The sequence below is a fragment of the Dendrobates tinctorius genome, unplaced genomic scaffold (assembly GCF_039654945.1).
Source record: "Dendrobates tinctorius isolate UK_male_01 unplaced genomic scaffold, ASM3965494v1 ptg000029l, whole genome shotgun sequence".
NCBI classification, from domain to species: Eukaryota; Metazoa; Chordata; class Amphibia; order Anura; family Dendrobatidae; genus Dendrobates; species Dendrobates tinctorius.
In genome coordinates this window covers 11,145,399-11,217,487 of record NW_027361697.1, presented here as the reverse complement: position 1 = coordinate 11,217,487, position 72,089 = coordinate 11,145,399, and positions in this window count along the sequence as shown.

Genomic DNA, 72,089 nt, shown 5'->3' with positions numbered 1-72,089 from the left:
CGGGGGTTAATCCTGCTGGAGACCAGGTTGGATGGTTAGCCACGCCCACGGTCTTTAAATAGTCATGCTGGCCTATGGGCGTCGCCGATTATAGCTTGTGTTTCATACCAAGTGGTTCCGGTCTGGAGTGGAGGTGTTGCAGAGAGAGAGATTCGTATCTGGTGTCGTATGATCCGTTGTTATCCTTTCTCCTTCCCATATTTGTGTTTAGTTGTGCCCTGTTCACATTACTGTATATTCCTGTGTGTGTGCGGCGCAGTGCAGTTTAAGTTCTCCCTGTCTGTCTTTATTTGTGTGGGGGCTTTGGTGGTGTGTCTCCTCACTGGGTGGAGGGTGGAGGGTTAAGTGCAGGGCTGAGCAGGAGACAAGGAAAGGTTGGAGGCTCAGGCATTTGCACCATCAGCAAAAACCCTGGGTTGAGGGTCAGACAGGGTTTCCCCTAGTTATAGGGACATCACAGGGCCCCCGGGCATTACAGCCTTAGTGGGACTAAGCCCCACGTGACATTATAATCGGCCCACATTTTTTCAGGAGTCCATGGATCCATTAGATTCCATAACCCGCCAGTTGGCGGTGCTGTCCTTACAGGTCTCCGAGTTGAAAGGGGCAGTTCAGCAGCAGGGCCTGGTAGTAGCTAAGGTGCAAACGGCATCTGCAGGTATCAGTGCAGAGCCGAAGTTTCCGCTGCCAGAACGTTTTTCAGGGGATCGCAGCAAATTTGTCATATTTCGGGAGGCCTGCAAGTTATACTTCCGCATGCGGCCAATCTCCACAGGTAATGAGGCCCAGCGGGTAGGGCTGGTGTTGTCATTACTGAGTGGTGACCCCCAAGCATGGGCATTTTCCTTACCAGCTGACTCTGCTACATTTCTTTCTGTTGATAATGTTTTTTCTGCCCTCGGACTCATTTACGATGATCCTGACCGACTGGCTCTAGCGGAATCTAAAATCCGCGCCCTCCGCCAGGGGGAGCGCTTGGCAGAGGACTATTGTTCGGAATTTCGCCACTGGGCCGTAGACACACAGTGGAATGACCCAGCGCTGCGGAGCCAGTTTATGCATGGGGTGTCAGGGAGGGTTAAACAAGCCCTCCTGATGTATGAGTCTCCGGCATCGTTGGAGTCTGCCATGAGTTTGGTGATACGTATTGATCGCCGTTTTCCTCAGGGGGCACAGGAGACGCTACCTCTGGGGGAAAGCAGTGGTGCAAGTGTGGTTGAAGTAGATGAGTCCCCTGAACTTATGCAGATTGCTGGCGTGGCACAGGTTAAGCGTCGCGCTCCGGGATTCCGGAAGCCCGGAGCATGTTTCTACTGTGGTAAAAGAGGTCATTATATTAACGTTTGCCCGGTACTACCTAAGAGGGTCACATCGGCGGAAAACTGTTAAGCTCAGAGGGTATGGAGGAGACCCAACTGAGCGTATGCATATCCTCCATGATGGTATCTCAATGTATGCTCCCTGCCAAGGTTATTATCGCGGGCAGAGAGCTACCAATATCAGTGTTTGTGGATAGCGGTTCCGCCACCAATCTCATAGATGAGGAGTTTGCACACACCGCCGCGTTTAAGATTGAAAAACTTCCTCACCCCATACAGGTGGTGACCATTAATGCTGTTCCCCTCCCTCAAGGGGAGATTACAGAGTTTGTGGCAGAGGTGAAACTCCACATTGGGGTCCTACATTCTGAGTCGGTTACATGTAGGGTCCTCCGTAATCTCCCAGCACAAATGGTCCTGGGTTTTCCATGGTTGTCCAGACACAACTCAGTAATTGATTGGAAAACTCAGGACATAGTACAATGGAGTGGTTTTTGCCAAGACAATTGCTTGGCCACATGTGTGTCCGCCGTGACGCCCAGCCTGCCGGAGGCTTTGCAGGATTTCGCAGATGTTTTCTCTGAGAAGGGTTGCTCAGAACTGCCTCCACATAGAGCCTATGACTGTGCGATCAGGTTAAAACCCGGGGCCAAATTACCTAAGGCCAGGATGTTTAATATTTCTGGTCCTGAGAGACAAGCTCTGAAAGACTACATCGCGGAGAGTCTGAGCAAAGGACACATCCGGCCTTTGTCCTCACCTGTAGCCGCGGGGTTTTTCTTCATTAAGAAGAAAGATGGGGGGGTTACGCCCGTGTCTGGATTTCCGAGAGTTAAACCAGATTACTATCCGTGATCCTTACCCTATGCCGTTAATCCCGGACTTGTTCAACCAGGTAGCGGGGGCGAAATGGTTTTCCAAGCTGGACCTCAGGGGGGCGTATAACCTCATAAGGGTCCGTCAGGGGGATGAGTGGAAGACGGCGTTCAACACTCCTGAGGGTCATTTTGAGAGTCTGGTTATGCCGTTTGGGTTGACCACCGCGCCTGCCGTTTTCAAACATTTTATTAATGATGTATTTGCTCATGTCCTGGGGAGATTTGTGATTGTATACCTGGATGATATCCTCATTTATTCTAGCGATCGGGACACTCATTTGGAGCATGTCAGGCAGGTGTTACAGTTGCTCCGGGAGAACCAGTTCTATGCTAAGCTGGAAAAATGTTTATTTTTTGTCCAGGAGTTGCCCTTTTTGGGATATATTGTGTCCGCAGCCGGGTTTAAAATGGTCACCGCTAAGGTGCAAGCGGTGCTGCAGTGGGAGAGGCCGGAGAGTCTGAAAGCACTCCAGCGGTTCCTTGGGTTTGCGAATTATTATAGGAAGTTTATAAAACACTTTTCGACTATCGCCAAACCGCTCACGGACATGACAAAAAATGGTGCCGATCTGGCGAACTGGCCTGAGGTGGCTATACGTGCCTTTGAGCGTCTGAAGAATAGTTTTGCTTCAGCCCCCATTCTGGTGCAACCAGACGTGTCTAAACCTTTTGTGGTGGAGGTTGATGCGTCGGAGGTGGGAGTGGGGGCAGTACTGTCTCAAGGCTCGTCCTTGAGCGAGATGCATCCATGCGCCTACTTCTCCAAGAAGCTGTCGCCGGCCGAACGGAATTATGATATCGGCAACAGGGAGTTGTTGGCCATCAAACTGGCTTTTGAGGAATGGCGACACTTCTTGGAGGGGGCGGCTCACCAGGTCACAGTCATCACCGACCATAAGAATCTGCTCTATCTGGAGTCGGCCAAGCGTCTGTCTCCTAGGCAGGCTCGCTGGGCATTGTTTTTTACTCGTTTCAATTTTCTGGTGACTTACCGTCCCGGGGCTAAAAACACCAAGGCGGATGCTTTGTCTAGGTGTTTTCCGGGGGGAGAACCTCGGGAAGAGCCGGTACCCATCCTCCAGAAAGGGGTAGTGGTCTCGGCTCTCACGACGGAGGTAGAGGCGGAGATTGCCGAGGCCCAAGAGGAGGTACCACCAGGACTTCCCGCCAACAAATCATTTGTACCCCTGCATCTTCGGCTTAAGGTGTTGAAGGAACACCACGACTCGGTACTGGCTGGTCATCCATGGGTGAGGGGCACCTTAGAGCTGGTATCGCGTCGTTTCTGGTGGCCCAAAATCCGGCAGGATGTGGTCTCATACGTGGTAGCTTGCATCACGTGCGCTAGGGCTAAGTCACCCCGTACCCATCCTGCTGGCACGCTACAGCCTCTGGGGGTACCCAATAGGCCATGGACAGAAATCTCCATGGATTTCATCATTGACTTGCCAGCCTCGGCGGGGAACACGGTCATCATGGTGGTGGTTGACCGTTTTTCAAAGATGGCGCATTTTGTGGCATTGTCTTCTTTGCCCAATGCTAAGACGTTGGCTCAGGTATTTGTGAAGGAGGTGGTCAGACTCCACGGAGTACCGTCGGACATAGTATCTGATAGGGGTACGCAATTTGTGGCGAAGTTTTTGGAAAGCTTTTTGCTCACGTTTGGGGATCAAGTTGTCACATTCATCGGCGTTTCATCCACAGTCTAATGGACAAACTGAGCGCATGAACCGAAATCTAGAACAATATTTACGATGCTTTGGTCTACTTTCCTTCCTCTGGCCAAATTCGCGTTAAATAATCACCGCCAAGAGTCATCGGGAGAGTCTCCATTCTTTTGTGTGTACGGTCAACATCCTCAGTTTTGTACCTTACGTCAGGGTGACTCGGGGGGTGTCCCGGAGGAGGATCAGCTAGGAGCCCAATTGTCATCAGTCTGGAGGCGGGTGAAACAGCGTTTGTTGAGCATGAGTGCCAGGTACAAACGGGTGGCTGACAGTAGACGTGTGCCAGGTCCAGACCTGTGTGTGGGTGAATGGGTGTGGTTAGCTACGAAGAACATAAGACTCAAAATTCCATCTTTAAAACTGGGTCCAAGGTTTATTGGGCCTTTTAGGATTTCTGCCATCATTAACCCAGTGGCGTATCGGTTGGAACTTCCTGCGGTGTACAAGATACACAACGTGTTTCACAGAGCTTTATTGAAAAAGGTGGTAGGCTCTGTGGACGTGACGCCGATGCCACCTCCAGTCATGGTGGATGGCGATTTAGAATTTGAGGTCGCCAAGGTAGTGGACTCTCGAGTAGTACGCCGTACTCTTCAGTATTTGGTGCACTGGCTGGGGTATGGTCCGGAGGAGAGGTCTTGGGTTCCAGCCTCAGACATACATGCGGATCGGCTGGTCAGTTCTTTTCACCGTCGTCATCCGGACAAGCCGGGTCCTATGAGTCTTGAGGGTCCGGAGGTCCCTTGTAAAAGACGGGGTAATGTCATGTCGGACGCTGTTCACACCACAGCGTCCGGCAGGCAGAGGTAGTTCCACCTCCAGCCACTATAGCCTCAGTGGCGCCGGCCTGATCTTCAGGCTCTCGGGGGTTAATCCTGCTGGAGACCAGGTTGGATGGTTAGTCACGCCCACGGTCTTTAAATAGTCATGCTGGCCTATGGGCGTCGCCGATTATAGCTTGTGTTTCATACCAAGTGGTTCCGGTCTGGAGTGGAGGTGTTGCAGAGAGAGAGATTCGTATCTGGTGTCGTATGATCCGTTGTTATCCTTTCTCCTTCCCATATTTGTGTTTAGTTGTGCCCTGTTCACATTACTGTATATTCCTGTGTGTGTGCGGCGCAGTGCATTTTAAGTTCTCCCTGTCTGTCTTTATTTGTGTGGGGGCTTTGGTGGTGTGTCTCCTCACTGGGTGGAGGGTTAAGTGCAGGGCTGAGCATGAGACAAGGAAAGGTTGGAGGCTCAGGCATTTGCACCATCAGCAAAAACCCTGGGTTGAGGGTCAGACAGGGTTTCCCCTAGTTATAGGGACATCACAGGGCCCCCGGGCATTACAGCCTTAGTGGGACTAAGCCCCACGTGACACATGCCCCTGTTGTGTACTGTGTAATGGATGTGTATGGTCATGCAGAGTTGCTCCAGTTCATGACCTTCATATTCTACAGCTCCTGGCCTGCCTGTCTTATCACAGGAGTGAGTGTTTCAGCCTATTCTCCAGCCCTCTAAACTCATCGTAAATCAAGTCAGTGACATAGGAGCTCTAGTGGCCACTGAGCTTACAGTTGTGGCCAAAATTATTGACACCCCTGCAATTTTGTCAGATAATAATCAGTTTCTTCCTGAAAACGATTGCAAACACAAATTCTTTGGTATTATTATCTTCATTTAATTTGTCTTAAATGAAAAAACACAAAAAGAATTGTCCTAAAGCCAAATTGGATATAATTCCACACCAAACATAAAAAAGAGGGTGGACAAAAGTATTGGCACTGTTCAAAAAATCATGTGATGCTTCTCTAATTTGTGTAATTAACAGCACCTGTAACTTACCTATGGCACTTAACAGGTGTTGGCAATAAGTAAATCACACTTGCAGCCAGTTGACATGAATTAAAGTTGACTCAACCTCTGTCCTATGTCCTTGTGTGTACCACATTGAGCATGGAGAAAAGAAAGAAGACCAAAGAACTGTCTGAGGACATCAGAAACCAAATTGTGAGGAAGCATGAGCAATCTCAAGGCTACAAGTCCATCTCCAAAAACCTGAATGTTCCTGTGTCTACCGTGCGCAGTGTCATCAAGAAGTTTTATGCCCATGGCACTGTGGCTAACCTCCCTAGATGTGGATGGAAAAGAAAAATTGACAAGAGATTTCAACGCAAGATTGTGCGGATGTTGGATAAAGAACCTCGACTAACATCCAAACAAGTTCAAGCTGCCCTGCAGTTCGAGGGTACAACAGTGTCAACCTGTACTATCCGTTGGCGTCTGAATGAAAAGGGACTGTATGGTAGGAGATCCAGGAAGACCCCACTTCTTACCCCGGGACATGAAAAAGCCAGGCTGGAGTTTGCCAAAACTTACCTGAAAAAGCCTAAAACATTTTGGAAGAATGTTCTCTGGTCAGATGAGACAAAAGTAGAGCTTTTTGGGCAAAGGCATCAACATAGAGTTTACAGGAGAAAAAAAAGAGGCATTCAAAGAAAAAAACACGGTCCCTGCAGTCAAACATGGCGGAGGTTCCCTGATGTTTTGGGGTGGCTTTGCTGCCTCTGGCACTGGACTGCTTGACCGTGTGCATGGCATTATGAAGTCTGAAGACTACCAACAAATTTTGCAGCATAATGTAGGGCCCAGTGTGAGAAAGCTGGGTCTCCCTCAGAGGTCATGGGTCTTCCAGAAGGACAATGACCCAAAACACACTTCAAAAAGCACTAGAAAATGGTTTGAGAGAAAGCACTGGAGACTTCTAAGGTGGCCAGCAATGAGTTCAGACCTGAATCCCATAGAACACCTGTGGAGAGGTCTAAAAATGGCAGTTTGGAGAAGGCACCCTTCTAATATCAGGGACCTGGAGCAGTTTGCCAAAGAAGAATGGTCTAAAATTCCAGCAGAGCATTGTAAGAAACTCATTGATGGTTACCGGAAGTGGTTGGTCGCAGTTATTTTGGCTAAAGGTTGTGCAACCAAGTATTAGGCTGAGGGTGCCAATACTTTTGTCTGGCCCATTTTTGGAGTTTTGTGTGAAATGATCAATGTTTTGCTTTTTGCTTCATTCTCTTTTGTGTTTTTTTTCATTTAAGACAAATTAAATGAAGATAATAATACCAAAGAATTTGTGTTTGCAATCATTTTCAGGAAGAAAGTGAGTATTATCTGACAAAATTGCAGGGTGTCAATACTTTTGGCCACAACTGTATATGTCAGACTTGATTTATAATGAGCTCACAGGATTGGTGATGCAGCAGAAACTGTATGGGGATACAGTAATAATGTCCCCATTTTGCTCCCCATACAGTAATAATGCACTCAACTCTGACCCGTATACAGTGATAATGTCCTCCATTCTGAGCTCCATACAGTAATAATGTCCTCCATTCTGATCCCTATATATTAAAAAATCTCCCATTCTGCCCCCATACAGTAATAATGTTATCTATTCTTACCCCCTTACAGTAATAATGTCACCCATTTTGCCCCATACAGTAACAATGCACTCAACTCTGATCTGTATAAAGTGATAATGTCCTCCATTCTGATCCCCATACAGTAAAAAGGTTCACCATTCTGCCCCCATACAATAATAATATCCCCCATTTTGACCCCTTACAGTAATAATGTCCCCTATTCTGACCCCCATACAGTGATAATGCCCCCATTATGCCCCATACAGTAATAATGTCACCCATTCTGACCCCTATAAACTAATGATGCACTCAACTCTCACCTGTATACAGTGATAATGTCCTCCATACTGAGCCCCATACAGTAATATCCTCCATTCTGAGCCCCATACACTAATATCCTCCATTCTGACCCCCATACAGTAATAATGTCCTCCATTCTGAGCCCCATACAGTAATAATGTCCCCCATTCTGACCCATACAGTAGTAACTCACTTAACTCTGACCCATATACAGTAATAATGTCCCTTATTCTGCCCCCATACAGTAATAATACACTCAACTCTGACCCGTATACAGTAATAATGTCCCTTATTCTGCCCCCATACAGTAATAATGTCCCTTATTCTGCCCCCATACAGTAATAATGTACTCAATTCTGACCCATATACAGTAATATTGTCTTCCATTCTGCTCCACCATACAATGAAATATGATACACTGTGACCAGTAACAAACAAATATAAGCTAGAATATGAACTGGTATAAAAACTTAATGTGTAGGCACACTACAGTAAGTAAATAAATAGCAAGCAACCAACATAAAAAAAAATCGTTACTTAGTTATAACTTATTTTTATGAATTGGAGCCTTTGCGTTGAATTTGGAGAAACCCCTTATTATATTAGCTCTGTTGAGCAACTTAAAGACGACCTGTCAGCAGGTTAAATGTGGTCAGCTTTTGCTGTTGTGCTATTACTGCTACTCCCCTGAGAATGTTGTTTTTTGTTTTTCAAAGTTCTGCCATATTGCTTCAGAGGTAAAAGAGATAAATCAAAGAGATCCTTTTATTTAGTGATAATTTGTATGTTTTTATCACTAAGAGAGCGTGTCTCACAAGGTAATAATGCAGAAAATCCTAAAGTCATGCCCCAGACGATCTTGTCAACCATGTCCTCTTGGAAAGACCTTAAAAATGAACACTAAAAAAAGTCCACACGGCTAAATTAAGAAAAACAAAAAAAAACCGACATAAGCAGAGAAGCAGAAGGAATAAACCAGAGCGTACAGCTGCAGCGTCCAATCCACAGCATCCAGATGTTACAGCATAGTCGAGGGGATTTTATGAAATTCCATCTCCACTATGTGTGCACATCCGGCGACCCTGCGTAATCGGACATGCGGCGCTTCTTTCCAGACCACAGCGTGTCTATTTATCTTGTGGAGACGCTCCACCTTCGCAAGATAAATAGCCCAGTCTATGAATACAATGTGGTGATTCCACATGTGTTCAATGAACACATCCGGAATCACTGCGCATACAACATGGTGGAGCAGGGTGTCTTCCGTGTCCAAAGCGCATGGAATCCTGAACCTAGATGTAAGAACGTGTGCGGACTGGGGAAGGTGGTCCCTACCATGCCTTTGTAACAGCTGAAGTGTTTCCGTCATGACCAAAATCAAGAGTCCGCAGCCCGTAGTTGTTCAAACAGGTTTTTCTTTATTCATAGTAACATAGTAACATAGTTATTAAGGTTGAAGGGAGACTTTAAGTCCATCTAGTTCAACCCATATCCTATCCTAACCTGCCCTAACATGTTGATCCAGAGGAAGGCAAAAAAAACCGATGTGGCAAACAGTAAGCTTCACGTTGGGGAAAAAAATTCCTTCCCGACTCCACATACGGCATTCAGACTAGCTCCCTGGATCAACGCAATATTAAGGAAACTAGTGTATATACCCTGTAATATTATACTTTTCAAGAAAGGCATCCAGTCCCTTCTTAAATTTTAGTAGGGAATCACTCATTACAATATCATATGGCAGAGAGTTCCATAGTCTCACTGCTCTTACAGTAAAGAATCCGCATCTGTGAGTATTCTTAAACCTTCTTTCCTCCAGACGTAGAGGATGCCCCCTTGTCCCCGTCACAGGGCTAAGAGTAAAAAGATCATTAGAAAGGTCTTGGTATTGTCCCCGCATATATTTATACATTGTAATAAGATCACCCCAAAGTCTTCGATTCTCCAAACTAAATAACCCCAAGTGTAATAACCTGTCTTGGTATTGCAGACGCCCCAGTTCCCTAATAACCTTGGTCGCTCTTCTCTGCTCCCGCTCCAGTTCAGCTATGTCTTTCTTATACACCGGAGACCAGAACTGTACACAGTATTCTAAGTGTGGTCACACTAGTGACTTATATAGAGGTAAAATTATGTTCTCCTCATGAGCATCTATGCCTCTTTTAATGCATCCCATTATTTTATTTGCCTTTGCAGCAGTTGCTTGACACTGGCCACTAAATGTGAGTTTGTCGTCCACCCATACACCCAGGTCTTTTTCAGTGACAGTTTTGCCCAGTGTTTTACAATTAAGCACATAATTATACATCTTGTTCGTTCTACCCAAGTGCATGACCTTACATTTATCCCCATTAAAGCTCATTTGCCATTTATCAGCCCAAGCTTCTAGTTTACATAAATCCTCCTGTAATATAAAATTGTCCTCCTCTGTATTGATTACCCTGCAGAGTTTAGTGTCATCTGCAAATATTGAAATTCTACTCTCTATGCCCCCTACAAGGTCATTAATATGTTAAAAAGAAGCGGGCCCAAAACTGACCCCTGTGGTACCCAACTGCTAACCGTGACCCAGTCCGAGTGTGCTCCATTAATAACCACCTGTTAGGAATCTGGGTTCTATGTCGCCTATGCGGGAATCCAGATTCTCACATTTGTCTCCAGAGGCTAAGTCCTTTTTTCCGGCTTCTGAGCATGCCCACAGGACGAGCTCCCATTGGAGTTCAGGAGTAGGTGTTCAGGTCCTGCTCCTAATTCCATTGGTTTAGCTCAGGGCTCTGGAGATTTCCAGCAGGTCCCGTACGCTATAGAAAGTGCGCATGGCCGTTATGCCATGCGCTAGTATTTTATACTGATGCTGTGTGTATGGTGACGGATGCTTGGTCTGGTGACTGACTCATTAAGAAACCCCTTCCCTCGGTTATTACGTTTGTGTGAGTGGTTTTCTGTCAGCACCTGCGCTAGCGCCAGCACGCACTAGCTCCATCTTTCCAGCAGCTTGCGATATTTGCAGTTGCAGCCTGTCCTGGCATGCGCAGTTGCGACGCCGAGCACACGTGTACATGGTAAGTCTGCTCGGTTGTAGTGACTGTACTTTAACTACTCCGGTTTCCAGCTACCGCACGTGTGCCGCTGAGATCCTGTGCTGTTAACAGGCTCAGCAGTACTATTTTGTATTGTTCTTCCTGTCAGCTCTGTGTTCCTTAACAGGGCTTGCCTTACAGCACCTAGGTGAAATAGAACCCTGTGCATATTAGTGCTCTGCCTCTCTCAGCAGCGGGTTTACCATCCTCCACACGGTAGACCCCGAGTGGCGAAGGCACTTTATTTATTTATTTTTTTAGTGCCTTCCACCACTCCTAACATAATACTAGCGCCAGGGTCTTGCTGGAGATGGCAGATCAGCAGCAACTGCTGCAGTGCGTGCGACAGCTCGAGACTCACTTGGCTAACCTTGAGAGAGCTCTTCGCAGGCCACAGATGCTGCTGTCCAAGCACTCATGGATGCGGTTGGGTGTATGTCCATGTCCGCCCTTGCGCCGACAGTTACCCGCCTCCCATTACCCGAAAAATATTCTGTGGATGGCGCCTCCTGTAGAGGTTTTATCAGCCAGTGCTCGATTCACCTGGAGTTGCTGGCTGCGCAATTCCCTACAGAGCAGGCCAAGGTGGCCTTTATTATATCCCTACTGTCGGGCAAGGTGCTGGAATGGGCTACGCCATTATGGGAGCATGGTGACCCGGATATCTGGACCACAGCTAATTTGCTAACTGCTATCAGGCAGGTGTTTCTTGGTCCACGGGTTACACACGACACCCCTCTCCAACTGCTCGCCTTGTCCCAAGGATCACTCTCGGTCAGTCAATACGCCATCCGTTTTCAGACACTGGCGTCCGAGTTGGAGTGGTGGGACAAGGCTCTAATTCCTGTGTTCTGGAAGGGATTAGCGGGGCATGTAAAGGATGCTCTCTCCACGAGAGAAATTCCTACCAATCTCGAGGAGTCAATATCAGTTTCCTCGCGGATTGACCTCCGTTTTTCGGAGTGTGGTTTGGAGCGAGCTCACTCCAAACGGAGAGGTACCCCGGCTCCCAAATTTTTTGAGCCTCTGGATGTGCCTGAGCCAGAGGTTCTGCCACCCAAGCCCATGGAGGTGTCTCGCACCATTTCTGAGACATGTCTGGCTCAAGAGCCCATATGCAGTTGTCACCACCTACTTGCTGCTTCCCAGGAAAGCAGTTTCCCGCAATGCTCTGTCTGTGAGCCGGTAAGCGAGACTTTTGTCCCTCCATGCCAGTGGTCTAAAGTCCTCGCATGGGCACAGGCGCCCAATGCGGACGGCCATCGTGGCTATATGCAGACCACAAAGTCTTTGTACCCTATGTGCTCGGGATAGCCTTCCCGAATGGAGAGTGGCTACGCCCGCTGATACACGGCGGCCTTCTCCTAAAACTCCCACTCCCATTGTCTCCTGGGTCTCTCTCCTGAGACATTGCGACCTGGTCTCCCCTGATGCCATCCGTGTGTCCCAGTTTTCGGTTTCAGCTACCGGGACATCAGGCTCGCCATTTGACGAGTCTGAGACCTGTGCCACTGTCAGGCACAGGCTGTTGGGTCGGAAGGCTCAGGAAGGAGGGGGACCTAGGAGGTGGGGTAATGTTAGGAATCTGGGTTCTATGGTAAGTCTGCTCGGTTGTAGTGACTGTACTTTAACTACTCCGGTTTCCGGCTACCGTACGTGTTCCGCTGAGATCCTGGGCTGTTAACAGGCTCAGCAGTACTATTTTGTATTGTTTTTCCTGGCAGCTCTGTGTTCCTTAACCCCTTCCTGACATCCGACGTACTATCCCGTCCACGGTACCCGCGCCCGTATGACCGTGGACGGGATAGTACGTCTACCGCGATCAGCGGCGCCCACGTGGTGAGCGCCGCTGATCGCGGCCGGGTGTCAGCTGATTATCACAGCTGACACCCGGCACTATGTGTCAGGGGCGGTCACGGACCGCCCCCGACACGTTAACCCCTTGCACACCGCGATCAAATATGATCGCGGTGTACCGGGAGTTAAAGGGAAGCATCGGCAGGGAGGGGGCTCCCTCTGTGCTTCCCTGAGCCCCCCACGGCAGCGCAATGTGCAGCGCTGCTGCGGGGGGGCTCCTATCCTCCAGGCCCCCGAATCCAAGATGGTGACGGGGGCCTTCGGGGACCTGAGGAAGCTGGCTTCCTCAGTGCCTGCAAAGTGCAGGCAAGAGGAAGTCTTCTTCAATGCCTGTGACAGATTGCTGATCTGTCACAGTGATCTGTGATGTGACAGATCAGCGATCTGTCACAGAACAGTGATGTCCCACCTGGGACTATGTAATAAAGTAAAAAAAAAAAATTAAAAAAAAATGTAAAAATAAATTTAAAAAAATCGCCAAATAAATTAGTAAAAAAAAAAAAAATACTCCCCAATAAATTCATTTTTTGAAAATAATAAAAAAAAAAAAATAAGTACACATATTAGGTATCGCCGCGTCCGTAACGACCTGCCCTATAAAACTGTCCCATTAGTTAACCCCTTTAGCGAACCCCTTAAAAAATAAAAATAAAAAACGAAGCAGAAAATAATGATTTATTATCATACCGCCAAGCAAAAAGTGTAATAACGCGCGATCAAAAAGACGCATATAAATATCCATGGTACCGCTGAAAACGTCATCTTGTCCCGCAAAACACGAGCCGCGACACAGCATCATCAGCGAAAAAATAAAAAAGTTATAGCTCGCAGAATAAAGCGATGCAAAAATAATTATTTTTTATATAAAATAGTTTTCATTGCATAACACTGACAAAACATAAAAAAACTACATAAATTAGGTATCGCTGTAACCGTACTGACTAGTGTTGAGCATTCCGATACCGCAAGTATCGGGTATCGGCCGATACTTGCTGTATCGGAATTCCGATACCGACTTCCGATATTTTTTCAATATCGGAATTCGGCATCGGAATCGGAAGTTCAGTTGATTGACGGCCTGACGTCATCATGATGCGCGGTGTGTGCGCATCATGATGCGCCGTCATTTCGGGCCTTCCGGGGGTCTCTGCCGGCCTGCCGGGGGGCTGTGCCGGCCTGCCGGGGGGCTGTGTGGACTGCCCGGGGTCTCTGCCGGCCTGCCGGGGGGCTGTGCCGGCCTGCCGGTGGTCTGTGCACCCTGTGGGGGTCTGTACCGGCCTGCCGGGGGGCTGTGCCGGCCTGCCGGGGGGCTGTGCTGATGTCCGGGGGTCTGTGCAAGCATCGTCCGATGGGACTACAAGTCCCATCGGGCGATGCCTGCTACCATGACAGTGATTGACACATTAGCCAATGATGGGACAGTAGTAGTCCCATCATCCGGCTAATGTGTTAAATGTTAAAAAAAAAAAAAAAAAAAAAAATACTACATACATACTACATGCATGCTACATACATACTACATGCTACATACATACTACATATATACTACATACATACTACATGCATGCTACATACATACTACATGCATGCTACATACATACTACATGCTACATACATACTACATGCATGCTACATACATACTACATATATACTACATACATACTACATACATGCTACATACATACTGCATGCTACATACATACTACATACATACTACATACATACTACATGCATGCTACATACATACTACATATATACTACATGCATGCTACATACATACTACATGCTACATACATACTACATATATACTACATACATACTACATACATGCTACATACATACTGCATGCTACATACATACTACATACATACTACATACATACTACATGCATGCTACATGCATGCTACATACATACTACATGCATGCTACATACATACTACATGCATGCTACATGCATGCTACATACATACTACATGCTACATACATACCACATACATACTACATACATACTACATACTACATATATACTACATGCATGCTACATACATACTACATGCTACATACATACCACATACATACTACATACATACTACATACTACATATATACTACATGCATGCTACATACATACTACATGCTACATACATACCACATACATACTACATACATACTACATGCTACATACATACTACATATATACTACATGCATGCTACATACATACTACATGCTACATACATACCACATACATACTACATACATGCTACATATATACTACATGCATGCTACATACATACTACATATATACTACATGCATGCTACATACATACTACATGCTGCATGCTACATACATACTACATACATACTACATGCTACATACATACCACATATATACTACATACATACAATACATTCATACAATACATACATAGACATACAGTACATATAACATAGAGTAACATACTTACCAATACTTGTCACATTGTTCCCCGAAGCCATTGTCTTTCCGGAATAAATATTAACATAACAAACCACAAAAATACTCACCCACGATCCGAAGCAGTCCACGAGTGTGTCCCACGACGATCTTGGGTAGAGAACTGCAGCATCAGATGATGCTGCCGTTCTCTACGGGCTGCAGGAATCCAATGACGGAAGGTAGGTATCCTTCCGCACTGTATTCCTCCGCCACTTAAAAAAAAAAAAGTCCCTAGTCTCACTTTATGCCATTGCTGCGTGGGAATTTCCCACACAGCAATGGCATAAAGTGAGACTAGGGACTTTTTTTTTTTTTAAGTGGCGGAGGAATACAGTGCGGAAGGATACCTACCTTCCGTCATTGGATTCCTGCAGCCCGTAGAGAACGGCAGCATCATCTGATGCTGCCGTTCTCTACCCAAGATCGTCGTGGGACACACTCGTGGACTGCTTCGGATCGTGGGTGAGTATTTTTGTGGTTTGTTATGTTAATATTTATTCCGGAAAGACAATGGCTTCGGGGAACAATGTGACAAGTATTGGTAAGTATGTTACTCTATGTTATATGTACTGTATGTCTATGTATGTATTGTATGAATGTATTGTATGTATGTAGTATATATGTGGTATGTATGTAGCATGTAGTATGTATGTAGTATGTATGTAGCATGCATGTAGCATGCAGTATGTATGTAGCATGCATGTAGTATGTATGTAGCATGTAGTATGTATGTAGCATGCATGTAGTATATATGTAGTATGTATGTAGCATGTAGTATGTATGTAGCATGCATGTAGTATATATGTAGTATGTATGTAGCATGTAGTATGTATGTAGCATGCATGTAGTATGTATGTAGCATGCATGTAGTATGTATATGGTATGTATGTAGTATGTATGTAGCATGCATGTAGTATATATGTGTTATGTATGTGGTATGTATGTAGCATGCATGTAGCATGCATGTAGTATGTATGTAGTATGTATGTAGTATATATGTAGTATGTATGTAGCATGTAGTATGTATGTAGTATGTATGTAGCATGCATGTAGCATGCAGTATGTATGTAGCATGCATGTAGTATATATGTAGTATGTATGTAGCATGTAGTATGTAGCATGCATGTAGTATATATGTAGTATGTAGCATGTAGTATGTATGTAGCATGCATGTAGTATATATGTGTTATGTATGTAGCATGTAGCATGCATGTAGCATGCATGTAGTATGTATGTAGTATATATGTGGTATGTATGTAGCATGCAGTATGTATGTAGCATGCATGTAGTATATATGTAGTATGTATGTTGCATGTAGTATGAATGTAGCATGTATGTAGTATGTAGTATGAATGTAGCATGTATGTAGTATGCATGTTGTATGTATGTAGCATGTAATTTTTTTTTTTTTTTTTTTTACATTTAACACATTAGCCGGATGATGGGACTACTACTGTCCCATCATTGGCTAATGTGTCAATCACTGTCATGGTAGCAGGCATCGCCCGATGGGACTTGTAGTCCCATCGGACGATGCCTGCACAGACCCCCGGAGCCTGCACAGCCCCCCGGCAGGCCGGCACAGCCCCCCGGAGCCTGCACAGCCCCCCGGCAGGCCGGCACAGCCCCCCGGCAGGCCGGCACAGCCCCCCGGAGCCTGCACAGACCACCGGCAGGCCGGCACAGACCACCGGAGCCTGCACAGACCCCCTGGCAGGCCGGCACAGCCCCCCGAAAGGCCCGTACAGACCCCAGAGAGGCTGTACAAGGGCAGGAAAGGGTTTTTCTTATTCCGATACCGGAAGTCCCATAGACTTGAATGGGACTTCCGGTATCGGAATCGGCGATACCGATACTTTTTTTAAAGATCGTCCGATACCATCCGATACGATACTTTGAAGTATCGGACGGTATCGCTCAACTCTAGTACTGACCCAAAAAATAAAACCGCTTTATCAATTTTACCGCACGCGGAATGGTGTAAACGCACCCCCCCAAAAGAAATTCATGAAACGCTGGTTTTTGTTCATTCTGCGTCCCAAAAATCGGAATAAAAAGCGATCAAAAAAGTCACGTGCCCGAAAATGGTACCGATAAGAACTTCAACTCGTCTCGCAAAAAATAAGTCCTCACATGACTCGGTGGGTCAAAATACGGAAAAATTATAGCTCTCAATATGTGGTGATGCAAAAACTATTTTTACAATAAAAAGCGTCTTTTAGCGTGCGACAGCTGCCAAACATAAAAACCGCCACAAATAGTAAATCAACCCCCCCGTTATCACCCCCTTAGTTAGGGAAAAATAATAAAATAAAAAAATGTATTTATTTCCATTTTTCCATTAGGGCCAGGGTTAGGGCTAGGGTTAGGGCTAGGGTTAGGGCTAGGGCTGAGATTAGGGTTAGGGGTGTGTTGGGGTTCGGGTTGGAGTTAGAATTGGGGGTTTCCACTGTTTGGGCACATCAGGGGCTCTCCAAATGCAACATTGCGTCTGATCTCAATTTCAGCCAATTCTGAGTTGAAAAAGTCATATGGTGCTCCTTCCCTTCCAAGCTCTGCCATGCGCCCAAACAGTGTTTTACCCCCACATGTAGGGTATCAGCCTACTCAGGACAAATTGCAAAACAATTTTTGGGGTCCAATTTCTCCTGTTACCCTTAGGAAAATAAAAATTTGGGGGCAAAAATATCATTTTTGTGGAAAAAAATGATTTTTTTATTTTCACGTCCGAGCGTTATAAACTTCTGTGAAGCCCTTGGGGGTTCAAAGTGCTCACCTCACATCTAGATAAGTTCCTTAGGGGGTCTAGTTTCCACAATGGGGTCATTTGTGGGGGGTTTCCACTGTTTAGCTACATTAGGGGCTCTCCAAAGGCAACATGACACCCGCAGACCATTCCATCAATGTCTGCATTCCAAAACGTCACTACTTCCCTTCCGAGCCCTGACGTGTGTCCATACAGTAGTTTTCTCCCACATATGGGGTGTCAGCGTACTCATGACAAATTGGACAACAACTTTTGGGGTCCAATTTCTCCTGTTACCCTTGGGAAAATGAAAAAATTGGGGACTAATTGATCATGTTTGTGGAAAAAATACGATTTTTTTATTTTCATGCCCGGGCATTATAAACTTCTGTGAAGTCCTTGGGGGTTCAAAGTGCTCACCTCACATCTAGATAAGTTCCTTAGGGGGTCTAGTTTCCAAAATGGGGTCATTTGTGGGGGGTTTCCACTGTTTAGGTACATTAGGGGCTCTCCAAAGGCAACATGACACCCGCAGACCATTCCATCAATGTCTGCATTCCAAAACGTCACTACTTCCCTTCCGAGCCCTGACGTGTGTCCATACAGTAGTTTTCTCCCACATATGGGGTGTCAGCGTACTCAGGACAAATTGGACAACAACTTTTGGGGTTCAATTTCTCCTGTTACCCTTGGGAAAATAAAAAAAATGGTGACTAAAAGATCATGTTTGTGGAAAAAATACGAATTTTTTATTTTCACACCCGGGCGTTATAAACTTCTGTGAAGCACTGGGGGGTTCAAAGTGCTCACCACACATCTAGATAAATTCCTTGGGGGGTCTAGTTTACAAAATGGTGTCATTTGTGGGGGGTTTCCACTGTTTAGGTACATCAGGGGTTTTCCAATCGCGACATGGTGTCCGATCTCAATTCCAGCCAAAAACGTCAAATGGCGCTGCTTCCCTTCCGAGCTCTGCCATGCGCCCAAATAGTGGTTTATCCCCACATGTGGGGTATCAGCGTACTCAGGACAAATTGCACAATAACTTTTAGGGTGCTGTTACCCTTGGAAAAATAAGAATTGAGGGTGAAAAGATCATTTTTGTGGAAAAAATATGATTTTTTAATTGTACGGCTTTATGTTATAAACTTCTGTGAAGCCCTTGGGGGTTCAAAGTTCTTACCACACATCTAGATAAGTTCCTTATGGGGTCTAGTTTCCAAAATGGTGTCATTTGTGGGGGGTTTCCACTGTTTAGGTACATCAGGGGTTTTCCAATCGTGACATGGTGTCCGATCTCAATTCCAGCCAAAAACGTCAAATGGCGCTGCTTCCCTTCCGAGCTCTGCCATGCGCCCAAATAGTGGTTTACCCCCACTTGTGGGGTATCAGCGTACTCAGGACAAATTGCACAATAACTTTTAGGGTGCTGTTACCCTTGGAAAAATAAGAATTGAGGGTGAAAAGATCATTTTTGTGGAAAAAATATGATTTTTTAACTGTACGGCTTTATGTTATAAACTTCTGTGAAGCCCTTGGGGGTTCAAAGTTCTCACCACACATCTAGATAAGTTCCTTAGGGGGTCTAGTTTCCAAAATGGTGTCATTTGTGGGGGGTTTCCACTGTTTTGGTACATCAGGGGTTTTCCAATCGCGACATGATATCCGATCTCAATTCCAGCCAAAAACGTCAAATGGCGCTGCTTCCCTTCCGAGCTCTGCCATGCGCCCAAAAAGTGGTTTACCCCCACATGTGGGGTATCAGCATACTCAGGACAAATTGCACAATAACTTTTAGGGTCCTGTTACCCTTGGGAAAATAAAAATTGGGGTGAAAAGATCATTTTTGTGGAAAAAATATGATTTTTTAATTGTACCGCTGTACGTTATAAACTTCTGTAAAGCCCTTGTGGGTTCAAAGTTCTCACCACATATCTAGATAAGTTCCTTGGGGGGTCTAGTTTCCAAAATGGGGTCACTTGTAGGGGGTTTCCACTGTTTAGGTACATCAGGGACTCTCCAAACGTGACATGGCGTCCGATCTGAATTCCAGCCAATTTTGCATTGAAAAAGTCAAACGGCGCTCCTTCCATTCTGAGATCTGCCATGCGCCGAAACAGTCGTTCCCCCCCACAAATCAGGTATCAGCGTACTCAGGACAAATTGCACAATAACTTTTGCAGTCCAATTTCTCCTGTTACCCTTGGTAAAATGAAAAAAATTGAACCTGAAGTATGTTTTTTTGTGAAAAAAAGTTAGATGTTCATTTCTTTTTAAATATTCAAAAAAATTCCTGTGACACACCTAATGGGTTAATAAACTTCTTGAATGTGGTTTTGAGCACCTTAAGGGGTTCAGTTTTTAGAATGGTGTCACTTTTGGGTATTTTCTATCATATAGACCCCTCAAAGTGGCTTCAAATGTGATGTGGTCCTAAAAATAAAATGGTGTTGTAAAAATGAAAAATCGCTGGTCAACTTTTAACCCTTATAACTTCCTAACAAAAAAAAATTTTGGTTCCAAAATTGTGCTGATGTAAAGTAAACATGTGGGAAATGTTACTTATCAAGTTTTTTGTGTGCCGTATCTCTGTGATTTAAGGGCATAAAAATTCAAAGTTGGAAAATTGCGAAATTTTCAAAATTTTTGCCAAATTTCCATTTTTTTCACAAATAAACGCAAGTTATTTGAATGAAATTTTACCACTAACATGAAGTACAATATGTCACGAGAAAACAATGTCAGAATCACCGGGATCAATGGAAGTGTTCCAGAGTTATGACCTCATAAAGGTACAGTGGTCAGAATTGCAAAAATTGGCCCGTCATGAACTTGCAAACCACCCTTGGGGGTGAAGGGGTTAACAGAGCTTGCCTTACAGCACCTGGGTGAGTTAGAAAACTGTGCATATTAATGCTCTGCCTCTCTCAGCAGCGGGTTTACCATCCTCCGCACGGTGGACCCCGAGTGGCGAAGGCACTTTATTTATTATTTTTTTACTGTCTTCCGCCACTCCTAACACCACCCTTTGTTTCCTATCCCTGAGCCAGCTCTTAACCCACCTACACATATTTTCCCCTATCCCCATTGTTCTCATTTTATGTATCAACCTTTTGTGTGGCACCGTATCAAAAGCTTTTGAAAAGTCCATGTACACCACGTCCACTGCATTCCCTTGGTCCAGTCCGGAACTTACCTCTTCATAAAAGCTTATCAGATTAGTCTGACAGGAGCGGTCCCTTGTAAACCCATGTTGATATTGGGTCATGAGGTTATTCTTCTCCAGATACTCCAGTATAGCTTCTCTTAGAAAACCCTCCAGGATTTTACCCACAGTTGAGGTTAAACTTACTGGCCTATAATTTCCAAGTTCAGTTTTTGTCCCCTTTTTGAATGTTGGCACCACATTTGCTATACGCCAGTCCTGTGGTTCAGACTCTGATATTATGGAATCTTTAAAGATTAAAAATAATGGTCTATCTATGACTGTGCTTAATTCCTGCAGTACTCGGGGGTGTATCCCATCCGGGCCGGGGGATTTGTCAATTTTAGTGATTTTTAGACGCCGCCGTACTTCCTGCTGGGTTAAGCAAGTGACATTTAATGGAGAATTTTTATCCCTGATCATGTTATCCGTCATGGGATTTTCTTGTGTAAATACTGTTGAAAAAAAGTCATTTAGCATATTAGCTTTTTCCTCATCCTCATCCACCATTTCACCCAGACTATTTTTAAGGGGACCAACACTATCATTTTTTAGTTTCTTACTATTTATGTAGTTAAAGAATATTTTGGGATTATTTTTACTTTCTCTGGCAATGAGTCTCTCTGTCTCAATCTTTGCTGTCTTGATTTGCTTTTTACAGAATTTATTTAATCTTCTGTATTTAGTTAATGCCTCATCACTACCTACTTGCTTTAATTCTCTAAATGCTTTATTTTTATCTCTTATTGCACCCCTTACAGCTCTATTTAGCCATAGTGGTTTCCACCTATTTTTAGCATGTTTATTCCCATACAGTATATATTGTGCACAGGTCCTATTCAGGATGCTAATAAACGTCTCCCATTTTCTTTGTGTATTTTTATGTCTCAGGCTATCGTCCCAGTTAATTGCACCAAGATCATCTCTCATCCGTTGGAAATTTGCTTTCCTGAAGTTTAGTGTCCTTGTAACCCCTCTACTACACATCTTATTAAAGGATACATGAAAACTTATTAATTTATGATCACTATTACCCAAGTGACCCCCAACCCTTACATTTGATATGCGGTCTGGCCTGTTGGTTAATATTAGGTCTAGCAGTGCCCCCCCCTCTTGTTGGGTCCTGAACCAGTTGTGAAAGGTAATTGTCTCTCATAGTTGTCAAAAACCTATTACCTTTGCTGGAACTGCAGGTTTCGGTTCCCCAATGTATTTCAGGGTAGTTGAAGTCCCCCATAATAATGACTTCTCCTTGAGTCACAGTTTCATCTATTTGCTTTATGAGGATATTCTCTGTTGCTTCCATTATTTTTGGAGACTTATAACAAACCCCTATCAGTAATTTATTATTTTTCCCCCCTCCCCTTATCTCTACCCACAGGGACTCTACATTTACTTTTCCAAAGATTATATTGTTTAAACATTAAACAGAAGGGGGAGGGGGGGGGGAGGGGGGGAGACATAATAGGGAATTAGGGAACATGTATCAGTTGACAAGGGATGCAACCCTTGAATCGTAAACAAAGTCAGCATTATATTCTGAAACATAATACAAGGGTATTAACTTAAGGGCCATTTACATTTAGCGATGCACCAGCGATCCGACCAGTGATCCGACCCGGTCAGGATCGCTGGTGCATCGCTAAATGATCGCAAGTGAGCTGTCACACAGGCAGACCTCACAGCGATGCAGCAGCGACGCAGCGCACGATACTCACCTTTCACACACAGCGATCCTGATGTCCTCCCGCCCACGTCCAGCGTCGCTCGTCGTCACAGCAGGAAGTGCCCGACGAGAAATGGAGCTGCCCAATCTCGCGCGATCAGCAATGGACAGCGGGGGAGCCGGTCGGAGGTAAGTATCACACATAGCTATATCGCTATAACGTCACAAAATCGGTGACCTTATAGTGATATCGCTATGTGTAAAACCCCCTTAAGGCAATGCAGATTAAACCGCATAAGGAGAGAAACAATATTACAAGGTAATACAAAATAGCGGCTCTGTATAGCAATATGTAGTTTAGATTGTGTAACGGTGTAGAAATAAAGATATTGCAATATAACACTGTGTCTTAGGAGAGAAATAAATCCAGTTGGTAGATAGGACTGAATTCTAACATGGAGGGTTTAAGTGATGGGAGATGGGAAGACTTGGTCCCATTTTTGCCATTTACCAAAAAATGATTTGCGCTGATTGTTAGACAAAGCGAACTTTAGTTCATGGGAACGATGACGAGAAACTAATTGTATAATGTCATTAGAGTTAGGAAGTGTAGGCCCTTTCCAGTGGTACGCAATGGAGTTTTTTGCTACCATGCAAATGTGCAAAAATAATGGTTTTAAAGAAGGTTCTCATTCTGCTATGTCTAAGGATAGAAGTGCAGATTGTGGGCTCACAGTCACAGTAGAGCCGGCAAGTTTGCTTAGGCCTCTTTCACACTTCAGTTATTTGCATCAGTTATAATCTGCCAAAAAGGCGGACAAGCGAATCCGTTGTCAACTGATGTGAACGGATGGCACAGGATCCGTTTTTAGACGGATCCTGAAAATGAGGAAATTTAAAGGAATCGCTGGCCGGGGAGACAGAGAAAGGGAGACAGAGAGAGAGAGAGAATTTTTTTTTTGTCCGGCACCCAGACAGATTTTGGGGTTAATTCAGTGTCTGGAGGATCCGCCGGACAAAAAAACGTTGCAAGCTCCGTTTGGAAATCTTTGAGGATGTTGACGGACACTAACATTGTGGCTGATCCTCAAAAAAACTGATGCAACGGACGGCAATCAGTCAGGATCCGCCAATAATGAAAGTCAATGGGGAAAAAAACGGATCCGCAAAGAAAAATGGCGGATCCGTTTTTTTTCAAAATTGGCGGATCTTGACTGTCAAAAACGGAAGTGTGAAAGAGGCCTTAGAATAGAGAAAATCTGAGTCCAAAAGGAGTGTGCTATTGGGCAGCTCCAAGATATGTGGAATATGTCTCCTTTTTGCCCACAGTTTGTCCAACATTGGGCTGAGTTTGACGAACCAAAATGGACCATTCTGGCCAGAGTATAATACCAGCGGGAGGACACCTTGTAATACGCCTCCTGCAATGGCATGGATAAAGTGGAATTATAAATTAGAGAAAGGGAGTCTTCCCAGTCTTCAATGGAGAATGTGTGATTTAGAGTTTTCTCCCAGTTGAACATGTAAGGGGTTTTTTTTTAAATTGAGTCACAGTTGAAACTGTCATATAAGAAGCTATGACTCCAAAATCTTGGATGACCGCAGTTACATAGCAGCTTCAAAGAGGTCTCAGAGAGGGTAGGTTTCTTATTCAAGAACAGCCTTAAGTTGTTTTTTAGAATCAGGAAATCCATGAATAGTGACGAGGGGATATTGTATTTATTCTTGAGAGAGCTAAAGCTTAGAAAGTCTTTACCGTTGAAGATATCTCCTATTTTCTTGATATTCAAATCTGCCCAAGTAGGCGGAATAGAATGACCAATTATTGTCTAGGATAAAGATAAAGGGATATCTTGCAAAATTTTTGTTTTTGGAGTTTTATTATCAGGGACTCTACATTTTCATTAGATTCATATATATTATCACGAAGGATGGGTTTTAAGGATGATTTTACATATAAACACACGCCTTCCCTCGCTTATTTGTACGGTCATTTCTGAACAGACTATAGCCCTGTAAATTAACTGCCCAGTCATGGTTCTCGTCCAGCCATGTCTCAGATATCCCCACCATATCATAATTATGTTCCAACAACATTAACTCCAATTCCTCCATCTTGTTGGCGAGGCTTCTGGCATTAGTATATATGCATTTTATGTATCTCTCTGTACCTCTATTCTTTCTTAAATTATTAACTGTTCTAACCCCACCACCAATGCCACCCCCACCCCCAATTTCATTATTTGTGCCCAGGTCTCTATCTGCACTGTCTTCCCCTCCTATAAAAGGAATATCCTCCCCCCCATCCCTAGTTTAAACACTCCTTCAACCTTCTAGCCATTTTCTCCCCCAGCACAGCTGCACCCTCCCCATTGAGGTGCAGCCCGTCCCTAGCGTAGAACCTGTAGCCAACTGAGAAGTCGGCCCAGTTCTGCAGGAACCCAAACCCCTCCTTCCTACACCAATTCCTGAGCCACTTATTAACCTCCCTAATCTCCCGTTGCCTCTCTGGCGTGGCACGTGGTACAGGAAGTATTTCCGAAAATACCACCTTGGAGGTCCTTGCTTTAAGCTTACAGCCAAATTCCCTGAAATCATCATTAAGGACCTTCCACCTACCTCTAACTTTGTCATTTGTGTCAATGTGCACCATGACCGCTGGATCCTCACCAGCCCCTCCCAGTAATCCGTCAACCCGATCAGCGATGTGTCGGACTCGAGCGCCAGATAGGCAGCACACCGTTCGACAATCCCTGTCTTTGTGACAGATTGCCCTATCTGTTCCCCTAATAATTGAGTCTCCCACTACCAGAACCTGTCTGGCCTGCCCTGCTTTCCTATTTCCCCCCTTACTGGAGCAGACACTCCTCCGGCTTTCAGAGGACATGCCTTGCTGCAGCAGTGCTTATTTGGTTCCTTTCTCCAGCAACAGCAGGTTCTGACAGCTTCTGCACACCTGCCTGGGTACCCATACACCTCCTTTCGCTCTCCTGGTGCGATGGCTCTCTGGTCTCTTTCACTGTTGCTGCCTTAGGCCCACGGCCACAGCGATCACCTACTCGGCCTGTCCACCAGCTGCTACACCTACTTCCGCTTCAGTGTCCAGCTCTCTGGTACACCAGGCTCTCCTGTCCTGCCACTGTCCTTCCAGGGGCCACCCCGCGACTGACTGACTTCTGCTGTCCTCCGCTGTTCTGTTCTCTAAACTGGGACTCTCCCTCCTTTTATCCCTTCTTCTGGGAAATCCCCTTTTCTTGTCCCACTTGCTCCGCCCACCATGACTTGGCTTTTCCTAGCATTAGCTGTTGTTAAGGCCTTTCCTTCCCCTGCCCTGTGCCTCCCCCTATTGACCAATTACCAAACTCCACCTTTCCCTAGCTGATACAATTTACCTCCAACATCTTCACATATACATGTAATGGTTACATCACATATACATTTTTCCTATACACTCAGACAGGGCCACATACGAGTCCACCCTCCTACAGAGACATAGCCTCAGTGATTGTTTCTGAATAAAGTGTCCACTTTGGACAATCGAATCTATGTAGAAGTGTCCCTTAAAATTAAGCTGTGACCCTCCCCCTATAATTAGCTGGTGAAATGTAGAAGTAGGTGTTCAGTGCTACCACTGGGGATATTTAACACTAAACAGCACTCAATCAGATGGATGTTTTCAAAACTAAATAATCCCTTTAAACCAGAATAAAATATATATTCGAATACTTCACAGAAGGGGACAATATGGGGATTGGAATGAGGAGAATCAACACTTGGTTCCAGAGAATGTTGTAGTTAAAGGGCCTGTACCAAGTTTGGAAGTCATTCCCTATCCACGAGATAGTGGATAACTCCAAATTGCTGGGGGTCCAATCTCTGGGATCACCATCGATCCCAAGAACTGAGCTGCTGAAAATCCCCTGAGTGAATGGGGAAATGGTCAGTCGTGTGCACTACATCCACTCCATTAATTATTAATAGGACCGCCGGAGACAGCTGACTGCTGCGCTCGGTTAGTCTTTGGCATTCTCATAAGAATGACTGACGATTGACTAAGTGGTTCACAGGATCGGTGAGGGTAATAGCAGTTAAATCCTCAGTGATTGGTAAGTTATCCCTTATATCTCATAGACATAGGATTACGATACTTCCAATCTTGATCGAACCCCTTTAAGGACTTTTGCATCACTTTTACATTACATACAATCACTGGCACATTCATAGAGAAAAGTGCTAGTATTAGTGACGTGTGATTTTTACTTTGCAGTATAGAAGCGGTAAGCTTCATTTCCACCAATCTTTGGCGATAATTGTTTTCTGAGAAGAACCTGTTCTTAAGTAAGAGGACATATGAACATGCCATGTTTGACTAATGTCTAGATCCAAAATAATCTTCCTTGTTTGCATTAAAGTTACATAAATTTCTGTTGCGTCAGCGAACTGGAAAAAACGCATAACACAATATGAGAATCCACTGTATAAAACAGCGGCTATTGCTGACTCTCACACAGATACTGCTCTGATCACAATGCTGTGCACAATGAAGACTGGCATTCTAATTCTGATCGCTTTTAACCTCTTTGCTGGTGGTGAGTAACAGCGGATTAAGATGACTTTGCTTCTATAGGAATCAACACCACAAACCATTGCATTTCTCGTTTGTTTTATGCTATGTGGTATTAATATTTTAATTCCTTCTTGTAGGTAATGGTGATTGTCTTCTTACTGCAATACAGGTAAGAAAATCACCACATATGGGCATGCTGCAAATCTGCAGATGTTGTACTGTTCGTGAAAGACGTGTCTTTTAATCACATTCACCTGCATTGTTCTGTATATTCAATTTGTTAAAGCAGCTTTGTAGGGCACAATGACAGTAACAAACTCTTTTTCATGTAATCTGCGTATAAACACAATCATAGCATTGTACACAATGCAGAGATTTATACCAGACCCAAAAATAAATGGAAAACAGAAGTATTCATCTTACTTTAATACTTTCCTCTTCTTCTTAGGTTAAGATCCCACACCGAGTATTTGGTGTGTTCTACTTTAACTGTATATTTGTGTTGTGCAAAAAAGCACAGCGTATTAAAGTATAAAGTAAAATGGATGGGATTTATAGACATCTCATGCCCACTGAGCTTGTTTTTATGTAGCATAAATTGACCTGCGGTTTGTTTTTAAAATTCCATCCACTTTTCTGTTTTTTGTGCATGAAAATACTCATCGTGAGAACTTGGCCTGTAAGGAAAAAAATGCAAATTAGCAAAGCCACTAAAGAAGACTCAAGGTCTCCAAAATACAATTTAAACAGCAGACAAAAAGGCAGCAACACTTACCTGCTCAGATCTTGGAACCAATGCACTACAGGGTGCAGCCAGCCCATAAAGCAAGATGTTATCAACACAGGTTCAAAATACCAGATCAACAGTCACTCTCCACCTACCCATTCCTGGAGGAGGTGACTGCCCAGTATACAATTGGAGCGCCCGCCAGGGCAGTGGACATACTCGGTACCCGGCCGCTTCTTAAAGGGGCAGTGTCACGGCAGCAGTGACCCGGTCCATGGCCCTGGGCTTCTAATAAAAGGGGATATTTACAAGGGATAAGAGTTTGTAATGAAGTTTGTAATAAGTGTTCGTGACGCCACCTGTAGTTTCTGGTCAGAGGTGACCAGTGCTGCAGTGCAGATCCTCTGGGACTGATGGTGTGATGTAGCAGAGTTGGAACAGCTCTCCACAGGCAGAGCTTTGAACCCAGGGCAGCGGTGATGGAAAAGATGTTTAATTGATGGTGGTGGATGTAGCAGTGCTGAGTAGGTGTTGCAGAAAGAATTCAGAGGACACAGCTGGGTGCAGTTCCAAACCTTTACTCACAGTTCTGGTGCACACAGATACCCACTTGGTGCTGCGTCCTCCAGGTGAGGGGCTCAGTCTACTCCCAGTCAAATGGAGAACACCTTTCCAGTACTCCCTTCAGTTTGTACCTTTACTGGCCGTCTCACTGTTTTGCTTTCTCACCTCTTCCTTCCCAACACCTCACAGTCAGTGTCCCAGGCCAGCAGCCGCGGACCTTGTCAGGTAACGTACTCTCTGCGCTCCCTTGCTCCCTCGCGGCTGCCTTTCCGGCTAAGATAACTGTGGTTTGTGGCTGAGGTACCTAAAGGTGCCTCTACCTCCGGCTTGCTAGTTGAGGCTAATGATCTCGCCACTTGGATAGGGGGCTGGTACCCCACTGTGACCTGATCCCTCCACCCAAACATTAGTCAGCGTGGAACGAGCCCCATGGGCAGTATGATCACTGTGCTGTGCCTCTAGGATCCCTTCCCTCTTCAGGGAACTTCCTTCTCCCACCTCCCAACACCCTTTACTACCCAGGTAGGGTTTAGATCCTCCTCCCGTAGGTTCCATCCAAGGTGCCCTGCTGCTATAGGGTATGTGTTGAGTGCAGATGTTAGAGTACTGTCAGGTGCCCCCACCTTACCTGTGAAGTGGGAAATCACACCTCTGGGTGAGGTGCAGTATCTCTGTGGCAACTGAACCCTCAGGGGCACCACATAATTGCAGGGTGCAGCCAGCCCATAAAGCAAGATGTTAGCAACACAGGTGCAAAATACCAGATCAACAGCCACTCTACACCTACCCATTCCTGGAGGAGGTGACTGCCCTGTATACAATTGCACAATAAAGTCCCGCTTAGGGCGTTGTTCACACAAGGGTACTGCATAGTGTCTGGCTCAAAGCCTATTAGACTTGCCTCTACTTTTCGATTATATGGGCTGGCCAACACACTCTCAATGCATCACAATGTGAACACCCCTCATGCGAGACCAAAATATCAACTAATACCTCACTATTTTTGTATTTTTTGCGCTATATTTTTCGAGGTGCAGCCAAGCCTGAACACGTTTGGTCTCGCATGAGGGGTGTTCACACTGTGATGCATTGAGAGTGTGCTGGCCAGTCCACCTAATCAAAAAGTAGGGGCGTGACTAATAGGCTGTGAACTAGATGCAGTACCCTTGTGTGAACAACGCCCTATGCGGGCCTTTATTGTGCAATTGTATACTGGGCAGTCACCCCCTCCAGGAATGAGTAGGTGGAGAGTGGCTGTTGATCTGGTATTTTGCACCTAACATCTAAACATCTAACAATTCCGCAGCATTTCTGCAACATGGGCACATAGCCTTAGGCAACCACATTTCCCATGAAATAATAATTCTGGAGCATCTTTGATATGAATATTGTGTTATGTCATTTTTTTGTTATTTTTCCTGAATATTTATAAATAAGGCTGGTTTCACATTAGCGCTTTTTAAGCGCACGCACGGCCGGGGGTAGCTCCGCCCCCGAACCGGCTCTCTGCCCGGCGTGCCCGCCCCTTGCTTGTAGCGCCGCCTCCTAGCGCACAGCGGCGCCTGCGATCGGCGCACCCTATGTTTAGCATAGGGAGCGCAGATCGTGCGCAGGCCGTGCGCTAGTTGCGCTTTGACCTGCGCTACGCACTTTTGACGGTGCGCCGTGCGCGCCAAAATCAAACTTTTCGGATTTTGGCGCACACGGCGCACCGTAAAAAATGCGCAGCGCAGGTCAAAGCGCAACTAGCGCACGGCCTGCGCACGATCTGCGCACCCTATGCTAAAGATAGGGTGCGCCGATCGCAGGCGCCGCTGTGCGCTAGGAGGCGGCGCTACAAGCAAGGGGCGGGCACGCCGGGCAGAGAGCCGGCTCGGGGGCGGAGCTACCCCCGGCCGTGCGTGCGCTTAAAAAGCGCTAATGTGAAACCAGCCTAATTTAACACCTGAGTATAGCAATTTCCATTATCTATGGGTGAGGTCACTGATCAGTTTTGCACAACTAGCACTGATTGGATGATATCAGAGTGTCTAAAGACATCCCTCCACCCCAACCAGTAGCATCCGTTTGTCAATTTATGCATAACTTTTTAGCAAAACGAAAACAGCACAGATTGTTACAAAACAACAGTACCAGCAAATTGAATGAGTTTTGAAAAATCCCATGCACAAGCTTGTTTTTTTTCCTTGCATTTTTTTGAGCTGCTGCCCATTTTTTTAAATCTGCAGCTTGTTAATTCTTAGAGTGTTTTGGCAACATTTTTCACCAATTCTAATACATGGTGATAAAACGCAATCAAAAATGCATAAAAAATGCAGAAAAACAATGCAAAAATGTATTGTATTTTAAGCAGGATTTTTCCTGGCACCATTTTACTCTTTTGCTGCAGAAAAAGACACGAATGAGCATACCTTTATAAAATAAATTGTTCCAGAATAATTATTTCATGAAGAATACAAGTTTCATCGAAAACAGACATGTCAAGAGTCTGCATTCTACCTGAATTCCTTAAAAAATTCCCGTAGCAAATAATTACGTATGAGCGGACCTTCTGGAAGTTCAAGTTCTGGTACCTGGCCCGAACTTAAATCCAAAGTTCATTTTGGGTACCAGAACTGTACCCAAACTCGACCCTGAACCCCATTGAAAACATTGGGGAACTGAAATTTGGAGCTGGAAAATTCTCCCTCTCTCTCCTTTTCTTTCCTACTTTCTCTCTCCCACCCTCTCTCCCTCACCCACTCTCTCTCAGGCCGGAATCACACTAGAGTTGAATACGGACGAGTGCTATGCGATAAAACATTGTATGGCACTCGGACCAGTATTAATCTATGGGACAGCTCCCATCACCGTTTTTTTTCTCGGGCGTATTCAGCATGCGAGTGAAATCGCAGCATGCTGCGATTGTCACCAAGACTTGGCCTAGTCTCGGCGCACTTGCACCTATATACAGTAAGTCTATGGGTGCGAGTGACACAGCGCAGATCACTTGGATATCATCCGAGTGCTGTGCGCTATACGCCAACGCCGGCAATGGAGGAGATAGAGAAATTAGTTTCTCTGCCTCCTCCGCAGCTGTGCTCCGATCCGCTCTGTGGGAGAGACTCAGAGCACAGTAGCATGACACTGGGCTCCCGCACGCAGCAGAGCAGGAGCCGAGGGTCATTAGCATATCGCATCCGATGCTCTACGTTAGTGTGACCCCGTCCTTGCGCTCACTCCATTTCTCTTGCTTTCTCTTCTTCCCCCCGCAATTTTCAGGAGAACTCCGTGTCTGGAGATTAGCACCGGAAACTAAGTGTTCGGAATGAACCCCAAAGATTTAAATTCGAGTTCACTCATCTGTACAAATAATCCAAAATGTAATGCGAATTAAATATTACCTACAATGAAACGCTGTAAAAAAAAAACACTCAGGGTAGAAAAGAGATAAAGTATTGTCCAGATCAAAAAAGAAACAAACCAACAATCAGTCTAATTTAATTAAAAGGATTGTCCAGACTTGGGGCTCAAGTCTGCAGTCACTTTGTGTGACTGTAGACTTGTGAATCCTCACAGCGCACAGAGCGCATTGTCAGGATTCTCCAGTGTCGGTGTCGGGAGAGGTCAATAATGTGACTGTAAGTATACGATTTCCATACTTCTGTCCACGTTCCAACTAGACGTGTCCACAGGGCCGGTTTTAGTCAAAGTGGGGCCCTAGGCAAAGTTTAAAATGGGGTCCCAAATGCTAACATATTGCACATCACACAGAAGCATTTCGGTTGTATTTACTAGAGTTGAGCGACTTTTGTTTTTTTAGGGTCGAGTTTCGTTTCGTGAAACCCGACTTTTCCAAAAGTCGGGTCGAGCAAGATCGGCCGACTATAGGGAAAAGTCAGGGTCGTCCCGAAACACGAAACCCAATGTAGGTCAATGGGGAATAAAAGTCGGCAGTGAGAGGAGGACAGGAAACACACCTACAGTGCCCATTTGAATGCCAAAAGCATCAATTCTTCTTACTTAAGCTTGTCAACCTTAATTAACTTCATAATACAAGTTACGCACTGAAAAATGGGAGTTATTTGGCTAAAGTTGTGGGGGGGTAGGGCTGGTTCCAGGTTTTCATGTGCCCTAGGCGAAAGAGCGCCCCTTTAACACATACCACAACTCATCATGCTCCGATACGGCAGAGAAATAGCGGTATAGTACAATGAAAAATACTTCACTTTTTACATCTCATGACAAGGCCCATCTATTTCTCCATATAGAATCATTGGTCCGACTCCCATATAATGTTTGAAACAGTATATGATGAGCTCCACATAATGCTACAGTATATGTTGGTCCCCATGGATGAAGCTCCACTGTCTTATGGGCCCAAATAATGCTCCAAACATAATGGGCCCCATTTCTAATGCTCTAGTGTATAATGGGCCCTGTAAATGCTGCTCCAGTGTCTGATGTCCACCTTTGGAATGTTCCAGTGTATGGTGGGCCCCATCTATCATTCTCCAGAGTATAGTGCTCCCCAAAAATTGCTGTCCCAACATTGAAAACAATGAAATAAGTCTCCTCGCTAGGGAATCCCTGTACTAGTCTGGACTCCTCGTCGTTCCCATCTTCCATCTCACTGCACAGTATTTCAACCTTGCAAGTGCTGTGATCCTGAGCAAGCAGGGGGGGCCCACTCGTTGGCGACGGCACTGGCACAGGGCCCCTGATAGCACGGTGGTGTGTCTGACGGCGGGTGTGCACCACCACCGTCAGAGACACTTGATTGCACTATGAGGGACCCTGTGCCAGTGCCCGCGCCCAAGAGTCGGCCTACCCTCCTGTCCAGGGCAACGGCACTCGCACGGTGTCGTGCGCTAGGTGGTGACCCCGGCCATGGGGGGGGAGGCAGCACAGTTAGGGAGTTTTAGAAAGTGGCATATGTTGATGTTGGACATTCAGCTGATGCAAAAGGCGAAATAGGTCAAGTCCCAGGAAGAGGTGGACCAAAGCAAGCCATTTTTCTGTCACCCTATGTGTCATCAGGGGAAGGTGGGACAAAATCCTTGGAAACCCATGCATGGTTCATTTTAATGAAGGTTAGATCATCCACATTTTGGGTTGACAGACGGGTCCTTTTTTCTGTCAAGATTGATCCAGCAGCACTGAAGACTCTTTCCGATACCACACTTGCAGCTGGGCAAGCGAGCTCCTGTAAGGCATATTGTACCAATTCAGGCCAGGTGTCCAGTTTAGCGGCCCAATAGTCAAAGGGGCATGACCTGTGTGGGAGAACATCGATATGGGAGGAAAAGTAGTTTGTAACCATAGTTGACAACTGCTGTCTCCTGTCACTTTCCATCGATGCAGTATTACCAGTTGTGTGAGCGGTACTTGAAAAATCAGTCCACAACATTGTCATGAAACCCCTGTCTCCAACGCCACTTCTGCTGTGTGCACCACGAACACCTCTGCCAAGCTGCCCCCGGCCCGTACGGCTCGTGTGAGAACCATCACCGCTGCTGTGTGCTGGGAATGCCTCAAGCAACCGATTTACCAGAGTTGCTTGTTTATTAGCCAATATTAGGTCAAGGTTCTCCTGTGGCATGATGTTTTGTAATTTGCCTTTATAGCGTGGATCCAGGATGCTGGCCAACCAGTAGTCGTCATCGTTCATCATTTTGGCAATGCGGGGGTCCCTTTTTAGGATCTGCAAGGCATAATCTGACATGTGGGCCAATGTTCCCGGTGTCAATGATGCACTGCGAGTGCTGGTTGGAGGAGCACTTTCTGGCAAATCCACATCCCTCCAGTTACGCACAAACCCTGTACCAGACCTTGCCACGCCAACATTTTCACTTGCCCCACGAGATGCATCCTCCTCCCCTAAGTAATCATCCCCATCATCATCCTCCTCCTCCTCTTCTTCCTCCACCTCGTCCAGGAGAGGTCCCTGAGCAGACAATGGCTGAATGTCATCAAGGATTCCCTCCTCGTCAACATTGGCTGCAGACGCCTGCTCCTTAAGGTGCATCAAAGTTTGCATGAGCAGACGCATAAGTGGGATACTCATGCTTAGGATGGCGTCGTCTGCGCTTACCAGCCGTGTGCATTCCTCAAAACACTGAAGGACTTTACAGAGGTCTTTCAGCTTCGACCACTGCACACCTGTCAACTCCATGTCTGCTCTCAAAGTGCCTGGCCGTGTATCCTCCCACAAATGCATTATGGCCTGCCTCTGCTCGCACAGCCGCTCAACCATGTGCAGGGTGGAGTTCCACCTTGTTGCAATGTCGATAATGAGGCGGTGGTTGGGAAGGTGGAGCAATCGCTGCAGCTTCTGCATACGAATGGAGTGTACAGGCGACCGGCGTATGTGCGCGCACAGTCTTCGCACCTTCTGGAGCAGGGCTGTTAACGCCGGATAATTTTTGAGGAAGCACTGCACCACCAGGTTCAAGGTGTGAGCCAAGCAAGGTATGTGGCTGAGTTTTGAAAGGGCTATGGCTGCCACAAAATTACGGCCGTTATCACTAACTACCTTGCCTGCCTCAAGATGTACACTGCCCAGCCATGACTCAGTTTGTCGCTGAAAGTACTCGGCCAGCACCTCGGCGGTGTGTCTGTCGCCCAAACACATCATCTGCAACACAGCCTGCTGACGCTTTCCGCTAGCTGCTCGATAGGGGGACACCTCGTGTGCAACAGTGGCAGCTGCAGATGGAGTGCTTGTACGACTGCGCTCTGTGGACGAGCTTTCGCTTCTGGAGGAGGAGGAGGAGGAGGGTCGAACGTCTACAGCCAACTGTTTCCTATACCGTGGGCTAGGCAGCACTGTCCCACCACCGCTGTCCCCTGTGGACCCTGCGTCCACCACATTAACCCAGTGCGCAGTGATGGACACGTAACGGCCCTGGCCATGCCGACTGGACCATGCATCAGTTGTGAGGTGCACCTTTCCACTCACTGACTGCATGAGTGCATGGACAATGCGGTCTTTCACATGATGGTGGAGGGCTGGGATGGCTTTGCGAGAGAAGAAGTGGCGACTGGGTAGGTCATAGCGTGGTACTGCATAGGCCATGAGTTCGCGGAAATCTGCGCTTTCCAACAACCGATAGGGCATCAACTCAAACAAGATTAGTTTGGCAATGTGGGCGTTCAAACCCAGTGTACGCGGATGAGAGACTGAGTACTTTCTTGACCTACTCATAGTGTCTGGGAGGGTGAGCTGGACTTGAGAGCTGCATATGGTGGAAGTAGCGGTGGACAGGGCAGACTGAGAGAGGGTTGATGATGGTGATGGAGTTGGTGTTCTTTCTGATGGCCTAGATTCAGTATTTCGTTGATATAACAGTGGGATTCTCTGACTGCTGTGGCCTTGCAATGACACCTCAACATTTGCTGCTGTGCTGACCGGTGTGCTTACAGTGGGGGAAACAATGTAGCATTGCTGACTACCTTCTTTGTGATCAGTTGCACATGTGGTACTTGAGGTTTGGTGTTGAGTCCACGCTTGCAAGTGCATGGTGGTTAAATGTCTAAGCATGCAACTGGTATTCACATTTTTCAGATTTTTCCCTCGGCTAAAGGTCTTTGCGCACTTCTTACAGATAACCTTGGCCTGATCATGAGGATTTTGTTCAAAAAAGTGCCACACTGCACTCTACCTACTTTGGCAGACATTTTGCGGCCTAGCACGCTGTGATATTTTGACCCTCTGGACAAGCTGTCCAGCAACTCTTTTGATTTTTGGAACCTGTCTTTGGAGTGCTCCGTGCCTGCCAGATAACAGCTGTTGCGATGTCGATGTCTGCTGTGGATGCTCCTCATCTGAGCTATTGGAAGCAGCACCCTCTTCCCCCAATGGATGCCAATCTGGGTCAACAACTGGGTCATCCATCACCTCCTCTTCAATGTCATGTGCACCTTCCTCTGTGTCACCGTGTATGGTGGTATAGTGTGCGGGAAGGGGCACCTGAGTCTCATCAGGGTCAGAATCTGGCTCTTTACACTGCGAGGACAATGTAGTGCTCTGAGTGAATGTACCAGCAGAATCATCTTTCAGTGGCTGTGCATCAGTGCACTCCATGTCAGATTCATCTTGGCCTAGGTAATTCACCATTTCACTTGATAATCCAGGCATGGTATGTGAAAACAGCTCCATGGAGTAATCAGTAGTATGGCCTGCGTCATCCTTCAATCTTGGTTGGAGTGAAGGACACAAGGAAAGGTGTGGTTCATGAACATGAGCCTCCAATGACGACTCAGTGCTTTTACTTTTTACAACTTCAGAAGAGGAGGCGATAGAGCTGGAGGCTGAGTCAGCAATGTAAGCCAAAACTTTTTCCTGCAGCTCTGGCTTTAAAAGCAGTTTGCCAACTCAAAGAAAAGTAAGCCTTCAACGCCTTGTGGAGCCAGACGATGACACAGGCTCAACACCTCCTGCATTCGGTCCTATTTTGCTTTTGCCACTACCATCAGATCCACCACCAACACCATCATTACCAGCTGCCAACCCCCGCCCAATTCCACGGCCTCTTCCACCAGCCTTCCTCATTTTTGGTAGAAATGTAGACAAAATCCAACAAACTATATAGTAATGTAAAACAAGGTACAAGGTGTCTATAGGACAGGGGAGATTTTGAATTTCTGCACACACTTGTGGACACTTATGGATTGTGTGAGGCCCACTGAATATCACAGCGCTATGTCACAGGCTCGATGGCACAGGTGTGAAAAAAGTGACTACAGGATAAGGGAGATTTTGAATTTCTGCACACACTTCTGGACACTGGACACTTATGGATTGTGTGAGGCCCACTGAATATCAGAGCGCTATGTCACAGGCTCGATGGCACAGGTGTGAAAAAAGTGACTACAGGATCACGGATATTTTGAATTTCTGCACACAATTGTGGACACTGGACACTTATGGATTGTGTGAGGCCCACTGAATATCAGAGCGCTATGTCACAGGCTCGATGGCACAGGTGTGAAAAAAGTGACTACAGGATAAGGGAGATTTTGAATTTCTGCACACACTTGTGGACACTGGACACTTATGGATTGTGTGAGGCCCACTGAATATCAGAGCGCTATGTCACAGGCTCGATGGCACAGGTGTGAAAAAAGTGACTACAGGATAAGGGAGATTTTGAATTTCTGCACACACTTGTGGACACTGGACACTTATGGATTGTGTGAGGCCCACTGAATATCAGAGCGCTATGTCACAGGCTCGATGGCACAGGAGTGAAAAAAGTGACTACAGAATAAGGGAGATTTTGAATTTCTGCACACACTTGTGGACACTGGACACTTATGGATTGTGTGAGGCCCACTGAATATCAGAGCGCTATGTCACAGGCTCGATGGCACAGGTGTGAAAAAAGTGACTACAGGATAAGGGAGATTTTGAATTTCTGCACACACTTGTGGACACTGGACACTTATGGATTGTGTGAGGCCCACTGAATATCAGAGCGCTATGTCACAGGCTCGATGGCACAGGTGTGAAAAAAGTGACTACAGGATAAGGGAGATTTTGAATTTCTGCACACACTTGTGGACACTGGACACTTATGGATTGTGTGAGGCCCACTGAATATCAGAGCGCTATGTCACAGGCTCGATGGCACAGGTGTGAAAAAAGTGACAACAGGATCACGGAGATTTTGAATTTCTGCACACACTAGTGGACACTGGACACTTTTGGATTGTGTGAGGCCCACTGAATATCACAGCGCTATGTCACAGGCAGAAATTGGCTAGTGTATCACAAACTACAAGGTGTATATAGAATTGGGCAGAATAGGAATCTACCCTAGAGTGTAGGTCTGTAAGAACAGAACAAGTCCTCTACTTATCCTTCCACAGTGACACACAGATAGCTTCACTGTGGCCGTGATAACAGCCGTTACACGGTACCGAGAGGAGCGTGCACGTACACGACTGTCCGGTGTACGTAAAATTGTCAAGCTCCGTGTTTTTTAAGTATACGGACTGACACACGCTGTCTCTCTATAGTTTTGAATGTGATCAAACAGCAAATATATTTAACTGTTTGAAAGCTAAACAAAACTAGAAGGTGCAGGTCTGTAAGAACGGAACATGTCCTCGACTTATTCTCACAGAGTGACACACAGATAGCTCCACTGTTGCCGTGATAACAGCCGTTACACGGTACTTAGAGGAGCGTGCACGTACACGGCTGTCCGGTGTACGTAAAATTGTCAAGCTCCTTGTTTTTTAAGTATACGGACTGACACACGCTGTCTCTCTATAGTTTTGAATGTGATCAAACAGCAAATATATTTAACTGTTTGAAAGCTAGACAAAACCAGAAGGTGCAGGTCTGTAAGAACGGAACATGTCCTCGACTTATTCTCACAGAGTGACACACAGATAGCTCCACTGTTGCCGTGATAACAGCCGTTACACGGTACTAAGAGGAGCGTGCACGTACACGGCTGTCCGGTGTACGTAAAATTGTCAAGCTCCGTGTTTTTTAAGTATACGGACTGACACACGCTGTCTCTCTATAGTTTTGAATGTGATCAAACAGCAAATATATTTAACTGTTTGAAAGCTAGACAAAACCAGAAGGTGCAGGTCTGTAAGAACGGAACATGTCCTCGACTTATTCTCACAGAGTGACACACAGATAGCTTCACTGTGGCCGTGATAACAGCCGTTACACGGTACTGAGAGGAGCGTGCACGTACACGGCTGTCCGGTGTACGTAAAATTGTCAAGCTCCGTGTTTTTTAATTATACGGACTGACACACGCTGTCTCTCTATAGTTTTGAATGTGATCAAACAGCAAATATATTTAACTGTTTGAAAGCTAGACAAAACTAGTAGGTGCAGGTCTGTAAGAACGGAACATGTCCTCGACTTATTCTCACAGAGTGACACACAGATAGCTTCACTGTGGCTATGATAACAGCCGTTACACGGTACTGTGTGAGGAGTGTGCACCGCTGTATGGTGTGAAAAAATGCACGCTCAGTACCTCAGCAGGACAAAAAAAAAAAATTGGGATTGCTTTTAAAAAAGCAGTTTGCAGAGCAGTGGGTAAACAGCAATGCAGCCGTCAGGAAGCCTTAGAAGGCAGCCTAACAACCAACACCGCTGATCCACCAAAATATAGCCTCCCCTTGCGCTGCACACACAGTAACTGGTGTGTTGTACAGGCAAAATCGCTAGCAGCAGAAGCAGTTTTTTTTTCTTCTTCCCTGCCTAACGCTCTCCCTACAGAATCAGCAGCAGCAACCTCTCCCTATGCTAAGATCGGCAGAAGTAAGATGGCGGTCGGCGTGCACGCCCTTTTATACCCCCTGTGACGCCCACCAAAGCAAGCCAATCACTTGCATGCCCTTCTGAAAGATGGTGGTGACCCCTGCCTATGTCATCACGTTGCCCACAGTGTCTGTGGATCCTGATTGGCTGAAAAAGAGCGCAAAACAAACTTTTGAAACGCGACTTTGGCGCGTAAGTCGCCGACCTCGTGGCCGACCTCATCCTAGGGTCGGGTTTCGTTTCATGAAACCCGACTTTGCCAAAAGTCGGCGACTTTTGAAATTTTTCGACCCGTTTCGCTCAACTCTAGTATTTACATGCGCTGAGTTCAAGCCGCTAAATGAGTGTGATCGACAATATTGAAGTCGTTAAACACTTGTTTCCCGACCTCGTTCCACCGTCTGAGAAAGAATGATGTGACAGAACAATCACTAACAGATCACCATACAGTATCATGCTGTCAGCAGCACATCTACAGTTTACACCCCATAGGCCATCATATTAATTATTTATTTATATAGAACAATTAATTCCTTGGTGCTCTATATGGGAAGGGGGGTTACATACAAAGTTATAAACATCGTTAATAGTAGACAAATTTACAATGACAAACTGGTACAGAGGGGAGAGGACCCTGTCCTTGTGGACTTACATTCTATGGGATATTGGGGAATAGACAGAAGGTCGGGGGTGCAGCAGCTCTGGTGGTTTTGAGGCGGCAGCTCGGGCGGTGGTGAGGCAGCAGAATGGTTATTGCAGGCTGTAAGCTTTCCTGAAAAGATGGGTTTTCAGGTTCCGTTTGAAGGATCCGAGGGTGGTGGTTAATTGGACGTGTTGAGGCATGCAATTCCAGAGGATAGGGGATATTCGGGAGAAATCTTGGAGGCGGTTGTGTGAGGAACGAATAAGTGTGGAGGAGAGTAGGAGGTCTTGGGAGGATCGAAGATTACGTGAGGTAAGATATTGGGAGATTAGTTCAGAGACATAGGGAGGGGATAGGTTGTGGATGGCTTTGTAGGTAAGTGTTAGTAGTTTGAACTGGATTTGTTGGGGAATTGGGAGCCAGTGGAGGGATTTGCAGAGGAGAGAGACAGGGGAGTAGCGAGGAGAGAGGTGGATTAGTCAGGCAGCAGATATGAGGGCAGACTGGAGTGGTGCAAGAGTGTTAGCAGGGAGACCACAGAGGAGAGTGTTGCAGTAGTAAAGGTGGGAGATGATGAGGGCATGTACAAGAGTTTTAGTAGATTGAAGGCTGAGGAAGGAATGGATTCTGGAAATATTTCTGAGTTGGAGGCGACAGGAGGTGGCAAGAGTTTGGATGTGTGGTTTGAAGGACAGGGCAGAATCGAGAGTTACTCCGAGACAGCGGATTTCAGGTGCGGGAGAGAGCGTGATGAAGTTTACCATAATAGATAAGTAGGGTAGGGAAGATACTTGAGATGGAGGAAAGATAATGAGTTCAGTTTTGTCTACATTGAGTTTTAGGAAGCGAGAGGTGAAAAGGGAGGCTATGGCTGATGGACACTCCGGGATTCTGGACAGCAGAGAGGTGACATCTGGGCCAGAGAGGTAGATCTGAGTGTAATCTGCATACAGGTGGTAATGGAAGCCATGGGATTTTATGAGTTGTTCTAGGCCAAGGGTATAGATGGAGAAAAGTAGGGGCCCCAGGACAGAGCTTTGGGGGACTCCAACAGAGAGAGGGTGGCATGAGGAGGTAGTGTGGGAGTGGAAAACTCTGAATGTGCGGTCAGAAAGGTTTAATAGGTATAATATAATGTCCCCCTTATTCCTCCATATTGTATAATACAGTCCCTATAGTCCTCCATATTGTATAATACACTCCCTATAGTCCTCCATATAATATAATGTGCCTCATAGTCCTCCATATAGTATAATACACTCCTCATAGCCCTCCATATATTAAAATACACTGCTCAGTCCTCCATATAGTATAATACACTCCTCATAGTGCTCCATATAGTATAATGCACCACCATAGTAATCCATTTAGTACAATTCACTTCCCATAATATAAGGCACCCCATAGTTCTTCATATAATGTATTCCCCATAGTCCTCAATACAGTATAATGCAGCCCATATACAGTATAATGCAGCACCCCATAGAGCATAATGCAGCCCCGCCATACAATACAATGTAACCCCCATAGAATATAATGCAGCCCCCTTCTTATAGTATAATGCAGCCACCCCTTAGAGCATAATACAGCTACATCACAAAGTATAATGCAGCCACTCCACAGAATGTAAACCCCCCATAGAATATATGGCACCCCCCTCATAGAGCATAATGCAGCCCCTTATATAGTATAATGTAGCCCTTTTATAGAATACAATGCAGCCCTCCTCATATAGTGTAATGCAGCCCCCATAGAATATAATGAAGAACCCTCATAAAGTATAATAAAGCCTCCATACAATGTAATCTAGCCACCCATAGAATATAATGCAGCTTCCCATGGAATACAATGTAGCCTCCTCATAAAATATAATGTAGCCCCCTCATAGTGTATGATGCAATCACCCCCCATAGAATATAATACATATAATAAAGCCCCCCATAGAATATAATGTAGCCCCAAATAGAATATAATACAGCCCACCTCCCCATAAAATATAATGTAACCCCCCTTATTATATAACACAGCCTCCCCCATAGAATATAATGTAAAATGTACCCCCCTTGGTATATAACACAGCCGCATAGTATATAGCCCAGCACCACATGGTATATAGCACAGCACCACATGGTATGTAGCACAGCCCCACATGGTATATAACCCAGCCCCACATGGTGTACAGCACAGCACCACCATGGTATATAGCCCAGCCCCACATGGTATATAGCCCAGACCCACATGGTATATAGCCCACCATGGTATATAGCACAGCCCACCATGGTATATAGCACAGTACCACACAGTATATAACACAGCACCACACAGTATATAGCACAGCCCCACATGGTATATAGCACAGCACCACCATGGTATATAGCACAGCACCACCATGGTACATAGCACAACACCACCATGGTATATAGCACAGTACACATGGTATATAGCACAGCCCACCATGGTATATAGCCCAGCATGGTATATAGCACAGCACAACATGGTATGTAATATAGCCCAGCATGGTATATAGCCCAGCACCACATGGTATATAGCCGAGCACACCACATGGTATATAGCCCAGTATGGTATATAGCCATGCATCACATGGTATTTAGCCCAGCATGGTATATAGCCCCCCCCAGAATGGCCGCACAGTCCAGTACTACTCACACTGATATATTAAAAAAAAAACACACTCCTCTCCTTCTCCTCGTGCCCGTGCTGCTCCCGGCTCCTGTCTCCTGCTCTGCCTGGTACACAGTGAGTGTGCGATGACGTCATTGCGCACCCGCTGTGTCAGAGGAAGAGCAGGGAATGATGGGAGAGGGAGCATCAGCTGATGCTCTCTCCTCCATCATTGCTTTGAACTGTACCGGCGTCTATGATGCTGGTATATTTCAATGCGGCGGCGGGAGGAGTCAGCGCTGGGGGCAGGCAGGCCCCCCTGCCTTACAGGGATCCCATAGCGGCTGCGTGATGTTGCCTGGTCTGCTTGCCCCTAACACTGGCCCTGCGTGTCCAGCCTCGCTGAATTCACTTACACTGAGTGAGGCCGCATACGTGCCAGGAATCGTAGAATCCTGACAGTGTGCACAGTATGCGCTGTTAGGATTCACAAATCTGCAATCACATACAGTGACTGTAGATTTGAACCCCAAATCTAGAACAAACCTTTAACCACAGGCTGCTCTAGCGATGGGCAGGGACCAAAGATATGATGGCTTGTTCTTTGGTCATCTGACTCCTGAGCCCAGTTAGATGTTTGGAATTGAAAATTAGATGCGATGTATGACTAATGAGATCCGTTTCCAGTCACCTGTTTGCGGCAGCCAATCACAGGCCTCAGTAGTCTCGGGCAAGAGCACCAGAACGGCCCTCTCAGGAGCAATAAGAGTTCAACAAAGAAAATATTTAGTAATTTATTATTTAAGAACATTAGCTAAATTATTTGTTGTAGACTTTTTATTTAACGTAACCAATCCCTTTAAGCTCACAGATCACTGCTAAGACCGGATCCTTAACAAACCATCAACTGGTAAAAATATTAGGTCCTGACCACAGCCAGAGTTTTCATTGTGAATACCACAGATATTGTTCATAATTCTGTTTTTTTTTCCTTTTAAAAGGGCCCAGATGTTTGTGAAAAATTTAAAGACCTATTGTCAAAGTATGATTATGCAAAGGTAAATGAAAAACCTTTACTATTGTCGTCCTTGCAATCTATAATAAGTGGGGTGAAAGTAATTTCAGAATATATTTGGCAAATCAGAAAACAGAATGAAAACTATTGCTTTATTAACATATTGGTGAACCCTGTCCCAAGATTTCACGAGTGAATGACAATTTCAGTGGGTAATGTTGGTAGCGATTGTTTCTTCACTCTTTAAAGATTCAACCTCTACACTATAAAGTTACAGTGAAATTATGATTGGATCCTCTTTTTTTCCAGCCTTTGAAAATGTAAATTCTCTTCTCCTACTTAAGGGAAAATAATATCACTGCAAAACTTAAAGGGGTTGATCACTTTGTAAAACTTTATTTTTTAAATGGGCTCAGTATGAGTCACAAAAAAATAAAGAGGCGAAACTCACCTCACACAGCCGTCTTTGTCCCGGTTCCGATGCCTGGTGGCTAGTCTTCCACCGATGTCTACTTTCTGCTACAGCCATTATGTCCCAGTACAGTATGTGATTGCTGCATCCAGTCTCTGGCTGAGACGGGTGATGACTGGTGATATATGTGTCCGTTACTTGGCTGAGAAACTATTTCCTATTTATTAAAAGGGACCAAGAAGTAAAGAGCAACAGGTAACCCAGATGTATTGACTTAGGCAGGGGGGAAACACAGTCATTTTTATCCATATTAGTTAGGTAAACAGAACATTGTGGAAAGTAAATGCTGATTTAATACTATATTTTAATTGCACCTATTGACAGAACTGCCTCTATAGTTGTGTACAGACATTTTTAAAGTAGATAATTATTGTATAAGAATACCCCATATTTATAAAGCTTCTGATTACCTTTTTTTCCACACATTTTTATGTTATTTTATTAGTTTGATGTGGTCTAATTTATCAGAGGTTTATAAAGTATGCGCAGAAGACTCTCTACCTACATTAAATCAGTTCAGTTTTACACTGTTTAATATGTAAAATGACTTATTCATCAGATACAGAATTGACTTATCAGATCATTTGCATCAGTGAACAATTTTACTTGAACAAATATAATGATTTTTTTTGCTCATTATGTTTTTTTTTTTTTTTCTACTATAGAATGGCTCTTCACTACTTGAAGCAATAAAGAACAATATACCGCTTATATTGGTAAAAATATGTTTCCATTTTCTTTTTTTTAAGTAGCCATAGCTGTCCTGACATTATAATGATTATGATGTTTATTACCAGTATTAAAACCAATAATGCTGAGAGATAACCGCCAACTTGAAAAAAAATAAAATAAAGAATTATGATTGCAAAACTAAAAAACAAATTTACCGTATTTTATGGCTTATAAGATGCACTTTTTTCCCCCCATATTTGGGGGGGAAATGGGGGAGCATCTTATAATGCGCATATACCTTACCGGTACCATTGCTGCAGGCCGCAGGCTGGGATGAGGGGGTGCCTGGCAGTGCTGCGGGTGCCCGATGGTGCTGCGCAGGGGTCTCCGATGTCGCGCGGTATGTTTTGCCAAGCCCTTAAGGGGCTTAGATACGGCTTTAAAGAAGGTGATTTCCTGACTATTTCCTGTTTTCTGTAATCATTTAGTTATTGTAATAAAATTAGTCTGATATTGCGTACACTTTTGCATAATATAAACCACAAGGGTAATGTACTTACATTGCACACTACACTAGCAAAAAGCAAATCTTCACCAGGAATAGCGACATCATCTGTCCGGAAACATCAACCGCGAGAAGCGAACGGCAAAAACAGAGAAATTCCTGGGATATCCACACTATAGACCTATACGGGCGTCCCCTCCGGTCTACAGGTTAACAGGCTTCTGTCTCAGCTGCAGTCTTCCCCAGCTTATGTCTTATTTGGAAAAAACAATGCTTGCATAACCAAATGTTACCCAAGCTCTGACAGGTTCTATTTGTCCAATATTGTATACCTCGTACTGAGTGGCCAGCCCAGCTCTGTAGATGTCAATCAACACCGGACAAATACATCATCGGATAAACCATGCCCCAAATCTTTCCTAGCACCGAATGTCAATTCTCATTAAACACTAATAGCGAAACTATGCAGCAATTATAAAAATACATCGTTCTCACCAAACATTGATAGCAAAACTTTGTGATAATTGGATGAATATTATAAACAAGCATGTTCTCACTAGAAACTATGCATCCCAGGTGTTAGGAGAATTACAGAAAATACAGAAAGCTAATATGAGGTGAACTATTATTGCTTAAAGGTTCCTTTCTTAAAGACAGGCTACCAATATGGATTCCTGATGGTCATTAATATCTTAGCACTAAAGCCGTGGTCTCCCGTGCCGCTGTGGGGGTCCCCATTGCTACGGGGGGCTCTGACGACATTTTGTGAAAGACCAGAGCCCCCCGTAGTTTCATGGTTTCCTGTGCGGTGGACTCTGGGAAAATGTCCGCCGGGGGGGCGTCGCATGCGCAGATGGAGATCTCAGCATCAAGATCTCTGGAGATGAGATCTCAGCACTGAAATCTTATCTCCAGAGATCTCGGTGCCGAGATCTCCATCTGCGCATGCGCTGCCCCAGCGGCCATTTTCCCAGAGTCCACCGCACAGGAAACCATGGAACTGCTGGGGGAAGAGCCCCACCCTGCAGCACTGGTGACAGAGCGCATTGGCAGCATTGGCGACAGAGCGCAGCGGCGCGCCGCACATCACCACACCCCCTCATCCCAGCCTGCGGCCTGTAGCAATGCTCCATGCTTGCCTCCTCCAGCAGCGACCCTTAGATGAGGACTTCACCTCAGCCACCACCCCCGGTAAGCAATAAGACTCATGGATTATAAGAAGCACCACCATTTTATTAAAAAAGTTTTTTTTCTAATTTTCTCCTCAAAATTTGTGGTGCGTCTTATAATCCGGAGCATCTTATATTCCGAAAAATACAGTAAGTTTCTAAAATTTGTATATATATCTATAGTGGCATGTAAAAGTTTGGGCACCCCTGGTCAAAATGTCTGTTACTGTGATCAGTTAAGCAAGTTGTAGATTAAATGATCTCTAAAAGACCTAAAGTCAAAGACACATTTCCTTTGCATTTTAGGCAGAAAAAAATATATTTTCATCCTTTATATTTTAAAACTTTTGAAAAGGAAAATGTGTCCATTCAAAAGTTTGGGCACCCTGATTGGTTATCACCTAGTACCACCCCCTCTTGCAAGTATCACAGTTTGTAAATGCTTTTTGTAGCCAGACAAGAGTCTTTCAATTCTTTTTTTAGATATTTTCAGCCATTCTTCCTTGGAAAATTCTTCCAGGTCTGTGAGATTACTGGGTCGTCTTGCATGCGCTGCTATTTTGAAGTCTGGTCACAGATTTTCAATGATTTTCAGATCAGGGACTGTGAGGGCCATTGTAAAACCTCCAGCTTGCGCCTTTTGAGATAGTCCAGTGTGGATTTTGACTTGTGTTTAGAATCATTATCCATTTGTAGTAGCCATCCTCTTTTCATCTTGATGTTTTATAATGGTAATATTGAGTTTGCATCAAGAATTTGGTGAAATTTCATTGACTCCATTTTTCCCTCTACCGGTGAAATGTTCTCCTGTGCTTTTGGCTGCAACACAACCCCAAAGCATGATTGATCCACCCCCATGCTTAATGGTTGGACAGATGTTCTTTTCCCAAAATTGTATGCCCTTTTTTTCTTCACCCATACCTTTGATTTTTGTGGCCAAAGAATTCTATTGTAACCTCACTGGTCCACAGGACTTGTTCCCAAAATGTATCAGGCTTGTTTGATGTTCTTTTGCACACTTCTGAAGCTGAGTTTTATGGTGAGGATAGAGGAGAGGTTTTCTTCTGATGATTCTTCCATGAAGGCTATATTGGTTGGTACAGGTGTCTCTGTAGAACAATGTACAGTAGAATAATGTACCACAACTCACTCCAGAGTCTGCTAAATCTTTCTGAAGGTATTTTGCAGTCAAGAGGGGGTTCTGATTTCCCTGCTTCCTTCCAGTCTCACGAGCAGCTCTCACTGAAATTTTGCTTGGTCTTGCAGACCTTATCTTGACCTTCACTGTTCCTGTTAACTGACGTTTCTTGATTATAATTTGAACTGAGGAAAGGGCAACTTGAAAATGCTTTGCTATCATCTTATAGTTATGCCTGCTCTGTGGGCCTCCACCATTTTCATTTTCAGAGTGCTAGGCAGCTGCTTAGAAGAACCCATGGCTGTGTTTTTTCGCATAAGGTTAGATGAGGCCAGGTTTTTATTTTATAAAGCTGTGAAATTTGTTTCACATACAGTAATTTAGACCAGGGTTGCCCAAACTTTTATATGCCACTGTAATATATATATTATTCTCATTTATTTTGAGATTTTTTTTTGGTGACACATTGTACTTTATGTTAATAGTAAATTTATGTTGATATTTTCTCATTTTATTTATAAAAATATCAGAAATTTGTCAAAAAATTAAAAAACAATTGCAATTTTCAAACTTTGCATGACTATCCCTTTAATCCAGACAGTCATACCACATAAAATAGACATTAAACATTTCCCTCTGGTCTGCTTTACATCAGAACCATTTTTAAAATATCCTTTTATTTTGTAATTATGTTACAAGGTTTAAAACTGTAGCAGCAATTTTTATTTTTTTCAAGGAAATTTACAAAATTTACTTTTTTATGGATCTATTCAGTTTTGAAGTGACTTTGGCGAACATATGTTGTAAAATCCCCAAAAGTGATATCATTTTATAAACCACACCCCTTAGGGTATGTGCATACGTTGTGGATTTTGATGCGTTTCAGTGGCGTTTTTGGATGCGCGGAATTGCATCAAATCCGCAGTGTAGAGAGCACACAATGTTAACCAGTGGGAAATCCAAAAACACTGTGCACACGCTGCGGAAAAAAAAGTGTGGATTCGCAGCATTTTATTTTCCGCAGCATGTCAATTCTTTGTGCGGATCTGCAGCGTTTCTGCACCAATTGACTTGCATTGAGTCGGGCACGTCCGCAGCAAAACCGCAGGTCTAAAAAAAGATCTGCGGTTTTGCTGCGGATGAAACGCTGCAGATCGGGAGGAGGGAAGTGTGTGGGCAGAATGTGAACAGTGACTCTGTGCGTGTATGGTGTGTGAGGGCTATGTGTGTGTGGGGGTCTGCGGGGATGTGCTTGGGTCTGCTTGGGCTGTGCGAGGGGGTCTGCTGGGGCTGTGCGGGGGAGTCTGCGGGGCTGTATGTGTGTATATACAGGCATCGTAGTAGTAGTTCCATCATCTAGCTAATGTGTTGAATGTATAAAAAAAAACATACAGTACACACTTTGTCCATACTCACCATCTACACCTAATCCCCGAAGCCCTCACTCACCTGCAAAAAAATTTAAATAATAAGCAAACAATATACTCCCTGTGTTCAACATAATCCAACTAATAAGATTGTCCCACGATGATCTCCCGTGGAGAGCTGTCACATCAACTGATGAGACCGCTCTTCAGGGGCTCCGGTGATACAATGACAGAGATAATCCTCAGCATTGTATCACTCCGCTACCAACAGGTCACCTGAGTTCACCTGTCACTTTGCGGTGCTACAGCGTGAGAATTTTCTCACGCTGTAGTGCTGTAAAGCGAGAGGCTCCAATGACACACTGCTGCAGGGTTATCTCCGGTCAGTGTGCCATCGGAGGCCTATAGAGCTGTCACATCTGCTGATGTGACAGCTCTATAGGGGAGATCGTTGTGGGACAATCATTATTAATGGGATTATGTCGGACAGAGAGTATATTGTTGGTTTGCTTTTTAAATTATTTTGCAGATGATCGATGGCTTCGATTGGATTTATGCGTGTAATAAAAATTCTGAAAAACTGTATTGTGTTTTATTTAATTAAAATACTTTGTGTGCTTTTTTAACCCTTTCTTACTATAAGATTAATAATGGATAGGCATGCGCCATTTCTGGGGCAGCTGCGGGCTGATATTCATAGCCTGGGAAGATCCATGGTTATTACCCCCTTCCCAGGCTACAAATATTGGCCCCCGGCTGTCGGCTTACCCTCTCTGGCGCAGAAAATTGCACGGGAGCCCACGCCAAATTTTTTCCCTTTTTTTTTAAATTAAACATATTGTTCATTAATAAACATTGGCCTTGCTATTATTTATCTATCTATATCTATCCATAGATGTATCAAAAGATAGATATATCTATGGATAGATATGAATAGGAAAAAATCAGGCAGCACTCCAGTTACAGGAAAAATGTGGACTTTAATCCAGCACCAACGTGCTGTGAGGTCGAAACGTTGCACCACTTGGTGCTGGATTAAAGTCCACATTTTTCCTGTAACTGGAGTGCTGCCTGATTTTTTCCTATTTATATTTTTGCGTTGGACAACCGCATTATTCAGGACTATTGCACCCAAAATCTGCTCAAGTTTGTGCTGCTGTCTGTTTTTTCTATTTATGGATAGATATGGATATATCTATAGATAGATATATCGATAGATATATCTATCTACAGATATATCCATCTATCTATCCCATATCTATCTATTTATCTATCTATCTATCTGTCTGTCTGTCTGTCTATCTGTGTGTGTAATGGAGTGTGGGTTGGACAAATGTAAAAGAGGAGGTTGGATCAGAAATTACATCAAAATTCTTTTTTTTTTGTTAAATAACATATCTTTATTTAGTTTACAAAATTGCATGAAAATCCGCATGAAAATCTGCATCAAAAACGTGTGGATTTTTACATGCGTTTTCTGCCAAGAGGTGCAGATTCTGTGCAGAAAATTCTGTAGGCAAATCTGCAACGTGTGCACATACCCTAAAGGTATTCAAAATTGCTGTTAGGTAGTTTATTAACCATAATACAAAGTGGCATGCTAGCAAGAAAAAATGTTATTTTTACCACCTAAATGTTGCTAACTTCTGAACAGGTTACATTAGCCGGCAGACTATAAGGCCGTTATTTGGCCATGAATCTAGCAATGACGTCCTCTTCCTTGCTTCCTGTCACGCTCCTGCGCAGACGTAATTCTCTGCCCTGTCGAGGGCAGAGCAGAGTACTGCAGTGCGCAGGCGCCAGGAAAGTTCAGAGAGGTCCGGCGCCTGCGCACTGCAGTACTTTACTCTGCCCTCAACAGGGTAGAGAATTACGCCTGCGCAGAAGCAAGGAGGAGGACGTCATCGCTAGAAGATGGGAGACGCCGGACCACGACACCCATCGGACCGGACCGCACCAGACCGCACCCCCCGGTGAGTATAATATAACTCGTTTTTCTCATCTTTCAGGTTACATCAGGGGCTTATCTACAGCAATACAGAAAGCTGTAGATAAGTCCCTGATGGTGGTGGCCGAATCTCATAGGGGAAAAATGAGGTGACTGATTCCCTTTAAAGAAGCACTTTCATTAAACTTTTTGTCCTCTTAACATATTGCAGTCATCATATTATATAGGACTGTGTACTTAAAATTGCACATTTTTCACTTCTTCCCAGCTAATTATTGTTACGCTGCGATGCCGGTGGCAAGAGTGGACCCTCTGGGCTGTGACGCTGAGCCCTCCCCGAGCGAGAGCACCAAGTGGACCGACCCCTATACAGGGACCGTTAGGGAACAGACTCAGGAAGTTCAAGCGCCACGGCAGCCAGGACCAGGGGTCGGCTCAGGAGGGTGAGCAGATGATGAGGAGCAGAGGAAGATCCGGAGAGGAACCAGGAAGACCAGGTTCCAGAAGCTGAGGAAGGTGGAGAAGGACAGAAGAGGATGGCGGGAACCAGGAGAGGCAAACTGAAAAGGGAAGGAGACACAGGGGTTACCAGGAGGCACAGGCAGGAGTCTCAGGGGGAACACAGGAGACACAGGTGGGAGACAGAGGGATTATCAGGAAGAAGAGGTACAAGACACAAGGGGTTAACCAGCGCGCAAGCTTGCAAGAAACTAGCAGCAGAGAGCGCGGCCTAGACATAAGAGAGGTAACTCAATAGTCAGGTGCCTCCACTGAGGGAGGGCGGCCTGAAATACCTGGTGGTGGGCTCTGATAGGTCAGGAGGCTGGTCCGGGTCAGGTCACGCCAGGCGGGTGGCTTAACCCCCCGGCGCGTGCGCAGAGGCATAGTGCGCGCAGCCGAGGGAAGTGGAGGAGTGCGTCGGGACGCCGGCCACCGGAAAGCGAGGAGAGCGGGGGCGCGCGTCCAGGACGCGTCAGAGGAGCGAGTCGGACCAGAAGCGGAGGTGGTGAGGTATGGCAGCGGGAGCAGCGGAACGGGGAGCGGTGCTGACAGTACCCCCTCTCTTACACTCCCCTCCACTGCGTCTGGCTAAAAACCTCTTAAGAATGCGTGGAGCATTGATGTTCTCCTGCGGCTCCCAAGATCTCTCCTCGGGACCAAAACCCTTCCAATCGATCAGAAAAAAGGTTTTACCCCTAACCTTTTTCAAGGCCAGAATGTCTTTTACTTCAAAGACATCATCAGACGTGACAGGAAGAGGAGAAAGGTTCGGGGCCGGGTGAAACCGATTCAAGACAACTGGTTTAAGGAGAGAGACGTGGAAGGAGTTGGGAACCCGAAGCGACGCAGGCAACTCCAGTTTGTAAGACACGTTGTTAAGACGTTTGAGAATCTTGAAAGGCCCAATGTAGCGCGGTCCCAGCTTGTAAGAAGGGAGCTTTAGCCTAATGTACTTGGCCGAAAGCCAAACTTGTTGACCTGGGAGGTAGGTTGGAGCATCCAAGCGTCTTTTGTCAGCGTGCCTCTTCATGCGCTCCCCAGACTTCCTGAGAGCCTCCTTAGTCTTGGTCCAGATCATAGAGAACTCTTGGGTCAGGGAATCGGCTGCAGGCACACCGGAGGAACCGGATATAGGTAGAGGGACACCAGGGTGCGTGCCAAAGACCACGAAGAATGGAGACTTGGCTGATGACTCGCTAGAATGGTTATTGTAGGAGAATTCTGCCCAGGGGAGTAGATGGACCCAGTTGTCTTGATGAGCGTTAGAGAACTGCCGTAAGTAGGACGCTAGCACCTGATTAACGCGTTCAACTTGACCATTGGACTGGGGATGGTACGCGGATGAAAAGTCCAGTTTTACCTCCAGAAGTTTACACAGGGCTCTCCAAAATCGAGAGGTGAACTGTACACCTCGATCAGAAACAATATGCTGTGGAAAGCCGTGGAGGCGGAAGATGTGCTGGATAAAAATCTTCGCCAACTCTGGAGCGGAGGGCAGCGCTGGAAGAGGAACAAAATGGGCCATCTTGGAGAAGCGGTCGACCGCAACCAGGATAGTCGTAGATCCGGAAGAGTTAGGCAGATCCGTGATGAAATCCAAAGCTATATGTTGCCATGGAACCGAGGGAATCGGGAGAGGAAGCAGGAGACCGGCGGGTGGCCGCCTAGGAATCTTGACCTTGGCGCAAGAGGGACAGGAGGCCGTGAAGTCAGTCACATCCTGGCGGAGTGAGGGCCACCAATAAAAACGAGCAATGAGCTCCAACGTCTTTTTGACTCCGACATGTCCAGAAATTTTAGAGGAATGTCCCCAATGCAGTACCTTATTTCTTTCAGAGTCAGGAACGTAGGTCTTGCCGGGAGGAGGAGTAATCAATCTCACAGCAGCCACAGTGATGATCCTGGCGGGATCAATAATGTGAGTTGGTTCCTCCACCAGATCAGGAGACTGTAGAGACCGGGACAATGCATCCGCCTTGATGTTCTTTGGCCCAGGACGGAAATGAAATTCAAAATCGAACCGTCCAAAGAAGAGAGACCATCTGGCTTGCCGAGGGTTAAGTCTCTGGGCTGACTGAAGATATGCAAGTTTTTTGTGGTCGGTAAAGATGGTAAACGGATGGACCGACCCTTCAAGAAGGTAACGCCACTCCTCCAGTGCCAGTTTTATGGCCAACAGAACGCGATCCCCGATGGCGTAGTAACACTCTGCCGGCGAGAAGGTCTTTGAAAAGAACCCGCAGGTAATCAGTCAGCCGGACGGGGACCTCTGTGAGAGCACTGCACCTGCTCCGGTGGAAGAGGCATCTACCTCCAGGATGAATGTTTTATTAGCCTCGGGTCGGTGTAGGACAGGTGCAGTCGCGAAGGCTTGCTTCAAACAGGAAAAGGCCTCTTCAGCCTCCGGGGGCCAGGACGAGGAGTTGACGCTCTTGCGAGTGAGACTGGAGATGGGTTTGATGACGGACGAAAAATGTGGCACAAATTGACGATAATAGTTGGCGAAGCCGAGGAACCTTTGAATCGCCTTGACCCCCACTGGGCGGGGCCATTGAAGAATAGCCGACAGTTTCTCAGGATCCATCTCCAGCCCAGAATCTGAAACAATGTAGCCCAAGAAGGGCAAGAAAGAGTGCTCAAAGAGACACTTCTCAAGCTTCGCGTAGAGGCGATTCTCCCGCAGACGTTGTAGGACCAGACGAACACTCCTCCTATGGGACGCCAGATCCGGGGAAAAAATAAGGATGTCGTCCACCACCATACGCCACCACGCAGGAGTATAACAAATCTCGGAAGATATCATTGACGAACTCCTGAAAGACCGCGGGAGCGTTGCAGAGACCGAAGGGCATAACCAGGTATTCGTAATGCCCGTCCCGGGTGTTAAAGGCGGTCTTCCATTCGTCACCAGGGCGAATGCGGATGAGGTTGTAAGCTCCGCGTAGATCCAACTTCGAGAAGATGCGGGCTCCCCGCAGTCGGTCAAAGAGTTCTGGGATGAGAGGCAAAGGATACTTATTCTTCACAGTAATGTCGTTCAGACCCCGGAAATCAATACAAGGACGGAGAGAACCGTCTTTCTTCTTTACAAAGAAAAACCCGGCTCCGGCCGGGGAGGAAGACTTCCGTATGAAACCTCGAGCTAAATTCTCACGAATATACTCGGACATGGCCGTAGTCTCTGCTGGAGACAAGGGATAAATTTGCCCTCGAGGTGGGGTGGTCCCGGGCCGCAGGTCAATAGGGCAGTCATACGGGCGATGCGGGGGAAGAACCTCTGCCTCCTTCTTATCGAACACGTCTGAGAATGCCCAGTATGCGGCTGGTAGAGCCTCAGGACCCGAGGAGGCTGGAGGGGGATTGGCCGGGCGGACAGACCCCAGGCACCTCTCTTGGCAAGGATGCCCCCAGCGGAGGACCTCACCGGAACGCCAGTCCAAGACAGGTTCATGTGTCCTAAGCCATGGAAGACCTAGCAGCACAGCATGAGAAAGGTTGGGAAGAACGTAGAAAGCGATCCACTCCTGGTGCAAGGCCCCGATTTGCAGGCACACCTCCTCTGTAACCAGGGACACAGATTCTCGAATGGGTCTTCCATCTACTGAGGCGATGACACGTGGAGTCTTCAGGGAAATCACGGGAATCTGGTACTTCTTCACCTCCTTCAACCTAATGAAATTCCCTGCCGTGCCCGAGTCCACATAGGCCACCTCCGAACCATGTCTCTGGCCCAAAACCAGCTGAACCGAAAGGGTAAGGGGATGAGAGGAGTGAGACACACCTAGATCGGCCTCTCTTACCTGCCCTAGGTGGAGGAGTTTCCCGGTCTCTCAGGACAGGAGGGTAGGAAGTGAGACGCGCTGCCACAATACAGGCACAAACCCTCCATCAATCTCTCCTTATGGCGCTGTTCTGCCAACTTGACCCGATCCACCTGCATCGGCTCTGGCGCCGGACTGGAGGATGCCCCAGGAGGACGTGGGCTGGACAGCCTGTGAAAAGAAGCAGATGGTCTAAGCGGTCTCCTATCCCTAGCAGTATCCCTAGCGTGTTCCTGGAACCGGAGGTCGATTCGTGTGGCCAAAGAAATTAGATCCTCCAAGGAGGTCGGGGTATCTCGCCCTGCCAGCTCATTTTTAATTTTGCCAGAGAGACCACGCCAGAAGGCCCCAACCAAAGCCTCGTTATGCCACCCCACCTCAGAGGCCAAGGTACGGAACCAGATGGCGTATTGTCCGACCGTAAGAATGCCCTGGGTGAGGCAAAAAAGAGACTCCGTGGCGGAAGCCAACCGTCCGGGCTCGTCAAAGACCTTACGGAAAGTGTCAGTGAAGGTCTGGAGGCTGGAGACTACGGGATCGTCCCGCTCCCACAGGGGGTTTACCCAGGAGAGTGCCTCTCCCTCCAAATGGGAGACAATGAAGGCAACCTTGGCCAGGTCAGTGGGGTACTGTTGGGGCAGGATTCGAAGTGCAACCTGCACTGATTTAAGAAGCCTCTGCACAACTTTGGGTCGCCGCCATACTGAGGCGGTCTACCAAGCCTGGGAGGCGGGGAGGGTCCGGGATCAGAGCTGCGGGACAATTCGCGCCCAGCAGCCGACTGAAGAGAAAGCAGCCGATCGTCGACCGAAGCCATATATGAAAGAATATGGGACTGGGTGTCCCGTTGTTGAACCAGCTCCTGCTGGAGGCTGGCCAGTTGGGAGGCGTTACCAGGGTCAGCGGCCTGCAAGGCCAACAAGCGGGAATTAATGGTCTTCATGAAAGACATAATACGGGTCTGGTTCTCCCTTAGGAAAACCAACTCCTTTTGGGCAGCGGCCCCGGCGGAGTCCATGGCCTGACTATACTGTTGCGCTGCGGATGCCGGTGGCGAGAGTGGACCCTCTGGGACATGACGCCGAGCCCTCCCCGAGCGAGCGCACCAAGTGGACCGACCCCTATACAGGAACCGTTAGGGAACAGACTCGGGAAGTTCAAGCGCCACGGCAGCCAGGACCAGGGGTCGGCTCAGGAGGGTGAGCAGATGATGAGGAGCAGAGGAAGATCCGGAGAGGAACCAGGAAGACCAGGGTCCAGAAGCTGAGGAAGGTGGAGAAGGACGGAAGAGGATGGTGGGAACCAGGAGAGGCAAACTGAAAAGGGAAGGAGACACAGGGGTTAACAGGAGGCACAGGCAGGAGTCTCAGTGGGAACACAGGAGACACAGACGGGAGACACAGGGATTATCAGGAAGAAGAGGTACAAGACACAAGGGGTTAACCAGCACGCAAGCTTGCAAGAAACTAGCAGCAGAGAGCGCGGCCTAGACATAAGAGAGGTAACTCAATAGTCAGGCACCTCCACTGAGGGAGGGCGGCCTGAAATACCTGGTGGTGGGCTCTGATAGGTCAGGAGGCTGGTCCGGGTCAGGTCACGCCAGGCGGGTGGCTGACGGCAGAGGCGCGCGGCTTAACACCCCGGCGCGTGCGCAGAGGCATAGTGCGCGCGGCCGAGGGAAGTGGAGGAGTGCGTCGGGACGCCGGCCGCCGGAAAGCGAGGAGAGCGGGGACGCGCATCCAGGATGCGTCAGAGGAGCGAGTCGGACCAGAAGCGGAGGTGGTGAGTATGGCAGCGTGAGCGGGAGCAGCGGAACGGGGAGCGGTGCTGACAATTATTCTCTTTTCCACCAGGTCTATAACATCACGTTGTTAAAAATTAACTAGCTGAATTCTTCTAAGCTACAGTGGGTACGGAAAGTATTCAGACCCTTTAAATTTTTCAGTTTTTGCTTCATTGCAGCCACTTGGTGAATTCAAAAAAGTTCATTTTTTTCTCATTAGCGTACTCTGCACCCCATCTTGACAGAAAAAAAAACAGAACTGTAAATTTTTTTTGCAAATTTATTAAAAAAGAAAAACTGAAATATCACATATTCATAAGTATTCAGACCTTTTGCTCAGTATGGAGTAGAAGCATCGTTTTGAGCTAGTACAGCCATGAGTCTTCTTGGGAATTTTTCACACCTGGATTTGGGGATCCTCTGCCATTCTTCCTTGCAGATCCTCTCCAGTTCAGTCAGGTTGGATAGTGAACGTAGGTGGACAGCCATTTTCAGGTCTCTCCATATGTCAGGGCTCTGGCTGGACCAGTCAAGAATGGTCACAGAGTTGTTCTGAAGCTACTCCTTGGTTATTTTAGCTGTGTGCTTAGGGTCATTGTCTTGTTGGAAGGTGAACCTTCGGACAAGACTGAGGTCCAGAGCACTCTGGAAGAGGTTTTCATCCAGTATATCTCTGTACTTAGCCGCATTCATGTTTCCTTCAATGGCAACCAGTCATCCTGTCCCTGCAGCTGAAAAACACCCCCATAGCATGATGCTGCCGCCACCATGTTTCACTGTTGGGATTGTATTGGGCAGGTGATGAGCAGTGCCTGATTTTCTCCACACACCGCTTAGAATTATCACCAAAATGTTCTATCTTTGTCTGTTTAATTAAACACAGTTGGACTAGAATCATCTCAATAAGTATCACAAGGAAATGGACAGCATGTGACTTAAAATATGAGTGCCTAAGCAAAGGGTCTGAATACTTATGACCATGTGATATTTCGGTTTTTCTTTTTTCATAAATTTGCAAACATTTCTACATTTCTGTTTTTTTCCAGTCAAGATGGGGTGCAGAGTGTACATTAATGAGAAAAAAAAAGAACTTTTTTGAATTTACCAAATGACTGCAATGAAACAAAGAGTGAAAAATGTAAAGTGGTCTGAATACTTTCTGTACCCACTGTATATGTAGAATGAGGAGGTCAATTTTCCCTGTATGAGTCAAGTGTCACTGCAAAAGTCCCTGTCAGGTGGGAGGGAGCAGCTGGGTCAGGAGTTGAAGAGGGGAATGATAAATGCAGGGACAAAAGACTTCCTGCTCTACATAGAGCAGAGCAAAGAGAAGAATTAGCTGGGTAGAAAGGCAAAATAAGCAATTGTAAGTACACAGTGCTATACAATATGATGACTGTAATATATTAAGAGGGTAAAATGTTCAATGGGAGGAGTGCTTTTTTAAAGTAGTTTGGACAACCCTAGTTCTATTTGAAGGTGACTAGATCTAATTGAAGGTGAGCCCCTTATTCAGAACTGCCCTCTGAACAAAATCAGGTAGCTGCTAAGTAAGGGCACATATCACATGGCCAGCCAAATGTCTGACTTGTGGGAACTGTAATTAAAACAGTTAGTTTGATAAATCTACTATCACTGTAGGCTTCTCATTATCTTAAAAAATATTTAATTGACAGGAAGACTTGAAGTGCGACGATGATCAGCTAATTTATTTCCTGGTAAGTTCTTATTCTTACATACATGAACCATGGAAATTACATGTAATGCATGAGAAACTATCTTTCAAATTCACTGTTATCAAAAGTATAAAGCCACATGTTATGTGATGGTGAGGCAATTTATTCTTTTCTGCTATGTATCAGTCCAGAAATTGGACACGCCATTGCAGATATTTTAGTTTCATAACAAGTTCATCTCTTTATTTCTACATCTCTTCAATCTTTATTCACAATAAGTCGTAAGTTATGCTGTCATACCAAAACATAAGTTTAAAAAAGCAATATTAAAGGGAACCTGAAAGCTGATTCTTGCTGCCCGATCCATGGCTAGCATGTATCAGGCCCTGGCAGCAAGATTTCAGACATATATGTTAAACTCTGAAACATAGAAAAGCATAGTTTAATAGCCGTGCGCATAAGAGACTAGTTGGACAGGCGGATCCCGGCGGCTTCTCCCCACCCACTAGCCTGGAGTGAGCGATCTACTCCTGTATAGAGAGAGACCTGTCACGGAAGGGGAACAGGTGAACTGAAATCATGCAGCCAGTGTCTGACACAAGCTGCCGTGTATCCTCCTGTTCCCTTTAAACCGTGTGGTCTAAGCCACTATATATTTTAAAGGGTAAAACTCTCTAAACTTTGTTGTACAACAATACCAAAAATATGCTAGATCACTACAGGTTTTCCAAATAAAACTAACGTATTCTAAAAGAAAAACCCCACTAAGGCTATGTTCTCACGATGAGTATTTGGTGAGTTTTTGATGTTGCAGGTTTTCTGCACCATTTCTGCACCTATTTAAATTAATTTATTTGCACCTTTTCATTGCATTATTGAGTACCTTTTCTACATGCTTTGCTTTTTTTTCTTACTGTGTTTTTGCCTCTTTTTGGGATGTCATGTTTTAAATTAAGCTGTTTTATTTCTGATACTCTGGTATTTGGCTTTGACAAAACTTTATTGATACAGTCATGTGCGGATTACATGCATTTTGTATCTCGGATTTTCCGCTTCTAATGCAATTCTATTGGCAAAATCCACATATAAAACTCAGCGTATCCGCAGAGAGAAATTGAGAAACTGACATATTGTAGCTTTCCCACATGCTCCTCGGGTCAGATTACGCTGAGTAAAAAAAAAAAGCACAATGGGCCGGAGATTTCTATAAATCCCATCCACTTTGCTGGACCTGGAAGACGCTGCATTTTTAATGCAGCAAAAATACACAGCATCAAAAGCTCACCAAATATTAATTGTGGGAGATTAATCTAAGGCAAAATGATCTAAATACTATAAGCTAAATATTCAGGCTTAGTCTCTTGCCAAATTTAACTGTTGCCACTTGTAAGCAAAAACAAAATGTACTATAAAAAACAGCCTACATCACAAATAGGAATATTTACAAATCACAAGGACTTCCAAGCAAAAACAGAGTATGCATAGTTTTATAATTTATGGAAGTACTGGATCTACTACTAACTTTGGATTGCCATAACACAACCTTATTCACAGGCAGACAGACTTCCCACCAGCTATCACAACACATGGTATAGTGCAGCCTATCAGGAGGGACTGTCATTCATACCTGTATAAAAGCAGGGGCAGGGAAAGAAGCAGCTAGACACTGAAACAAATAGTGTTTGAAACTGCTCTCAGAAAAGGGAAAATCTTTGGATGCAGTTTTAAAAAACCATTGCTTCCTCACTTTCCAAACAACTAATTGTTATTGACAATAAAAAAGAACAACTTTTGTAAGAGATGTTAAAAGCTTACTGTTTTTTTTTCAATTTCCAAACAACAAACCTACTGTTCATCCCACAATTGGTGGTCAATATGTTAAAAGCCATTGCGTCTTCATGAGTCATATTGTTTTGTACAGTTTTCAAGAATTCTTAACATTTTTTTGGCAGCATTTTTGTTAAAATTGTAAAGTTTGTTTTCTAGGCTGAAACATGCCATGGCTTCTTCATCCTCTTGTTTCAGCCACCAAAAAATGAACCGCACAATTTATTTTACTTTTTTTTTGTAAACCTTATTCCTGCCCAAAATTCATCTATAAATTGTCACAAGATGATTAAAAAGAGCTATAACCTGGACTGGTGCTTCCCAGTCCTCCATCATTGACCATATAGTCTGAGCCCTGGCCATTGCTTATACACTTTACAAACAATCACCAAATCTGTTGCTATTTCTCAAAAGGGGAACATTTTTTGATCACCGCTTGTCAATGACTTGACAGTCGCATGTGTATCACAAGTTACCATCCACTTACCCATAGTCATATATGTTGAGGTCACATTTACATGACTAAGTTTGTGTTTGCATTAAAGAGATTGAAAGGAGTTGGATGCAATCCTAGGAGACATCAGATTATGTATTTTCTTGGCAATTGAAATCTGTGCAGTACATTTTGGAAAAATTGACAAATTGTGAAAAAAGCTGGAGAATTTGAATTTCAAAAGATTTGCTTATGTCTAGCAACCATGTAACTATATATTACTAAACTCTCAGAGGGCCTGGGACAAAAGTATGTAATTACTCAGTGAATGTAGGCTTTGGAAACATTACACCTTGCAGTTTTATGATTCCCTGGTATTCCTGGTGCGAGCGGATGATTGCTTAACCGCATGTATACAATTTGGGTACTTGTGGTCAGTCGTGACTAGTCTCACTTGGCTTCTCTCAATAAAAGAGAATGAAGCACGAGAAGACTAGGTAGCATGTGACTGCAAGTATGTAAATCGCATAGATGTGGTCAAGTGACCATCCTCTGACACCGGGAGATCCTGGCAGCCTCTATATGGCACATTGTCATGGTTTTCATTCTGCAGATTGAGTGACTACAGACTTTTTTTCTGAGATCAGACAACGTCTATTATGGACAACATTTTTAATCATATAGTGGTTTATATAAAATAGGAGAGTATGAGCGATATCTCTTGACCAAATTGGAGTATAGCATGTATATAATAAGTGTGTGCATAAATGTAGGGTTAAGCAAAACATGGAAAGCCTAGAGTGCCATAGAGTGCTATTGCAAATCCATATTGAAAACAGAGTACAAGGACTGTGTACTGTGTGCATTGTGCATGCGCAAAAGTAGATTATTAACTTAATATATTATGCGTTACAATCTTACTCAGCAAGTGAAGTCTATTAATATGTATTCACAGTTTATAACAACCACAAAAACCACAAAGTCTGAAAGGACGTAGCACAGGTTCTCCAATCTGCTCTATTTTTTATTTTACTGTTTCAAATAGTTTTGATGTTTAAAAATTAAGCAGCGTTAAATCAAATAGATGAAAACAAATTTGTTAAAGCAAATGTTACCCTTTCAAAATGTATTTTTTTGCATACTCTGTGTAAAATCCGAGATGCGCAGATCTGACAAAATTAGAATCTGACAAAATGCGTGGATGTTCACAGGCAATTTGTTTCGCAGCAAAGTTATCCTCTGTGAACTTAATGTCCCTTATTATTCTTTGGAGGCCTCTCCAGATCCCAGAACATAATTAATTTAACATGTAAAAAACAGCAAAGAAAAAACCCTTATGCTCACCTCACTGCTAGTCTGTCTGGCCCCTTGGCTGCTCTTTCCCCGCTGTCCAGTCCTCGGAGCCAGATTCTTTGTATATTTGCGTAGAATTCAATTTCACTTTAATAAAGTCGCTCATCTCTAGTTCAGTTAATGTTTCCCTCATTTTTCTAAAATTAATTTCTATATCAGTTCAACATTAATACACATTAATAATTGTGTTTATCATCTATCCAGGGAATAGTTGGAAAAGATCCTGAAACAAATGCTTCCCATTTGATCACTTATCTCATGTCTGTAAGTATTTATTATAATGTATTCAATGTAATTAACAATTTAGGTACGATGAAAAAACTATTTCATTTCTATATTTTGTGAAGTATGGATCGTTTTTGTTTTGCAACATGTAATTCATAATCCAACCGTTTTCACTTTTTAGTTGCATACGTTGCAATAAAGTGAGTCTATCAGTACAAAATGACTGTTCAAATTAAGCACCGCACATTCACAAGGCAAGCCTGATTCTAGGCTGTTAATTTGTTAAATGCCGCTATCAATCTCTGACAAAAGCAAAGAAATACGCCATTCAATGTGCCCATCAGTGCGCCCGTGATATGATTGTGGCTCACCAATGGGTTGCCTTGACAGCTGAGGTCTTCTAAGATCTCTGTGCCTGTCATGATGGACCTCCTGTGAAAACCAGCATTTAGCTGACGTTCATATGAGATCATGATTTTCGCTATACATGCAGTATGGCTCAAGCAATTGGATGATATCAGGTTCGAGTACTAACAAATACATTACAAAGAAAAAACATGTTTTCATACATATATTAAAAAAAATCTAAGTTCAAGACACCCCCCTTTTGTCACATTAAAACTAAACAAATAAAAAAACACATATTTGGTATCTCTACTTTCATAAAAGTCAGATCTATCAACATATAAAAAAAATTAATCTGATCCGTAAATATCATATTGAGAAAAAAATGAAATCCCAGAATTACATTTTACACTTCAATAAAACGCAATAAAAGGCAATGAAAACATCACATCTACCCCAAAATGGTGTCAGTAAAAATTCCAACATAGGGTACAAAAAATAAACTCTCCCACAGTCCCATATCCTGAAAATTGAGAAGTTGGGAGGGACTAAGAACTCACCCCATTGACATCCATGTGCCATATTTTGGCCCATGGACCAGGCTTGAGCTAAAAGGGTCAAGGTTTTGAAACATAAACTAGGTCTCTTTGTACTTTTTCTGTGTTCATGATTATTTTAGCTAAATGAGAATAAGAATTTTGTTTTAATACTAATGCATAGTTAATAAATTGTGGAAATTATTGTATTATTGTAAGATTCCATAATCAAATTATTTTCATCTGTTTTCTATTTCAGATATCGTGCAACTTAACCAATTAGCCAAGTCTGTTATAAAGCTGGTCATATATACAAATGGTTATAATCAAGGATATAAAATTGTCTTTTGTTGATCATTTACTCCATTAGGATATCTCGTGTTTGCAGTAGCCCCAATTTTCGCAAAGCACACAATCTTGTTAAATTTTTAGCAAAATAAAAAAAGTACCACAATACTGTAAGTTTAGCTTAAAATAAAGCAATCAGATGAATTAATAACTTTTTTGTGATTAATAAGTGCAATTGTATTTTTATGTATTACATTTTATAATAATGTGTTATGTTTTTGCAAACCAAATTATTTGGTTGGTGCTACAGTTTTTGGACACAAGCATTGGACTACACTCAGGGTCGGACTGGGGTGTCTGGGGCCCACCAGGGGAAAGGACTCTAGGGGCCCACCCTACAGCTACAGTTAGATCCATATATATTTGGACAGAGACAGCATTTTTCTAATTTTGGTTCTAGACATTACCACAATGAATTTTAAACAAAACAATTCAGATGCAGTTGAAGTTCAGACTTTCAGCTTTCATTTGAAGGTATCCACATTAAAATTGGATGAAGGGTTTAGGAGTTTCAGCTCCTTAACATGTGCGACCCTGTTTATAAAGGGACCAAAACTAATTGGACAGATTAAATAATTGTCAATAAAATGTTCATTCCTAGTACTTGGTTGAAAACCCTTTGTTGGCAATGACTGCCTGAAGTCTTGAACTCATGGACATCACCAGACACTGTGTTTCCTCCTTTTTGATGCTCTGCCAGGCCTTTACTGTGGTGATTTTCAGTTGCTGTTTGTTTGTGGGCCTTTCTGTCTGAAGTTTAGTCTTTAACAAGTGAAATGCATGCTCAATTGGGTTGAGATCAGGTGACTGACTTGGCCATTCAAGAATATTCCACTTCTTTGCTTTAATAAACTCCTGGGTTGCTTTGGCTTTATGTTTTGGGTCCTTGTCCATCTGTAGTATGAAACGACGACCAATCAGTTTGGCTGGATCTGAGCACTCTGTGTGGCTCTGAATACCTCAGAATTCATTCGGCTGCTTCTGTCCTGTGTCACATCATCAATAAACACTAGTGACCCAGTGCCACTGGCAGCCATGCATGCCCAAGCCATCACACTGCCTCTGCCGTGTTTTACAGCTGATGTGGTATGCTTTGGATCATGAGCTGTACCACGCCTTCGCCATACTCTTCTCTTTCCATCATTCTGGTAGAGGTTGATCTTGGTTTCATCTGTCTAAAGAATGTTCTTCCAGAACTGTGCTGACTTTTTTAGATGTTGTTTTTTAGCAAAGTCCAGTCTAGCCTTTTGATTCTTGATGCTTATGAGTGGCTTGCACCGTGCAGTGAACCCTCTGTATTTACTTTCATGCAGTCTTCTCTTTATGGTAGATTTGGATATTGATACGCCTACCTCCCGGAGAGTGTTATTCACTTGGTTGGCTGCTGTGAAGGGGTTTCTCTTCACCATGGAGATTATTCTGCAATCATCCACCACTGTTGTCTTCTATAGGCACCTAGGTCTTTTTGCATTGATGAGTTCACCAGTGCTTTGTTTCTTTCTCAGGATGTACCAAATTGCAGATTTTGCCACTCCTAATGCTGTAGCAATTTCTCGGATGGTTTTTTCTGTTTTTGAAGCTTAAGGATGGCTTGTTTCACCTGCATGGAGAGCTCCTTTGACCGCATGTTTCCTTCACAACAAAACCTTCCAAATGCATGCACCACATCTCAAATCAACTAAAGGCCTTTTATCTGCTTAACTGAGAATGACATAACGAAGGGATTGCCCACACCTGTCCATGAAATAGCCTTGGAGTCAATTGTCCAATTACTTTTGGTCCCTTTAAAAACAGGGTGGCACATGTTAAGGAGCTGAAACTCCTAAACCCTTCATCCAATTTTAATGTGGATACCCTCAAATGAAAGCTGAAAGTCTGAACTTCAACTGCATCTGAATTGTTTTGTATAAAATTCATTGTGGTAATGTCTAGAACCAAAATAAGAAAAATGTTGTCTCTGTCCAAATATATATGGACCTAACTGTATATACTAATATCTGTCAGTCGTTATCCCCATTATAGTGGAGCATCGGCTGTAAAACACAGGCGACTCCTGTACATCTACTGTGCGCCACCACAAATGGGATGTATAGTTACAGTAGTTTACATTTATGGGGTTCTTTGGTTAGAACAAGTTATCACCGATCCATGGGCTCCACAGGACAGGTGATCCGACCATTAGAAACTGCACCGATCGGAAGACTGAAAAAGTTTTATCGTTGATAAGACACTTATCCCCATTTTAAAATGGAGCGGCAGGTGGGATATCTGACTGTAGCTCCATTCTTTCTCTTTGAAGCGTCTAGAAAAAAAAAAACAAGTGCAGCCACTGAGGGAAAGAATGGATCAGTGGTCAAGTCGGACATGCCACTCCAGTCTAATGGGGATAAAAAGTTCCATATTTTGCTGAATGGGTCCAAGTAGTCAGACCCCCACCAATCAATACGTTATCATTTATCCTGTGGAGAGATGATTACTTTTTTCCACAGGAAACCCCCTGTAAGTGCATCTCTGCCGCTGTGTACAAAGTATTTAATCTCTAATAGAAATAAAGAATCTTCGCCTAAGTAATATCAGAAAGAACAAATGACTGCCATACACATCACAATCCACTATACCAAGACCAATAACACCACATATAGGAAGAAATATCAAAACACCATGATCAGACCACATGGAGACCGAATAATACTACATACAAGGGACAAATACCACCACACCATGACCAGACCACATATTACCACCACATGGTGACCGAATAATATGACATATTACCAGCATATAGGGACCAAATAATACCACATACAAGGAGAAATACTGCCATACCGTGACCAGACCACAAATTACCACCACATAGTGACTGACTACTACAATACTGATTATGAATACAAACCACAATACTAACAAAACTTATTACCACCAGTGACATTATAAACAGGAACTCTATATATAGTGTCAGTGTACATGTAATACAGGGATCACCAGTGACATTATACACAGGAACTCTGTATATAGTGTCAGTGTACAGGTAATACAGTGATCACCAGTGACATTATACACAGGAGCTCTGTATATAGTGTCAGTGTACAAGTAATACAGTAATCACTGGTGACATTATACACAGGAACTCTATATTTAGTGTCAGTGTACAGTTAATACAGGGCTCACCAGTGACATTATGCACAGGAGATCTGTATATAGTGACAGTGTACAGGTAATACAGAGATCACCAGTGACATTATACACAGGACCTCTGTATAAAGCATATAGTGTGCAGGTAATATGTGTGTGTGTGTGCATCTAATACACTGACTCACCAGTGACGTCTGTAGTTGAAGTCCTTCATCTTTGCTTTTCTTCAACCAGCACAGACCGTTGTCACTTCTTCCATCCAGGACTCGTCTCTGCCAAAAATAACACACAGTCATCAATAGCTGATCGATTCAAGAGCATTTTCCTTACTTTTTCCCTGACTTCTACACTATGTCAGAAGAAGAAGAAAAGCAACGTAGTACCGCCCTGCACAGTAACAGGATCCCCTTTTGTTGCCTCCATGGAAAACCGTTTCCTAAAAAGGAAATTATATTACAGCAGTAATAATGTCCCTAATTGGACCCTAAAGAAATTATGTTCCCCATTTGTCACCAGAAACTAATATAGCATGTTCCTCATTCTGGCCCCCAAACAGTAATAAAGTCCCTCATCCTGGCCCCCTCTATTTAATAATCTCACCCAGCCTGATCCCCTATGTCCCTTGTTCAGACTGGCCCCAGATATCCATCCCACTTCCCCAGGTATACATACTGGCCCTCATATGTCCCTTGTCCTGCCTCACCATATATCTCTCCTGGACCCACATATATCATTCCTGGTCCCTTGTCCTGCCCCCCCAAATAGCCATCCTGCCCCCCATATATATCCACCCTGGCCCCTCCCCATATATCTGCATCCTGGTCCCTTGCCCTTCCCCCTTCACCCATAAATCTATCTTGGGCCCCCATATATCTGCAACCTAGTCCCTTCCCCCATATATCCATCCTGACCCCCCATATATGAATTCTTGCCCACTCATATATATCCATCCTGCCCCCCCTCCATATATTCATCCTGGCCACCACCTCCCCCCATATATCCTTCCTGGCTGCCCCATAAATGAATCCTGGCCTGTCATTTATATGCATCCAGGCCCCCCTATATATATGCATACTGGTCCCTTGTCCTGCCCCTCCCCCATATATCCATCCTGGCCCCCTCCCCCATATATGCATCCTGGCCACCCCCCATATATCCATCCATCCAGGCCCCCATATATATGCATCCAGGCCCCCTCATATATATGCATCCTGGTCCCTTGTCCTGCCCCTCCCCCATATATCCATCCTAGCCACTCCATATATGCATCCTGACCCACCATATATATGCATCCTGGTCCCTTGTCCTGTCCCCCATAAATCCATCCTGGCCCCCTCACATATATGCATCCTGGCTCCCTCATATATCCATCCTCATCTCTTATCCTTCCCCCCATATACTGTATCTATCCTGGCCCCCCATATGTATCCATCCTGCCCCCCCCCGAATGGGTATCCATTCAGGCCCCTTGTCCAGCCCCTCCATCCTTGTGTGTATCCATCCTGGCCCCTTGTCCTTCCCCTGGCCCCCATGTGTATCCATCCTAGCTCCCTCCCGTACATGTTTCCATCCTGCCCCCCTGTATAATCATCCATTCTGGCCCCCCTGTATGTGCATCCATCAAGGGCTCCCCCCTCCCCTGTATGTGCATCCATCCAGGGCTCCCCATCCCCTGTATGTGCCTTCTTCCAGGGCCCCCCATCCCCTGTATGTGCATCCTTCCAGGCTCACCCCTGCATGGGCATCCATCCAGGCCCCCCTGTATGGGCATCCATCCAGCCCCCCCATCCCCTGTATGGGCATCCATCCAGGCCCCCCATTTCCTTTATGGGCATCCATCCAGGCCCCCCCATCCCCAGTATGGGCATCCAATCAGGCCCCCCATCCCCTGTATGTGCATCCATCCAGCCCCCCCTGTATATGCATCCATCCAGCCCCCCCAGCCCCTGTATGGGCATCCATCCAGGCCCCCCCTGTATGGGCATCCATCCAGCCCCCCTTCCCCTGTATGTGCATCCATCCAGCCCCCCCTGTATATGCATCCATCCTGCCCCCCAATCCCCTGTATGGGCATCCATCCAGGCCCCCCTGTATGGGCATCCATCCAGCCCCCCATCCCCTGTATGTGCATCCATCCAGCCCCCCCTGTATATGCATCCATCCAGCCCCCCATCCCCTGTATGGGCATCCATCCAGGCCCCCCCTGTATGGGCATCCATCCAACCCCCCATTCCCTGCATGGGCATCCATCAAGGCCACCCCTGTATGGGCATCCATCCAGCCCCCCATCCTCTGTATGGGCATCCATCCATGCCCCCATGTATGGGCATCAATCCAGCCCCCCCATCCCCTGTATGGGCATCTATCCATCACCCCCCATCCCCTGTATGAGCATCCATCCAGGCCCCCCCGTTATGTGCATACATCCAGGCCCCCCGTTATGTGCATCCATCCAGGCCGCCCCATTATGTGAACCCATCCAGGCCCCCCCATTAGAATAATAGAATCATAGAGTTGGAAAGGACCTCCTGGGCCATCTTGTTAGGAGTGGCGGAAGGCACTAAATAAAAAATATAAATGAAGTGCCTTCGCCACTCGGGGTCCACCGTGCGGTATTTGGAGAAACCGCAGCTAAGTGATGACAGAGCAATCTGGCGGTAATGTGCACAGGGTTAGATGACACCCAGGTGCACTAAGGAATCTCTGCTAAACGCACAGAGCAGATAAAGAAAATATAACAACACTGAGCCTGTTAAGAGCACAGGGCCTCAGCGGTGCATGAGTGGTCACCGGAGTAGTTAAAAGACAGCACTTACTCCACCAGGACCTACCGTAAACTCTCGTGAAAAATAGGCGCTGCAACTGCAGACGCAAACAACAGCTGCTACAGCAGCGTGGCGTGAGACTGGCCGCAAGGTAACACCGCAGTAACGCAAGCGCGATATTAGACGCTAGCAAGTGCAATAGTGGAGCAATGGCGCTATTTACTGGCTGTAACTCATTCCCTCACACAACCGTAATATCCAAGGAAGGGGGTTTCAAATGTGTCATTCACCAGAACATGCATCCATCCACATACACACAGCAGCAAGTATGACTATACTAGCGCATGGTGGAACAGCCATGCGCACTTTTTATAGCAAACGGGACCTTCCAAAGGCTTCCAGATATCTGATCTGAGCCAATGGAATCTGGAGCAGGACCTGAGCACCTGACTCCTGAGCTCCAATGGCCGATTGTCCCATGAGCATGCTCAGAAGAAGGGACGAAGGACTTAGCCTCCGGAGAGAGTTGCTGTAAAGCAATCTCCTCTGCAATCTCCTTTGCATTAGACAAAGAGCAGGAGACTGCAGCATGTGAGGGTCTAGATTCCTGCCTGGTAATGGCCGAAATCTGACTCCTAACACATCTGGTCCAACCCCCTGTTCAAAAGCAGGATTTGCTAAATCATCCCATACAGATGTCTGTCCAGCCTCTGTTTGAAGACTTCTATTGAAGGAGAACTCACCACCTCTCGTGGCAGCCTGTTCCAATCATTGATCACTCTAACTGTCAAAAAGTTTTTTCTAATATCTAACCTGTGTCTCCTCCCATTCAGTTTCATCCCATTGCTTCTAGTCTTTCCTTGTGCAAATGAGAATAAAGATGATCCTTCTACAATGTGACAGCCCTTGAGATATTTGTAGACAGCTATTAAGTCTCCTCTCAGTCTTCTCTTCTGCAAGCTAAACATTCCCAAATCCTGCAACCTTTCCTCATAAGACAGGGTTTGCAGACTGGTCACCATTCTGGTCGCTCTTTTCTGAACTTGCTCCAGTTTGTTGATGTCTTTTTTAAAATGTGGTGCCCAAAACTAGACACAGTATTCCAGATGAGGTCTGACCAAACAGGAGTAGAGGGCAATAATGACTTCACGTGATCTAGACTGTATGCTTCTGTTAATACATCCTAGAATTGCATTTACCCTTTTTGCTGCTGCATCACACTGTTGACTCATATTCAGTCTGTGATCTATTAGTATACCCAAGTCTTTTTCACATGTGCTGTTGCTTAGCCCTATTCCTCCCATTCTGTAAATGCTTTTTTCATTTTTATTGCCCAGATGTAGTACTTTGCATTTTTCCCTGTTAAAAACCATTCTGTTAGTTGCTGCCCACTGCTCCAGTTTATTTATACCTTTTTGAATCCTCTCTCTCTCTCTTCTCTAGTATTAGCTATCCCTCCTAGCTTTGTGTCATCAGCAAATTTAATCAGTTTACCCTCAATTCCTTCATCTAAATCGTTGATAAAGATGTTGAACAATACAGGGCCCATGACACAGGGCCACAGCCACGGGCAGGAGCAAGGCGGCAACGCCCACGAGTGACCGCGGGCAGGCCGCAGCCGCGGGCTGGAGGAAGGCGGCAGCGGCCGCTGATCGACGTGGGGCAGCGGTTCTCGGACGATTGTCTCGGCGCCATCCCACTGATGTCCAGGGGGAGTATCTCTCCTGTCTCTGGCCTCCTTCCTGGCACCAGTGAGTCACTCTGGCTCTCAGTCGTTCCCATGGTCTCCTGCTCCTTCTGTCTCGTTCTGCTGACTCACTGTGACTCGCGTTCCCCGTCCCTTTAATATTGGCTCCCCCCCAGCCCACCTGTCAGTCTCCATGGTCCGTCCCTGAACTCTGTCCCCCGGAAACAGTTTTCCCCGGAACCCAGGTGACGGTCCCCTTGATTCCTACATGGACACTCGGCGGGGACCCTCTCTCCCACACTCCTATACTGT